The sequence below is a fragment of the Pleurodeles waltl genome, chromosome 3_1 (genome assembly GCF_031143425.1).
Source record: "Pleurodeles waltl isolate 20211129_DDA chromosome 3_1, aPleWal1.hap1.20221129, whole genome shotgun sequence".
NCBI classification, from domain to species: Eukaryota; Metazoa; Chordata; class Amphibia; order Caudata; family Salamandridae; genus Pleurodeles; species Pleurodeles waltl.
In genome coordinates this window covers 1,506,709,438-1,506,781,526 of record NC_090440.1, presented here as the reverse complement: position 1 = coordinate 1,506,781,526, position 72,089 = coordinate 1,506,709,438, and positions in this window count along the sequence as shown.

Genomic DNA, 72,089 nt, shown 5'->3' with positions numbered 1-72,089 from the left:
GAACAGTAGCGCCTTTAGTCTGCTCAACTTGTCATAATTTACATTAGTAGCATCAATGTGAGGCCACATTTCTGCTACTCTTATCTCTTTTATGGGGGGAGAATAAAACATGTCCACAACAAGTTACAAATCTTAGGGACTGAAATTGCGCAGGCAAATCCTGGTCTCATACCGCAACCGCTTTGTTCGTTAAGGGCTAAGGCCTTCATTACAACCCTGGCGGTCGGTGTTCGGTGTTAAAGCGGCGGTAATACCGCCAACAGGCTGGTGGTAAAAAAAATGGGATTTGGACCCTGGCGGTTACTGCCATCCAACACCGCCACTTTAACACACAGATCACCAGGGTAGTAACAGCCGCTGGGCTGGAGACTTCGGTCTCTAGCCCGGCGGCCCTCACATTCCCACAGGATTATAACCCGGCCTACTGCCATGGTTTCCGTGGTTTTTGTACTGCCACGAAAACCATGGCAGTAGGCGCTATCACTGCCAGGGAATCCCTTCCCTGGCACTCATAGGGGGTCTCCCCCGCCCCCACCCCCTCCCCAGAGTCCTCCCTGACTCTCCCCCACCCGCTCCTGCCCCCACACATATACACATGCACACCCATATGCACACATGCACACACGCATACACACTTCCAACCATGCATGCACACATACATACCCACACACCACAACATACACCAACATGGCTTGTCACACACATGCATCCACAACACTCAGAATCACTCATTCACGCATGCATCCAATGCGACTGCCACCTGCATGCACGCATCCCAAAACATACACACACACACCCACATACACACAACGCCCCCATCCCCCTCTCCAGTCAGAGAACCCGACTTACCTGCTTGCAGGGGGCTCTCCGGCTGGAGACGGTCTGCAGCGCTGCAGTCAGCAGCAGTGTCTGCCAGCAAAACACCACCAAGCTGTATCATTGCTCATGATACGGTCAGCGTTGCCAGCTGGTAGCCACATTGGCGGTATGTTGGCGGCCGTCGCCGTAGCAGTAGGTGGTCAATACTACCAATGTTGTAATGAGGTGCAATATATCTTCCATTTGAAAATATATGAAATGCTGGACGAATCAAAGGGACAGGTGAACCTTTCAGAAAACAGGCCAAGTTCGCGACAACCACATTGCAAAGGGCATGGAATGACTAACAGTAGTCTCACATTCGCTTCTGCTGAGAAAGACCTCTGTTTTGCCATTCAGACATTTATAGTCAAAAGTCAGCTCCCATTCTTCTTTAATATAGTTGTCGCCTAGCCGCTCGTATCTCCCCACAGCAAGTTATTTGAAGCATTTCAAAAACGAAAGGTGGAAAAGGGCAGATGTATAATGCTATGTATGAGCCATACTGTTGATGGGCTTTCTACAACCGTGAAAGGCCACTTTTCTAACTTTTCTATATGAAGCATGATGAAACTTGCTTCTCTTTTAGCCACTGTCTGTTGTTCCCTGGATAAATTAAAAGCAGAAAACAAGTCACTACCGTTAATGTATTTCTGCATGATGGAACGCAGTTGACTTTGTTCATGGTGTAAAAGGGACATGTCATTCTGAATGATGTCTATCGCAGATGACACTATGTTATTAAGTGAATACATTATGTTTCCAAAATTTCCTTATCTATCTGCCTTAAACACGTAGCTGCTTCCATTTGAGAATGGCATAGAAGAATCTTTTCGAATGAGGCTTTCTGGGACCTAGCAAGAGATCTTGTAAGTCTATGTTTTCAGATAGTATATTAGGATGTTCTTTAACTGCTTTTAAGGTGTTAGTCTGGAACCATTGTTGGCACAGTTTATCCACACTGTATGTCGTAACTATACCCGAGTGTTGACCAGAGACAAAGCGTGGGTCCGGCCTGCTAATCTTGAAACCCCCTGGGGCATGAACAAAACGAGCCTGACACCCATTTGCTTCTATTGGCCACAATAACCACCCACCAGGACCGGAAAATGACACATTATAGGTACCAGCTTCAACCTTTGCATCTAATTCTTCCTCAGTGACGTTTTGGAAGTGCCGCCAATTATTGAGTTTAGCCAATATGAGGATACTGGGCACATTAATTTCCTTTATTTTGGCTAACCTTGGAAAGGATGTCTGTTGGATTGTGTCACAGGAATAAGGCACACTCTAAATAAAGCTTCCCTACCCTGATCTTGCCAATCTTGGGCTTGCCATACTCTTTTTACATCAATAGTGTTCTTCCAGTATTCGTATTCTTCAACTGCAAGTCAGGAAACAAAGGAATCTGAATAGATCAATGTAGTGTTTGTTAGCAAAATCTTCCTAATTTTTGAATGTGGTAACTTGAAGTAGTATGAGTCTGCACTCTTATATCAAGATTCCAGTTAGTGATTTCCAAATTGTGATTTTTAAGAAATCACAATTTAAGAAATGGAAAAAGCGGTGTATCAAATTTTTAAATCGCAAATACCGATTTCTTACAATTTGCAAACGCAATTTGTGAGATGCAATTACTGAATAGCAAAAATATTTGCGATTTGGTAATTGAAAATCGTAAATAGCAAAAAACAGCCTGATGACTTCACAACCAGGAAGTGAGTCAGATCATTCTGTTTCCAGGAGGCACACTCACAGGAGCAGGGAGAAAGACACAGCCCAGCACGAGGGAGTCAGCATTGTGAGTAAGCCAGGACCAAACTGCAACATGGCCAATGCTGCAAATTGGAAGGAGAAGGGAGACAGGAGGAGGAAGCAAAAATGTAGTGAGGCAGAATTGGAGGTGCTCATTGAGGAGGTTGTTGGGAACCATGATAGACTATTTAGAAAAAACTCACTCCAAGTACCTGAGAGTGAGTAGTGAAGACTCTGGTCTGACATCCAGACAAAAATATGCGCAGTGGGTGTTGCGCAGCGCTCTGTGAAGGAGATACACAAGCAATGGTACGTCTTGAGGTCCTGTGCCAAGGAGAGGGTGGCTAGCAGGCTTATGGGGGCAAGGAGCACCGATGCAGACAGTCAGGTCACAGAAGAAGGAGCGGGCCCAACAATGTTTGGCAGCCTTGAAGCTTCCATGCTGATGGTGCAGCGCCTGCAATGCAAACATTCAAAGTCACTGCACTGACAGTTTGCGTCTCACAATAGCAATATGGGATGACTACACAAGCAGTTGGAGACCCTGATTGAGGGACAGCAAACAGCTCCTGAAAACACCAAGGAGTTGACACAGGCCATTGGGGGACTCTGCAATGAGATAGGGCAGGAGCGCGTTAACCAGCGCAGGCACCATCACCAATATTTGGGAAAGTTTGATAGCTTCTGCAGATCCGTCAATCGGCTTGCAAGTTCAACAGCCCTGATATCACGGCTTGCCGTTGCCACACAGGTGGAGATGGCACATTGCAGTCGGGACATTGCACAGGGATTGGTGCAAATTACCAATGTACTGGATGCCATGCAAACAGCATGCAGTGCCACAACCAGTGAACTGGGTGTTGGGGACAGTGAGGAGTCCTCTAGCCTCAGCAGTCTGACAGTCCCTGTGATTGATCCGAGGCATTGCAGTGCCAGACACAGTACTGCATGTGAACCTACTACTAGAGGTGCCAGCGAGTGCACTGAGCACTCAAGTGGAGAGCGTGGACATAAGAAGTGATGTCGAGGGCTACAGGGGACCACCTAAACATGTAGAAATACAGTCATGCTATGATGCTAATAGTGTGACACTGTTAATAGTTCATGTCTGCTCATTGTGAATAGCTATGTCCTAATGACACATTGTTTACCTGAAGTCAAGGTAATAAAGATGCTAACTACAGAAATACATTTCATTTAAGTGGATTTGTCATTACTTACATCAAAAATGGTTGCGTGTGATGTTAGCACATCTTTGCCTGCCCTCTGCTGCACTGGTCCTGTCTGCTGGTAGAAGGGGTGGTAAGGGATCATCATTCTCATCTGAGTCTGGCTCCATGACTTCCACTGGTATGCCCCTGGTGGTTGCTATGTTGTGCAAGATAGTACATGTGGCCACAATTTTGCATGTCGTCTCTGGACTGTACTGTAGTGCACCTCCACTCTTATGGATGCACCTGAAACGGCTCTTTAGCAGCACAAAAGTGTGCTCCACCACATTGCGGGTTGCCCTATGTGCAGCATTGTACTTCCTCTCTGCTGGAGTTGTAGGGCTCAGGTAGGGCATTAGCATATAGGTGCGCACTGTGTAGGCACTGTCTCCTGAATGCACAGAGAGTAAAATTAGTAGATTTGCTGTCTGACGTCATGCTTACATCAATGCATTATTCTGAATTACTTAGTAGACATCCTTCACCAAACTCCCCAGCTAGCTGTCTTGTGTCCACTGTGGCGAAATATGTAGGAGTCATGTGTGCTACCTGGGTATCTGGCCACGAGATCGGTAATGATGTAGGAGGCCTTGCATATCATGTATGATCATAGGATGATGGTTTTAACAGTTGCTATACACATACTTGTTGGCCAATGGTGGACAGATTGCTACATGTGTCCCATCAATGGCACCTAGGACATGTGGGAACTGTGCTATCTGGTAGAAATTAACTTTAGTTTGTTGTAATGCATGTGGGGTGTTGTTGAATCTTATGTACAGCTGTATTCTGCTCAGCATGGTATTGAGAAATGCATTGAAAAATCTAGAGAGGGCACTCTGTGATACCCCTCCAGCTGTTGCTATGACCCCTTGAAGGCTCCCTGAGGCTAGTAGGTGCAGGGAGCATAATACCTGCACATGGGTTGGTATGCTAATGGTCCTGTATGTTGTGCGCTGCAGCATGGGTTATAGTTCAACTATCAGGTCAAGTATCATGGCTGTGTTTAACCTGTACTTCTCATAAATTTCCTCCTCAGTCTGGTCAAAAAGGGTTATGCGCACTCTGAAGATGCGCTCCTGTCTCCTCCTTTCGCTCCTCAAATCTGCCAAGATCCTAATTCTCCTCGCCATGACATACAGTGCAGCCATTGTGGAAGAGGGGCTGAGGCATTCTGGGCCTCTTCATATAGGTTGCACCTGGTTACCACCTGGTTTCAGTTTGTGGTAAATTGCATGTGCAAATGGCCATTCTGCGAATGATCGCAATTTGCGATTTTTTGATGCATCTCCTTGCGAATACGTTTTTGCGTGTCACAATTTGCGTATCGCAAATAGCAGCACGATTTAGCAGATCGCTATCTGCGATTCGCTAATCTGTTTCGCAATTAGCATTTCACAAATTGCAATTTGGTAATTCATATCGCTATTTGTGATACACTGTTTGCCCCACTCTAATTCATGTCTCGTTCACAAAAATTCAAACTTTTTGTGATTTCTTATTTTGGCATTGCCAATGCCTTTCCTGCATCGGAAAACGTATTTTGCATTCGCAAACGGACATTTGCACCGTTTGCGAATGCAAAAACGCTTGATACATCTGGCCCTTAGTGTCATGCCAAGAAAAATGTGTGAATTTATTTGAATAATGCTTTGGGCTCCCACAGGGGGAGTTTAAAGTGTTCCCACTGTAATTAAGTACTGATCTGTGTCTAGTTGCTCGGTGCAGGTAGTAATGTCCCCAATTATTATAACAGAACATCTCCCCATGATTCTTTGTGTTAGTGTACACTTCATCACTTTCCAATACAGTATAATCCTGCAATTCAGCAAGCATGAAATCAACTGTTTGAACACCCCAGTCATCAGAAACAACACCAGGTGTAATTACACCAGTCATTGAAATTTTGAAAACATATGGAATTTGAATGACCTCAGTAGGCCTGTATATATCAAATGGAACTTTATCCCAAACAATCCCATCTGGAATTGCTACTGCTGAAATATTCACAATGGACAAGTCTCTTTGGACCTTCTGTGAGGAAAGATATGGAGTTAGTACTTTATCCACAGGCTCAACAGAAGAGCGTTCAGGAAGATAATGACCATTCATAAAGAGAAAGAAAACAGTCACGAACCAATCCACAATAGAAAGGCAAATAATGTCAGAAATATCCACAAATAATTCCATTTTATAAATTAAATTGTTATTTTCAAGCCACATGTACAGCTCACGTGTCTTTGAAACAGTTTCCCTTGCAGGTGCGAATGAAGTTGAAGGAAAGTTATCAAGATTGATGAAATAAACAGAAACATTATCTGCAAACACAGGAGCTGGTGCATTACTGGTGGATGGATCCACTTCACATGGAGGCTCACAGTCTGTTTTTGTTGAGTTGGAATAGAAGACAGCCACATCTTGGACAGTTGTGGCAGGTGAAGTGGTAACAGGAATGAGCAAAAGCACATTCTCCGCCCTCCCCGTGCTCGAGGAGTCTTTCGTAGCATCATTGTATATGCTGCTGTAGTCAGAAGAGTTGTTGTTTCTTCTGTGAAGAGGTATATCCTGTTGGGCAGTGAGAGGGGAGCGGTAACTACCCAAGGGACCCCTGGGTCTACTGTGCAGGATTGGGCACATGGTGAACATTGATGTTGTCAGTGGAGACAAATCTGTTTGCTTTGGAGCCAGGGAGCGGTGGTAGGATGACAGTTCTGGTACCTTGTATTCCGAGGACTGGGCCGGTGCTCTGTGGGATGGGCTGAATTCCTTCTTCACAGCAATCTTCTCACAAACCAGATCCCCAACTTTAGGAATCCGGCCAGTAGAAGTTGTTGGCAAAACCTTTATTCCAAAGGTGGCAGCACTGGCAGCTGAATTATCATTCAAACATTGCTGAAGCTCCTGTAAGACAGTGAGACATTCATTTAGGTCAAAAGATGTATCTGCTGCCACCAAACCAGGAAGATCTGGGACATACATAGGTATTCCAAAGTGAATCTCATAATCATTGCGTCCTTCCAAGGATCGTATTGGCAGATTATTAAGTGCTCTCCGGACCCCACCTACGTGATGAAACCAACTGTGCCAGAACCTAGTACTCTAGCTGTTAAGGATTGCTTTAGATCTCAATTCCTCCTCTCCACAACCAAATTACTCTCAAGATGGTAGGGAGAGGAGTAATGAAATTCAACACCCATCGTCCGCATGGTGTTCCTGAATGCCTTAGAGGCAAAGGCAGGACTCTGGTCCGAATGGAATGTTGCTACCACATATGTACCAATAAAGATCAGCAAGTCTTTCATAACAGTGTGACTGTCAGACAACCATTGAGGCCATACTAACAGGAATCTAGAACAGGAATCTACAGCAACTAAGATGTATTTGTATGCACCATCAGGTTGTAGAGGATGACAAACTGTAATGGCCTATTGGACACTAAGAGGATGACTACGATGGGCATTTCATGTTTGAGCCCTTTATTTGCTGGCAAATGTCACAACAAAGAACACATTGCTTGGTCTGTTTGTATAGACCTGGCCACCAGAAGCTTTTCTGTATGAGTGTCATTGTGGCCCCAAACACAAGCATGTGCAGAGGCAACACCTTCATTTGCTGCTTTGATTAAATCTAATCTCTGGTCTTGGATGGGGCCACTCACACTCCAACCCCTGTGCAACATTCTGTGCACTATTGTGATATGAATATTTTGTAGGGTATGCATTAGGGAGAGACTTGCCTTTAGCAGAAGCTTTCATGGCAGCCAAAATGTCATTATCCAATCTCGTTTGGGAATGAGTCTCTGCAGCATCAGAATTCGTAGCTACTGCGGATTGGACTACTTCATCAGCCAAAGTGTTGCTAATAAAATGTACTCCTACACCTTGGTGGCCCAATGTATGGCCTACATGAATATCAGGTAGCTTATTCTTTAAGATCAGCTGCCTTCGCCACAGAGTTCTGTGTTTTATGGTGTTCCCCTTTGGGTCTCTGAACCCAATCAATCGCCAATGATTAAGATAATCACTGTAAAACTAGACACTGTAGTATGAATCACAAACAATGAAAGTGAGTTGTCCTGGATTTGTATGTTCCAGTGCTAGGATAAGTGCTTTAAGTTCAGCCAGCTGAGCTGTGCAGTCCACCATGGTCTGCGTGTAGGTATTGTGAGGGTGGAATAGACCATCCTTCATCACTCCAGTCACTGCTGAGCAGGCGGCTGAGTTCTGATGTTTAGTACCTACAGCTGGTTCTGCTGAACCATCAGTGGAAATGACAGTATAGTGTCTCTCAAGCTGCATGATGTCTAGCGCTACAGGGTACTGCTGTTCATATTGGAGAAATTCTAGTGTTCGAGGTTTTGAATCAAAGATGTAATCATCATCGGTGACAGTCAGGGAGGTTGCCCATTGAATCCAACATGGATGTAATGCTTTAGCATTAGAAATGCTTGCTTTGGTGATGGCTTCTAGGGATGGTACCAGGGTAACGACAACAATGTGTTTCCCTTAAGCAACTGGCATCTCCTTGATGATAGCCATCTGTACTGTAGTTAGAATTTTTTCTGTGGGTGCAAAGCGTTGTTCTGCATTGGAATATAAATGTGATTTGTATACTATGGGCACCTTGTCGCTTTCACTAAAGGTGACATAATTGAACTCAAAGGCACCAGAAATTATTCTGATGACCAAATTTGTTTTGTTGTCATGGGTGTGTAAATTGTTTTGTTTCTAGTATGTCCTGTTGCAATCCTCTAAGGATGCATGTGTGTTCTACTGCCCAGTGTCTGCTATAAAAATCAGGGCGTATTAAATAATAGAGTGACTTGATGTGTTGTGCATAGTCAGGAATGTATGTTCTCCCAAAGATAAAGGAACCAACTAAAGACTGTTGTTTCTTGATAGTATTTGGTGGCTGGAGTTGAGCACATTTTTCTAAAATGTGCGGGGCAGGCTCTTGCCCTTGTTTGATAACTCGTATCACTGGAAAAATACACTGAGAAAGGCTATTTTAGTTTTCCTAAAATTAAATTTGGAACCAAGGGCTGCAAATCCCCGAACGATCCGATCGACCCTGGCAAAAATATTGTTGAGGTTGTCATCTGTGAGAAAGATGTCATCCACTTAGGACAACACCTCAGGATCAATATCATGCAGTATTGATGTTACATGGGCTGAGAACAGCCCTGGACTGTTCTTGTAGCCTTGGGGCAAACAACAGAAGTGTTTTTGTGAGCCAAATGAGAATGAACTCAGGTATCGACTTTCGTGTGCTAAGTTTTGGCAGAAAAAAACATAGCAAATATCCAAGGTTGTTTTGTATTTCTTATGCACTATGTTGTTTATCTACGCAGTGCTTTGTGAATTTTGTAGTACGTGTGTGTGTGTATGACTGTTTAAGTGCCTGTAATCAAAGATTATTCTATATGAATGGTTGCGTTTTGCAATGTGGAATAATGGGTTATTCATTGCAGAGACACATGGCTCAATTACTCCCTGATACTCAAGCTGAATGAGGATCTCTCTCACTGAAGCTTTAGCTTCATGTTTAACAGGACATTGGGGCTGAGGCTGGGTGTAGACCTACTAGGTATCACACGGTAAGGAGAATCCTTACCGCAACTTACATGGTTGTGGTATAGTGCAGGTGCCTGCGCTAAAAAGCCCTTTTGACAGCATAGGCTGGTTTTACTACTCCTGGAACAAGATCAGAGAAAGAAGGCAAAATTACATGTGGGTGCTTACAGATGTGCTGAGGTGGCCAATCTCTTTCAGCCAATAGGATATCACAACTAAGTTCATCTCAGAATATTACACTAATAGTGTGCTCTATGTTTCTCTCAATTTGGATATTTAAATCATAAACCATGTTGGTGGGAGAACACGTCTGTCTGCAGTCTCAACTGCTATAAAGTCACTAATTGCTGTCACATCCGGATGATCTTTGAGGCTCTGGCAACATATCATGACTTCTGCCGCACTGTTCAGCAATGTCACCGCCCACATCTTGTTCTTCAACAATGTTCTCAAGTTTACTGCCATTTTTAATTGAAAGTGCTACAACCTTCTTCTTTTTAAACAGTGGCTTTTTATGTGAGGATTTGGCTTCTTTTGTTTCTGAAGACAGCAGTGAGTCTTTCTTCTGTTTCAAATAGTCAGAATGTTGCTCTGACTGGCCCACTTTCTCGCTATATATATCCAGTGCATCCTGAAAGGAACAAGAGGGACATGAATCAGTATATCTGTCCACAGCTTTTATGTTTTCTCTATTTCTGAGATAATATCTCCTTTGAGAGTTCTCCGGGTGTGGAGAATCTGCTCTCTGACTCAGTCTGTTTTTAATTTGTTTTTGTTTATCCTAGTACTTTTTAGAACCATCCTGTGCTTGTTTGATACCTTCCTTAAGGCTTCCTTGGCTCTCAAACTATCCCATGCTATACTAGCATAGGTATCGGAAATGATTTTCAGTAACTGTTTCTCCTGTTCAAAGTGTGGAATCTCTCAGAGCCGCTGATGCATGGCCAATTCTACTGATTCCCCTTTAATGTTACTAAGTATTATTGAGGACACTGCGTTGAAGTTACGCATCAGTTTCATCCTCAGATCTAGGGCTGGAGCAGCCCTGTGTTTGTTCTGAATTTGTTTAAACACTTCTAGTAAATTGACATGGGTCGGGGTACTATGTGTGGTAGTATAAATCGCAGTGAAGACTGTACCCCATGTGGTGTAGTCATCCACTCAGGGAACCATTCCGAAGGGCAAGTACGTTGTGAGTATTATATGTTTTTCCTGTGGCCCCATATGGGGAAACACAGCTACTAGATAATTAGTTTTCTGGGCTATCCAGAACAGGATCTTCTCTGATTCCATGGGCTCTATGCCCATGGAAGAATGTACTGTTTGTGGATTAAACCCATTGACCAATTGATATCCCACGGGTGCTGGCGGTGTTGGATGCTCTGGTGTTGTGTTCAAAGTTTGCATTACAAACTGAACAAGTCATCTATATAGTGTTACTAACCCATTGTAAAGATTGTGCAGATCAGCTGCCTGCATGTTTTATACATTGGGTGTGGAGTATATATGGAAAACACAGGCCACGTTGGTACGTCATTACCTAAGGGACCTAATCTCACGGGTTATATTGCGTGTGGTAGGATGCCATTAAACCAGTTCTGATGTTCTTAATAAGAAATTGCTATTTCAAGATACTGGTATGCTTGGTACTGCTGTGGTATGTTTTCAATTCTATATGTGTGGAATGTGAATATAGTTTTATCTTCCTCAGGAAAGATAACCCAATAATAGAATGCTTCTGTTTGATAAGCTTCATTAGCTTCTATAATGAATGTAACATACTGACCTCATCTGACAAGCCATGAGCTAATAGGTGGAGTGTTAATAACTGTCTGACAGTCTCAGGAATGTCTGTGGCATTACCCATATTATGAAATGGGTAAAGAGATGGAACACCAAACAGGGAGAAAAGGTCCTTTTAAGAGTTTGAGCTCGAACAACCTACAGCCAAGTTAGGTGCTCCCTGTTCAGCAGAGGAGGATTATCCCAAAGACCAAGGGCGTCTCCGTATATTGGTTCTTAGGGTATCTGGTGTGTGTGAGACAGAGATACTCAGGGCATCCATATATTACTGCCAAAACACCATAGCCGGTGGTGCCATGTCATAGTTGGACTCTAGTCAAGACTTCTGGTTGAGGGATGACAGTATTTTTGTTTGTAGGCGACTAAGGTTGTCCTACAACAAGTCACAACTGAAGGCCCATTCCTCCTGGCTCACAAGCAGTGTCTCACCAACAACCCAAACAGCAAAAGGTGATTTATGGCAGCCTTTACGCATGGACACATGAGTGCAACATCTCAGGGGAGTCACAAGTCTCAGTCATACACAAGCAATAACGGAGATGCAGTAAAGTTTTCAATAGGTTTTATTAATAAGACTGCTATCTACTGTGAAATGCATCAGCTGTAATTATTAGGATAATGAACAATGCAAGAAACAGATTTGTGAGAACAATAGTTGTGAATATAAAGACCCCCACCATCTTGCAACAACATGAGTTTTGAAATAGGCCCTAATTCCCTAGCATGATAAACCTAATCTCTAACCTAAAAAGAGTTACATGTGTTAAACTTAATCTGCCAGTACCAAGTCCATGAGAAGAGCCCCCAATCCTCGTTACCTTGGAATGAGGTCTCTAGATCACACTCCATGGGGACAGGAAGGCTGGGTTTGCATCAAGGCGACGGTCAGCATAGATAGCATTGATGGGATCTGGTAGGAATCCCTCTGATACCCTTGTCTGCATGAGATGTATTTATACAGATCTTGAAGGACCCCTGACACAGGTATGTTCCCAAATAATAGATAAGAAGGCATGCTTAGGGCAGCAATTACATAAACAATTCCCTCCCAAAGTACATTTTGCTCCTGTCACACGTGAGTGGGAAAGAACATGTTGTGAATACCTAAGTTTATCACTTGTCTTTAATGCTGATAGTGATGCCTTCACAGAGTGGCACTGATAACGTGAAATCAAAAAATCTTCCAAACTATAAACATAGCTGCCATCTTGGAAGAAATTAAATGAATGTGCTAACCAGAGCAGGCTAAGTAGGTTATAAGTCACTAGGTGATGGGTGCACAGGCCTGCAAGCCAGAAGGCTAAGCTATCTCATGATTCCCAATAAAACCAAGTAGTTTCCACTACATTCTCTGTCAGCTATTGGGTAATTTTTCTTCTGCAGGCTGAAGTTTATGAAAATAATATGATGTTGGGTGCAGCTGTCGAGTGATTTTATTTCTTTGGGACAAAACGTCTCCTATTGCAATTTGAGAGACATCTGCCTCTGCAATTTAAGGACTGTAAGGGTCAGGATTGGCCAAAATTTACACTGTTGTGAACTTTTCGACACATCGTTGAAAGACCTGTTCAGCAGCTGCATTCAAATAAATCTGACTTCCTTATAGGGTATTCAAGTAATGGGCATGTGGGTATTAGAAAAGGTATCTATAAATCACCAATAAAAATTGCCAACGTCCCGGAAGTTCTGGACTTGCTTGGTGGTGGTTGGCACAGGCCAATTTAAAATTGAGTCTACCTTTCTGCTATTCATGCTAATTCCTTCACGAGGCAGAACATAGCAAAGGATTCCACCTTTGATGTGTGAAACTCACTTTTTCTAATTTTGACATACGGGTGATGTTTGTACAGTTGTAGAAGAATAGTGTGAACCTGTTGAACATGTTTTGAAAAGGATCAAGAACAAATCAAGCTGTTCAATGTTTATTCATAATACTTCATCAATAAACAAAAAATTGCAAGGCGTCCAGAGCAGTACAGAGCCCAACCTTATAGTTGAAGAGATCAAATTTAGTTCAGAAGGCAGTCTTCCACTCATCACCACTTTGGGCTTGAATCAAATGGTAGACTCCCCACACATCTAGTTTTATATAGGTTACTGCATCCTTAACTCTGTCTAACAAACTTGGTATGAATGGAAGTGCATACCAGTTCTACACTGTTATGTTGTTTAAGATGCAGTAATCTATACAGCTTCTGACCTTCCTCCTTTGTAGGCAGAATGAATAGAGGAGTGGAAACTGGTGACTTACAATGTCAGATGAAACCATTTGCGACATATTTTTCCAGGGATTGCCGCAGATGTTCATCTTCATTCTTTGTTAAGCATATATCCTCCTATAGGGTAATTTTGCTCCTGGTTCTAGGTCAACTTTGTAGTCAAAACTGTAATGAGAGGGCAGGGTGTTCGTCTTTTGCTTATTAAACACTTCTGCTAAGTCTGGATATTCATCCTGAAGACAAATCGCATGGAGATCCTTTTGGTGCTACTATTTCCTTGAGTAGCTGTAATCTGCCATTGGCTACTCTCTAGTAGTGGCTGAAGATAACAATGAGTGTTGCAATAAGGTCATACTAGGGTTATGACTCTGTTTTCCCAATGAATTTAAGGGTTGTATTTTATAAGCCAAGGGAGCCCCAAAATGAAACGAAATTATGGGGCATCTACTAGATCAAACCCTATGTATTCCTTGTGGATGTTCTAGCAAGACATGGTTGGAGGTTCTGTGGTGAATTGAATAGGATCAGGAGTTAAGTATTTCCCATCAATGGCCCTTACTACTTCACGTTTCTCCACAGGCTAGGTAGATATTCCTAGGGTAGTGACAAATTGGATGTCTATGAAATGAACTCTGGCTCCAGAAGCCATAAGGGCTTTTTCCTGCTGCTGAGTTCCTGCTGCTATAAGACTTCTGCTATCATAAGGTGGTGGGAGATACCACAAGAAGGGTTGGTGGATGCCAATTTAAATGATACACTCGATAGGTTGACCTTGCTTCCTATTGACTTCATTTGTTTTCCGTCATCTCAGTGACAGTCAATGGAGCAACTGTAGGAATGCCGTTTGGGGGTTTGGAAGTAGCATGTCATGGACGGCATTCTCTCATAAAGTGCCCTGATTTTCCACAATATAAACATTGGTTTAGTTTCCACCTTTTGTGCTTATGTTCCTTAGTGTAAGGACCTCTAGTCCCTCCTATTTGCAAAGGTTCTAGCTGAGTCAGTCTTAAGGGTATCTCAAATCATGATTAGTCTATTCTCAGGGGTGTTTCCATTTTCTGATTTACTTTATAGTAGACAATTATTTAATCTAACTATGAGATCAATAAATTCTGCTATGTCCTCGGGAGAGTCAGCAAATCCTTGAACTTCTCTCTAAGAACCTGATAGAAGACTAACATGAATTTTGCTTCTGTCCAATTAGCCTCTACTACTATGTGGTTAACAGTAAAAATTAAGGGCCTGTTTACGAGTTTGGCGGAGGGGATTACTCTGTCACAAATGTGACGGATATCCCGTCTGCTGTTTTAAAAGTTCCATTATATGCATCTGCCAAACTCGTAATCAGGTCCAAAATGTAGTAGATCAGGTTACCTTGCTTGAGGTTCAATCATTTGTTACCTACTGCCTGGATAAACATGTGTAGCGCAAGTAGTTTCATCATGGCTTCCTTGAAATTACTATAGTTATAAAACAAAGGTTCCTCTTGATCCATTAAGGGAATGAACCACAATGCAGAATCACCTCCTAGATAGGATAGAATAAATGCAACTTTGGATGCTTCATCCAGAAATGACTTTGGTCTTGCCATGAAGTGTAAATGGCACTGATTCATGAATATTTAAAACATAGTATTATCGTAAATTGAAATGTTTAAGTAGAGCTAAGGTTATTAGTAAGGGATCGGTACCTAGGATTGAGTAGTTCCCCTGGAAAAAGTTTATGAATCTGTGGTTGCTACTCCATCAGCATGAGCGGTATCAGGTTTCAACACAGGTTTTTTTCTGTGTTGAACTTGGGGTTGTAACTCCTAAGGGTTCCCTATGACATTCACCAACCATTCATGACTGTTAGACCTGTCAGCCTTTGGGCGATCTTCCCCCAAAGTTTTTGCCCCCTTACCTTCATTTTTGTGATTAAATTAATTTTTGTGTGCCTTAGGATTCTGTGCACTTTGTGTCTGCTCACCAGTGCTGAAGGGTATGTGCTCCCTCCCCTTACCATTGTTTTATTGGCTAACACGTGATTGGTGGGTTGTATTCCATATACCTAGGGTCTGTAAACTGAATGCTACTCATGGGCCTGCAGCACCTGTTCTGCCACCCACTTAAGTAGCACCTTAAAACATGTCCCAGGCCAGCCATTGCAAGCTTTAAACTCTCCTTTTATTGCATATATCGCCTGAAAGGTAGACCTTAGGTAGGCCATAGGGCAGGATACATTGTAATTTAAAGGTTGGACTTGTAGTTTTACATGTCCTAGCAGTGAAAAACACCTACATTCCTTGTTCAATATTCTGAGGCCTACCTGTCCCATAGTATAACATTTAGTTGCCTTATTACATTTAATAAGTACAAATTACTTATTGGGAACAGGTACTCATATCATGTTTGGTATCTATGAAATTGTAATGGCAAATCATCTTTAATGGCAAAGTTGGATTTAATTACAATTTTAAAAGTGTCAAGTTTGGAAAGTTGACATTTTCCTGCTCATAGCCCTTTTTGCCTAGGGTCTGTCTTAGATCACATGACTGGGTATAGCTGACAGTTAGACTTTGTGAATTCCTCTCAGACAGTCACACAATAGAAGGATTAGGGGTGCCTCAGTGGGCCATCTGCTGGCAGAATAGGGGGCAGAGATGAGCATAGCTCCACTTGCAACTGAATAGAGTGTGCTCTACCTTCACACAAAGGATCTATCACCTCCACATTGTCACTTCAGCCACTATGTAGCCAGGGCAGGGGAGTCAGAAAATTCCATACAGTTCAAAGAACCCTCCAGAAGCGTCTTCTATTTTCCAAAGAAGAGGCATAAAAATATGACTTTCAGACCCATTCTTCAGTTCACTCCTGGACCTGTGGAAAGATTCTCAGAAGACTGCCTGCTGCTATGACCTGCTGTGCACTCTACAAAACAGCTTTGCTGTACCTGGAAGGGCTGCTTTGCTGCCTGGTGACTGCCTTGAACCCTCAGAGGCCTGCCCTGATATTGAGCCTTGCATCGTTATCTGGACAAAGGACTACCAGAATGACTCCAAGGACTAGTTTGCAGTCCCTCTATTCAGAGCCATGGGAACATAAAAGGCTCAAACTATCTTGAACCTGTGTCTGGATCCAGTCTGAGAGAGTCCTGACCTCCAAAGTGGTGACCCACCAGTCCTGGACCCTTGATTGTGGTTCTAAAGGTACACAGATGGCAAAATGCAAAACCTGAAGATTTAGAACATTTTTGGCCATAAACTGCCCTAAGAAACAGGAGGAAACTGGAACTAACCTGCTCACCTATGTGCCGGAGATTCATTACTGGTCGGATTGAGCTTACAACTTCTCCTACTATGCTATACTCCACAGCATCAATTCCTGTTCAGTGTGACTTCACCAAAGAGGTATCAGCATGTGGTACTGGCTTCAGTTCCAGCCCCTGACACGTTCCGCAGGAGATTTTTGACTTCCAAAAAAGAGACTAAGGGCCTGATTTAGATGTTGGCAGTAACAGTCCGACCATCAACTTCTCAACTGGAAATCCACTCGCCATCGTAACAGTCCACCTGCCGTATTTAGATGTTGGCAGTCCCGTGGACGAGAGCCCATATTTGAACTGCTGTTTCCGTCAAGAAATACCACCTGTGTCAACTCCAGTCACCCTTGCCACAGTGCAGATCTGCGTGTTTCTGACCGCCGCTTCTGAGTTGATGGATTGGGGGGAAAGTGGAGAAAACTCACCTTTTTTCCCCATTCCATCCCCGTCTTCAACTGGACACAACTTCACAACACCTGTTGTTACTTCTGCCACTGACCCACAGAGAAAACATGACACCCCCTGTTGCTGGACTCGAAGGTAGGGGTGTCACATTGCCAGGGTACATTGGGTGGGCACTCCAAAGCCGGGTGGGACCACAGCAGACATATACATGTCACAGTAAATTACTGTGACATGCGTACAGTGGGTCAGACACAGATGGGGACACATTGGTATACAACACGTACTGCACACATACAGAACTGTCACTATGGTTCCAGTATTCTTTGGCAAATAAATGCTAGCACCACAATGATGGTACATTCAGACCTGTTAACTATGTCCATGTGTACACAATGCCAGGTGACCTGTCTTGTTGTGCTGCGAGTTGTGTGTGTGAGTCAGTATGTGTATATGTGTATGCAATGCTATTGGCTGTGGGAGGGCGAGGGAGCTGAAGTGGGTGCTGTGACTGTGTTAGTATATGTGTCACCTGTATATGGCTGTGGTGTTGTTGTGTTGCTGCTTGCAACATTCAGGTGAATGATTTTGTATGGTTGTCATTTTCATGATGTCTGTAGTTGTTGGTGTGTGTGTGTATTTGTGTAGAGAAGTGTGCAATTGTGTTGGTTGTTGTGATTGTGTCGTGTGTAGGTGCAGTGTCCATGGTGAATGTATGTTGTGCCGTGGATGTTCGTCAATGTGTGTTTGGGACATGTTCGTGTTGTGTTGTGGTGGAATGGCAGTGGATAATTATGTGTATGTTGTGTAGTGCAGAGAGACACATATGTCACTTACCTCTATTCCACAGCCACTGCCATTGTCTGCTGGACATTGAGTCCATTGATGACCTCTCTCTGTCATCAAACCACTGCCAGTCCACCACTTGCAGCGATGAAACATATAAATATGGTGGGCAAAACACTGTCAACCTGACGGTCTTTTTGGGTCAACCGGCTACAAGTTTTGGCAGTGCGACCGTTAAGATCTAAATAAGGCCCTAAGTCTGAATGTAGAAACCTTCACAGCGCAGCGGTGTTGACCAAAGTCTTCCCAACTCCCTCCTCAGACACCTCCTGCAGCCTTGCAGCAATGGACTTTACATTTCCCAGAACATTGTTCTCAAAATTTCAAAGGTAAGTTCTGGCTGGGCCCATTCCACATCAAGTATCTGAACCATGCTCCATTCACTTCGACCCGGTCTTGCACAACTAGATGTCCTTGATTAGTGTTTTGATGTTTTAGGCACTAGTTTTTACTAAAAACAATTCCGATTCCACTGATTGGATTTTTCTCATTTCTGCTTCAAATAGTTTATTATTTTTATTATTGGATTTTTCTTATGTTGTGCGTTCACTTTATAACTTTTGTGCTCTGCATTCTTTTCACATTGCCTCTAAGTTAAACCTGGCTGCTTTTTGAGCCAAGCTACCCGGGGATGCGCACAGTTAGTGACTTTTGTGGTTCACCCGACAAGGAATTGTGGTTGTTGCTTGACCAAAGCTCAGACCCCCATTAACCAACAACCCAATTTCTCACAATGCCACATTAAGCATGACCACAAAGGATTATATAAAAACTAACAAGGCTTGAACCCTCTTGGCCAATAAACACACCCACACCTGCTCAATTGTATACTGCTCAGTGCATTGAGAAAAAATAAACATAATACCTTTTGATTGACTCAAAACAGTTAATCATACAAACATGGTTCAAAAAAGGTTATAACCCTGTACTCCATACAGCAATCCCACAAGGGTAGTATTATTTTATTCAATATTGATAGGGAAAGAAAACCAGAGGATGGGTGGCTATTTTCAGGACATCTTAAATGCCACAAAAATGTTATAATAAACAGATTCAACATCATTTTATTAAATACAACCCCATTTCCTTTATCCAGCTTCAACTCCTGCTCTACAAACCTCCACCCAATGATGGTTCTTTTACTGGTGCCCTTTAAATGCAATTTCAGACCTGTGCATTGCCCATTACAACCCACATATCCTTTGCCACCTAAACATCTGGTTCAATAAACCTCAAATGACACAATCAACTTTATAGACTTTTCCACTCACAACCTAGCCCAGGTTGTCACTGGGTAGACCCACATAGCAATCCATACTACACTAGACTCCATATTCTGAACCCATAAATTATGAAATTCATGGAAACTCTGCTCTCAGCCTGAACAATCATCACCTTATCTCCTTACATAAGATCTACTCTAGATTTTCCCCTAACCCATCGAATTCAGCACCAATCTACAGACTGAAATAAGCTAAGTATGGATGATTTTGATATTCATCTATCCACAAACACACATGAACTATATGATTGAGCGACACATCCTTTGACAAGACAAAATACCACTGAAAGTGTCAAAATGCACCAAAAATAAAGAGAAAGGTAATCGGATGAATGAAGACCTAAAAATTATATAAGGCACATCACAACATTTCATTTGCAGAAATCAAAAATTATCTTGACAAAATGTTTCAATACGGGGATAACAGAATGCAGAAATCCTACATCTAAAAGGCAAAGAAAGTACACTACTAACAGAGGACATACAGAGCCAACTGCACAGCCGAACGGCCATCAGAATTTCTAAATCCTGAAATGAGTCAAACAACTCTACATCATTCTCAAGGTTTCGGCAACAAAATGGTGACATCCCCATTACACAACTAAAGCTGTTACATTAGACAAATATCTAGCAAACCAAAGAAACAACTTTCACCTGAAGATGGCACCTCGGTCATGCACCACAGAAAAAATCATCCATCTCTATTGTCCTTCCAAGAAATAACAATGACAGAATGTCTTGCCCTTGTGAAAGCGAATGTTCCACCTGCCTTCCTTTTGGGATTATGGCACCACAACTCATATAAATTGTACTATCAACATGGAAAAATAATTATACTATCTATCCACAGGAATCCTTACCCAGGACACAATAAAGTTATACATATTGCCAACAATCAAGGTGAACAACCTGGACCAAGAAGACCTTATTAACAAAAGGCAATTTTCTAATGGCCCCTTCTTTGGCAAACTAATTGAAAGAGCAGCACTTCTACAGACTTTTCAATTCCTAGAACACAACCACTTACTCTTGTAGTGCAAAACAGAATTCCAAATCGGAAGAGAATCAGCTCTAATCACTTTATGGGATGACTAAATAAACACAGTGGACAAAAACAGCATAGAAGCACTACTTATCCTGCATCTCTCTGCAGCTTTTGACACAGTCCATCATCAGATATTAATTCTCAGACTCAAAGAAGTCAGTTTTATGGGTGTAAATCTTGCTTGGATCTCTTTCTATCTTGATGTCAGTACATATGTGATACATATGCCCCAGTTTCCTCTGATCTTATAAAATAAAATCAGAAGTCCTGTGGTGTTCGATATGGACTAACATGCATGCCTCCCTCAACAGGGAAATTGTTAAAGATTGTTTGTCATGTGAAATAGGCACAAACATTCATTGGTTCTATCACATTAAAACCATCTTTGCTGACCTGAGTTAGCCGCTACCTTTTGTTGAGCCTGAGGTCATGACTAAACAAGACATGGCAAGCGTAAAAACGTATTTTAAATCATTTAACTACCATCGCAGAAAGGCCCTGGAGTTTACCAAAACCACTGTCAAGCACTGTCAAGGAATATGTCCTACTCTGTTGTGTCCCCGCTGTGGAACCATAATTGGAGTGGTCTGATTGCCCTTGGGACAGACTTTCAGAATGGGCTTTGTGCGCTGGCATGTGGAGGTTCCTGCTTGGTCAATTTGCCTCTTCAAACACATGTGCCCTTGTGATAAATCCTCTCCTCAAAGTTTGCTGCATTTTATGTTCTTTTGTAACTTTTATAGCGATTTTAGCAAACGGTTTTTGTTCCCAATGAAATCAGAAGGTCGAAGGAGGCATTGGAATATCTGTAAAATGCTACACACTCCATCTAACTGTTTTAACATATGCTCCTTTTTAAAATGTGCTGTCATCCGTAGGAACCTAATGATGTTCTAATCCGGCATGTACACGTTATATGATTAGCAGCATTGTGGGGTGTAGGTCTCATATGGCATGGGCTAGTACTCTTGCTGGGTGATTTGGTGGTGACTGAAGATTTGCCTATTGGACCCCATATTCCGTTATCTGTGATGGTTTTTAATGTTAGGTTTTAATGTTTTTAGCACTGTGTTTTAACTTCTGTATTGTACCTTTATGGTTAATTTAGAAACCCGAAAGAAGGTTTGACCATCAAACAAACAAACAAATCAATAGTTCCTGAAGGGTCTATTGTTTCTACTCTCCTCTTTAATTTAGACATAAAACCATTACCATAGCTGCTGAATTATTAGACCTTATCTGCTACAATTATCCCACCTAAACATTCATGGCACACAATAAAACTCCAACCATAAAATCCCCAAGACATTAAAAACTGAGAACTAAAAAATCTCTTAAAGCCATAGATGACATTGTCAATGTCAATGGACAGCATTGAAGTATCCTAAACTAATTGCTCAAAGAACTGAAATACAAAGATATAAAAAATAAGTATGAAAGCTTGGAATTGTCATCATTGTTGTACTCTCAACAAATGCCCAAGTGGAGAAATTTGCCACGTTGGACAGCTTCACAATGAAGACAACCACAGGATTTTCTCCAGCACAGAAATCTGTAAAAGGTTTATGTAAAAACATAATGGTCTGTATCATGAGATTCCCTCTCTCAATCATAGGACAACTCCAGAGAATTAAAAAAATAGCCTCAAGATTACTTTTATATGTAAAGATGGACACACAAATGAACACTGCCTAGAAGATTTTCCTCTGCTTACTGGTTTCAAGAAGATTTTCGTGTAAACTTGTATTTATCACTCACAAGGAAATACACAATCTTCTGGATGAAAATCAACAAATATCCTATGTTTCAAAAGAGCACTACATGTAGTTATTCCACTTTGCAAAACCAAACATTTGACAGCACTAATTTCCCTGCAGAAATAGGAGCCGATAACAAACATCTGGAATTAAGAAGAATGGTTACATGCTTGATGTAGGAAATAGGGTACTAGTTGAGGTGGGTAGGTACCTACCTCAATTAATAACAGCATTCCTTGATAGGTTGAATCACTAAAGTCACTAAAATAACCTGCCCTCAATCCACTGGTAGTAATGGCATAGAGCAGACAGGCTTAACTTAGAGGCATTGTGTAGTATTTATGAAGTACCAAAACAGTAATATAGTCAAAACCCAACACTAGCAAAATCCCAAACCATTTAAGAGACATAGGGGGTCATTCCAACCCTGGCGGTCGGTGATAAAGCGGCGGCCAACCCGCCAACAGGCAGGTGGTCAAAAAAAAGGTATTCTGACCCTGGCGGGAACCGCCAACACAGGCCGCCACTTTAACACTCCGACCGCCACGGCGGGACCGACAAACAGCGCAGCGGTCACCGCCAACAGGCAGGCGGCAGACAATGTACCGCCCACCCTATCACAACTCACCAATCCGCCACCTTTTCCGGGGCGGGAGCCCCGCCGATAAAATCACGGCGGAAACAGACTACGAACGGGAAAACGCTCACCTATACACACTCCACGAGGACGGAGAACAGCATGGAACCCGAATTAAACATCCTACCAGCTATTGTCTACCTGCTCATCTACCACGAGTACGAACGCCGGCGCAGACGACAACGGTGAGTACTGCACCTACGACACAGGGGAGGGGGGAGGAGGAAAGCTTACGGGCACACACATATGCGCCCCATCCCACTCCCAACTATCTACACACCAATGCAGAGCACCAAGTCACAGTGACACCACCCAAACCCCCCGGAATAATGCAAAGACATAATTAAAGAGAGAAACAACATTTATGTATAAAAGAGGTTCTTTGAAGTCATGGTAAAATAGCAATATGAATTGTAAAAAATCAAGTAAGAACATTGCAAAACCGATAAACATAGGCAATAAGTCCTGCACAGTCACTTAAATTTCCACTGTCCGTGGGCCAAAGTGTATCAACACATGGGCAAAGCCCACACAGGAGACCTGAGTCCGTTGGAGAGAACACTGCTGGGGCATCAGATGACAAAACTACAGGCACCTCAGGGGGAAGGGAAGGGGGGGCACCTCAGCCACATGAGTCCACGACGCCAGAACCACAAAGGGTCCACCATGCCCACTGTGCCATCCTGGGGAGTGCAAAGCCACAGTCTCACAAGTCTCTACAGTGGGTGGTCTGCCCACTGTGCCATCCTGGGGAGTGCAGAGACACAGGCCATCAGGTGGATCACAGACTCCACAGGTAATGGAGGAGGCAGGGTGCCCCGAGTGCAGCGGGAACACTAGCTCGACACAGAACCGGCACTGTCAATGGGCCAGCGGTGCTTGACAGGAAGGGCCCAGCGTAGCGGTGCTTGAGACGGCGGGGCCCAGCGGAGCAGTGCTTGACAGGAAGGGCCCAGCGGAGCGGTGCTTGAGACGGCGGGGCCCAGCGGAGCGGTGCTTGACAGGAAGGGCCCAGCGGAGCGGTGCTTGACAGGAAGGGCCCAGCGGAGCGGTGCTTGACAGGAAGGGCCCAGCGGAGCGGTGCCTGAGACGGCGGGGCCCAGCAGAGCGGTGCCTGACAGGAAGGGCCCAGCAGAGCGGTGCTTGAGACGGCGGGCCCAGCGGAGCGGTGCTTGAGACGGCGGGGCCCAGCGGAGTGGTGCTTGACAGGAAGGGCCCAGCGGAGCGGTGCTTGAGACGGCGGGGCCCAGCGGAGCGGTGCTTGACAGGAAGGGCCCAGCGGAGCGGTGCTTGACAGGAAGGGCCCAGCGGAGCGGTGCTTGAGACGGCAGGGCCCAGCGGAGCGGTGCTTGAGACGGCGGGGCCCAGCGGAGCGGTGCTTGACAGGAAGGGCCCAGCGGAGCGGTGCTTGAGATGGCGGGGCCCAGCGGAGCGGTGCTTGAGACGGCGGGGCCCAGCGGAGCGGTGCTTGAGACGGCGGGGCCCAGCGGAGCGGTGCCTGACAGGAAGGGCCCAGCGGAGCGGTGCTTGAGACGGCGGGGCCCAGCGGAGCGGTGCTTGAGACGGCGGGGCCCAGCGGAGCGGTGCTTGACAGGAAGGGCCCAGCGGAGCTGTGCTTGACAGGAAGGGCCCAGCGGAGCGGTGCTTGACAGGAAGGGCCCAGCGGAGCGGTGCTTGACAGGAAGGGCCCAGCGGAGCGGTGCTTGAGACGGCGGGGCCCAGCGGAGCGGTGCTTGAAACGGCGGGGCCCAGCGGAGCGGTGCCTGACAGGAAGGGCCCAGCGGAGCGGTGCTTGAGACGGCGGGGCCCAGCGGAGCGGTGCTTGAGACGGCGGGGCCCAGCAGAGCGGTGCCTTTCTGCACGGCGGGGCCCTCTTCAGCGGTGTCTTTCTGCACGGCGGGGCCCTCTTCAGCGGTGCTTGTCCAGTCATTCAAGGGAGCCAGACCTGGCCAGGACTCCCTGCTTAGTCGCCCTCCGACCGTGCAGTTGCTGGACCCTTCTGTGACGGAGTCCTGGGCCCGTGGGCGTCCTCCCTCACACCCAGGATGGGGCTTTTGGGGCCCTCCTGGTCCGCGCCCCTGCTGGCTGACTTCTCCGCCCTGCTGCCCTTGCCCTCCTTCGATGAGGCTCTCTGGCCCTTGCCTCCCCTGGATGTTGTGGCAGGTGATGGCCCAGGACTTTGCTCCTTGGGGGCAGCCGTGTCAGTCTTCTCGCGGCGGCCCTTGATTTTACGGGTCCTCTTTCCAGGGGGGGGGCTGGCTGTCCCCTTGCTGCTGGCCGATGTATCAGTGCTGGGAAAGGGTGGACTCCAAAACCCGTGCACAATGGTGACACTTGAAGCAGGGCTGGTGGTGGCTGAGGTGCTCTTGGGACTCTTAGCAGATGGAGGGGGTGGGTCAGGTGGGGCAAAGAGGTTAAGTTTGGAGAGGTAAAGTTTTTTAGGACCAATGTAAAGGGTAGGTGTAGTGGGTATGGGAGAGGAGGAAGAGGATGTGGTTGTAGGAGAGTCAGGTGTGCTGTCTTTGGGTGCAGGTGCTTGTGACGTAGGCTGTCGTGAGGTGGTTGGCTGTTGGGTGGGTGGCTGCCTGCGTTTGTGTGTCTTGGAAGAGGGGGTGACAGACACAGTGGGAGAGGACACAGGGGACGTGTAAATGGCAGTGGGGGTGGTGACTGCACGTGTGCGGACTATACTGGAGGGTGTGCTGGTGATGGAAGTACTGGCTGATGGTGGTGTGCATGCAGGTGTGAGTGGAGACGTCACAGGGAGGGAGGGAGGAGGGAGACGAGGAGGAGGGGGACACAGGGGTGGTAGTGACTGTTGGCATGTCTGCATCTGGGTGTTGCTTGGGTGAATGCTTGTGTGATCTGTAGTGCTTATGTCTGGATGAGCTGCCCTTGGGTGTTGAGGTGTGTGCAGGCTGGTCTGATGGTGTGGATGGGATAGGCTGAGGAACAGGAGACAGAGACAGGGTGGAGGCAGTTAGAAGAGGGAGGCTGGAAACAGGGACAATGGCTGCCGTCAGTGCTGAGGCCAGAGCATTGAACGATCGTTGATGGGCAGCCTGACCCGAATGAATGCCCTCCAGGTATGCATTGCTCCGATGCACCTCCCTCTCTACCCCCTGGATGGCATTCAAAAGGGTAGACTGCCCAACAATGATGGTCTGTAGGAGGTCAATGACCTCCTCACTGAGGGCAGCAGGGCTAACATGGGCAGGGCCTGAGGTGCCTGGGGCGAAGGAGATGCCCGCCTTCTTGGGCGAGCGGGCACGGAGAGAAGGCTGAGGGGCTGCTGGGAGGGTGGAGCTGGTGCGCTGGGTGGCGGCTGTACCTGTAGAGGCGGGGGGTCCGGATGTTGCCGCCACCGCTAGGGAGCTCCCTTCCGAGGACGTGTCGGTGTCGCTGGTGTCACCACGGGTCCCCGTTGTGGTGCTCCCCTCGCCCTCCGTATCACTGGTGACCTCGGTGTCTGTACCATGGTCCACCGGGGCCGTGTGAGTTGCAGCTCCCTTGTGCTCCGATGCCAATTCTCCTCCGCCTGATGATGCTAATGCACACATGCACAAGAAGATAAAGAAAAAGGGTGGGGGAGAAATAAAAACAGGTTGAGTGCATGCATTGTCAACACCGTTGGCGGAGAGGACAGACACAGGAGCCTCATGCACTACGCCGCGCAATCGGGGTACACTACTCAGTACTTGTTACTAGGCCAACAGGTCTATGGACAACAAATGCGCACGTGGGTGATGCTGGACCATGGATTGCTGTACTTGGCACCCTACAGAGGTGGGGGGCGGGGGCACAGGGCCATGCCTAAAGGAGGGGACTACACTACAGAAAGCGCCCTGGCCTAATGTCACCCACAGCCCTCCTCCCCCACCCAGACGCCTCCACTGCGTGTAAAGATAGCAGAATGTGCTGGTACTCACCCCCTTGTGTCTGCTGTGATGTCCTCACGCGCCCATCCAAATCGGGGTAGGCCACCGCCAGGATCCGGGATATCAGGGGGGTCAAGGTACGACTGGCACCCCTCCTACGTTGGGAGGCCATCCCCAGCAGTGACTCGGCGGTCTTCCTGGTCCCGCGTGGATGTCCTCCCACCTCTTTCGGCAGTGGGTGCCCCGTCTGTTGTGGACCCCCAGGTCCCGGACTTCCTTGGCGATGGCACGCCAAATGACGACTTTCTGATGGGCGCTGACCTATTTGACATGTACAGGGTGGGAAAGGAAATTTCAACATTTTTCTGCATGTTAGATGTGATTGCCCCCCCCCAACCCTGCCATGTAGCACATGCTCTCATCTGTCGTGCCTTGCACTCCTCATTCGCTCCCCACCCCACCATCTTACATCCACCATACACAACCCAGGCATAGCCCATTCAACGTGCACCCAGTGTACTTACCTGTTGGTCTGGAGGACCGTAGAGTAGCGCATACTGGGGCAGGACCCCATCCACAAGTTTCTCCAACTCTTCTGAAGTGAAGGCCGGGGCCCTTTCCCCAGTCGCAGCAGCCATTGTCTCTTCCAGACCGAGGTCACTGCAGCACTTGCAGTATAGGTCCTCTCCTGTGGATGATCAGGTCTCGAGTGATTAAGCAGATAGAAAATGGCGGTCACGCCCGCGGCGGTGCGTACCGCGGCGGTGCGTACCGCGACCGCCGGCGCACTTCGTCATTGGCTCCTGAGACCCATAGGGTTCAATGTTAACCAATGCTGCTTTGCGCCGCGGTCTTCGACCGCCTACCGCCACGGTGTGCCACGCCAGCGCAGTGACCTCACATCCCACTGTCACACTTCACAGGTCAGGCAGCCGCCATTTCAAGGGCCCACATGGCATGATTTCTACTGCGTCACACAGGCCTTGCATTGCCACTCATACAAGCCTTTCAATGCATAGCGATTCGTGTACTGTGCAAGCTGTGGGAACGAACCTGTTGGTTGCTTGACTCTGTGCTCCATGTTGTCCTTCCTAGGCACCGTCTGCTGGGACTTGCGAGGAGAAGGATGAATCCTCCCGTGTACCGACCGCTGGTGGACCTGTCGACAATGGAAGAACGACATATTATACTTCGATACCGACTTGACCGAGCCACTATACATGAACTGTGTGCCCAGCTGGAGCCAGACCTGATGTCCCCCATCCGCCAACCCACAGGGATTTCCCCTCTGGTGCAGGTTCTGTCAGTACTCCATTTTTTGGCAAGTGGGTCTTTTCAGACAACAGTGGCCATGTCATCAGGGATGTCTCAGCCTATGTTTTCTAAGGTTTTGTCCAGAGTGTTGTCTGCCCTGATGAAATACATGCGGAGATACATTGTTTTCCCTGAGGAGGGTGATTTGGCCACTGTGAAGGGTGATTTCTATGCCCTTGGACATATCCCCAATATCATTGGTGCCATTGATGGGACCCATGTGGCTTTAGTACCCCCAAAAGACAATGAGCAGGTGTACAGAAATAGAAAAAATTACCATTAGATGAATGTCCAGGTGGTCTGTTTGGCTGACCAGTACATCTCCCATCTAAATGCCAAGTTCCCGGGGTCAGTGCATGACGCGTATGTCATGCGAAATAGCAGCATCCCTTATGTGATGGAACAGCTCCAGAGACACCGTGTGTGGCTAATAGGTGACTCTGGTTACCCCAACCTGCCTTGGCTATTGACCCCAGTGAGGAATCCCCGGATCAGGGCAGAGGAACGGTACAATGAGGCACATGGGCGAACTAGGAGGATTATAGAACGGACCTTCGGGGTCCTGAAGGCCTGGTTTAGGTGCCTGCATATTACAGGGGGATCCCTCATGTACTCACCAAAGAAGGTGTGACATATCATCGTGGCCTGCTGTATGCTTCACAATCTTGCATTGCGACGCCAGGTGCCTTTCCTGCAGGAGGATGGTCCAGATGGTGGTGTTGTAGCAGCTGTGGAGCCTGTGGAGAGTGAAGAGGAGGAAGACGACGGGGACGACACGGACAACAGGGACACAGTTATACAACAGTATTTTCAGTAGCACACAGGTAAGAATCACCCACGCCATTTTACATTTACTTCTGGCCTCCTGCATCTCTACTTTCTGTGTTTCCCCCCAGTTCCTTTTCACTGATTTTTGACTTTCCCTTCCCTTTTCAGAGCTGTATGACCCACAGCGTGACTTCTGCTTTGCCCATGGACTAATGCTTATTGACACTGGTATGTTGTCATCACAATGTAAATGAACATTATTGCACCGTTATGTGTAATACATTTGTAAAGAATACAAGCAGACTCCTGACATTTGAAGTGGAATTGGTGATTTATTTTAAGTGCTGCGTATAGGTCCATGATAGTAAAACGGTGATGGGTGGGGGTGGAGTAATGTCCATGGCAGAGTCCAGTTCTCAGTAGCACAGGTGCATTGCCCATATGCCTGTGGAAGGATGGAGCAGGGGCAGTTCAAGGTTGGACAGGGTGACAATGTGGGACAGTGGGATGACATCAGGGGGTATCGTTTGCTGGCGGGGGTCTTGGCATCCTACTCTGTCTTCTTGTGTGATCTCAGGTTCCGCTTGCGGGGTGGTTGATCTTCAGCAGGAGGTGGGGTTCTGGTGGCCTGTCGTGGTGTGGGGGACTCCTGTCCACTAGCGCCGGCGGAGGTGGTAGGCTGTTCGTCGTCCGGGTTGGTAACAGGGGCCCATTGGGGTGCCACATGGTCCCGCAATGTGGTGACTATCTGGTTGAGGGCCTGGACGATGGTCCCCATTGCGGTACCGATGTTCCTGAGTTCGTCTCTGAACCCCATGTACCGTTCCTCCTGCTGTGCCTGGATCTCCTGGAACCTGGCCAGTACCGTTGCCATCGTCTCCTGGGAGTGGTGGTATGCTCCCATGATGGTGGTGAGGGCCTCTTGGAGAGTGGGTTCCCTGGGCCGGTCAACCCCCTCTCGCACAGCAGCCCTCCCAGTTGCCCTGTTTCCCCGGGCCTCTGTCCCCTGGACGGTGTGCCCACTACCACTGCCCCCAGGTCCCTGTTGTTGTTGGGGTGGTGGGTCAGCCTGGGTGCCCTGTAGTGGCGGAGACACCGCTGATTGACGCGTCCTGGAGACAGAGGCATGGGCCCGCTGGGTGGGAGCTGTGCTGGTATTCCCAGAGGGGGTTGGGTCTGCTGTGGCCTGTGTCTGTGTGCGGGGAACCGACTGTCCAGAGGTCCCCGATGGTGCGGGCTGGTCATCAGGATCTAAGTCGACAGAGCTGCTGTCATCACTAGGGGCCTGTTCTGGGGGCGGGATGGACAAATCTGGACCCTCCTGGCCGGTGTGTTGGCATTCGGGCCCTGCAGGGGTAAAAGAGTATGGTTATTGCTTCTGTGTGTGCCATGGCGTGCGATTTGTGGGTGCCCTTGTCCCCCAGTGCTGGCATTCCCTTGTGGGAGGAGTTGTGAGGGTGGTTTGTGGGGGGGGATGGGTATGTGCAGTGGTCATGCTTGGGTGATGGGTGTCCATGGTTTGTGTTGGCATTCAGGGATTGGTGTTGTGTTGGGTGGGTTGTGCTGGTGAGACATTGGCAGGGAGGATGTGTGCTGGGGGTGAGGGTGGGGGTGTGGGTTGGCATGCTGGTGGTTGGGGGGGGTGAAGTAGTTGGGATTAGACTTACCAGAGTCCATTCCTCTGCCTACTCCAGCGAGGCCCTCAGGATGCAGGATGTTCAAGACCTCTTGCTCCCATGCTGTGAATTCGGGTGGAGTGGGTGGGGGTCCGCCGCCAGTCTTCTGCACAGCGATGTTGTGTCTTGACACCATCGACCGCACCTTCCCCCGTAGGTCGTTCCAGCGCTTTCGGATGTCTTCCCGGTTTCTGGGATGCTGTCCCACAGCATTGACCCTGTCGACGATCCTTTGCCATAGCTCCGCCTTCCTGGCTATTGTGGTGTGCTGCACCTGTGTGCCGAATAGCTGGGGCTCTACCCTAATTATTTCCTCCACCATGACCCTGAGTTCTTGGTCCGAGAACCTGGGGTGTCTTTGGGGTGCCATGGGGTGGTGTGGGGTGGTGTTTGTGGTGATGAGTGTGGTGTGTGTGGTGGTGTGTGGTGTTTTGTGCGTGGATGTGGTGTGGGTGATGATGTTGTGTTCCTCTGTGTGTTGGGGTTTTCGATAGCTGTGCTCTCTCTCTCTCTCTCTCGCCTTCTCTCCGAATTTCTAGTAGTGGGGGTTTGTGGGTGATGTGGGTGTGTGTTTTATAGTTGATTGGATGTGTGGGTGTGGTGTGTGTATGTGTATCAGGTGTGTGTATTTCGATTTGTCCAATGTGGCTGTGTTTTGTAAAGGTGTGTGTATTTTGACCGCGGCAGTGTGTACCGCCAATGGAATACCGCGGTTGAAAGACCGCCGTGTGGATTCGTGGGTCATAATGGCATGGGCGTGTTTGTGTTGGCGTGACGGTGGAGGTTTGGTCATCTCCAGTTTATCGCTGAGCGCTGATGAGGCGGCCTTCCGTGGATGTCGGGTTTTTGGCGGTTTGGCAGTTGTGGGTCAGAATGACCGTGGCGGTTTACCGCGGCGGTAGAATGGCGGACTTCTGACCGGCGGTAAGAGCCTTTTACCGCCGAGGTCAGAATGACCCCCATAGAGCATACATTAATAAATAAAATGACCAAAAATCCAATAAGTGAAGCTGGAATTTTTAAGTTTCAAACTTTAGGTGTAAAACTAGTGGCAAAAGCATTAAACACAACCATATTCATCTGGTTCTGCTTCACTGGTACCGAAGTGCAAGTTAGGCTGAGCCCAATGGAATGCAGCTTGGACACAGAAACCAGGACTGACCTGGTTAGAACATTTACCTTCAAACTTGGGGGCATATTTATACTCTGTTTGCGCCGGAATTGCGTTGTTTATTTTTACGCAATTCCGACGCAAAACTAACTCCATATTTATACTCTGGCATTTGACGCGTCTAGCGCCAAAGTCCATGGAGTTTGCGTCACTTTTTAGCGTGGACACCTACTTTGCGTTAATGATATGCAAGGTAGGCGTTCCCGTCTAAAAAATTGACTCCGAGGCATGTGCGCCGTATTTACACTACGGGGCAAAAATCACGCCCGGGAGTGGGCGGGTCAAAAAAAATGACGTCCAGCCGCTTTTGCGTCGTGTTTTAGCGCCTGGTCAGGACAGGCGTTAAGGGACCTGTGGGCTCGGAAGGAGCCCAGAGGTGCCCTCCCATGCCCCCAGGGACCCCCCGTCACCCTTGCCCACCCCAGGAGGATGCCTAAGGATGGAGGGGGGGCCTGATTTGTGCCCCCCTACATGCCACTATGACAGAAGTCCCCTGGGCATGGCCATTGGGCAAGGGGGCATGACTCCTGTCTTTGCTAAGACAGGAGTCATTTCAATTGGGGTTGGGAGTCGGAAAAAATGGCGCAAATCGGGTTGAGGCGATAATTTTGCCTCAGCCTGACTTGCCCCATTTTTTGGCGCCCAAGCTCCATATTCCCCTACGCCGGCGCTGCCTGGTGTACGTCATTTTTTTTTTTACGCACACCAGGCAGCGCCGCCGGCTAACGCCGGCTAACGTCATTGAATAAATACGGCGCCCGCATGGCGCTTCAGAATGGCGTTAGCCGGCGTTAGATTTTTTGCGTTGGCGCAGTTGTGCGTCGAAAAGTATAAATATGGCCCTTGGTCTCTCAAATGGAAAAGGAGTCCTCGTCATCGGATAGCAGCTGGACTATGTCTCGTGAAGCCATTGAAATTTGAGAGGAATACTCGGAGAGGGAGCAATTTAAATTTTGCACCAAGGAAAGGTCCATCACAGGCCAAATTTCAATGGGGCCTACCTTAGGGTTGACATACATGTAATATAAATGAAGGTAGAAATTGCAGTTTAAAACTGTACCAACAGGCTCTGCAATGCAGGCCTGAGACAGTTTTGAAAGCCCTCTGTAGTGGATGGCACAGTCGGTGCTGCAGGCCCACTAGTAGCATTTAATTTACAGTCCCTCTACACGCATAGTGCACTTTACTAGGGTCTTACAAGTAAATTATTTTGCCAATTGTGGATAAGCCAGTGTTATCATATTTAGAGTACCGAGCACCTGCACTTGAGCACTGGTTAGTGGTGTAGTACACAGAACCCTCAAAGCCAGCAAACAATGAGTCAGAAGAACAGGAGGTCAGAAGGCAAAAAGGTAAGGTAAACCACACCAAGAATGCCATGTCTAACAGAGTTCTACAGACAGAAAAATCTGTCAAGGCAAAGATCTGGGAGTACACCATGCAAAAAGATAGTCATTTCCAACACTGCCTGTTGCCAACTGGACCGGCATGAATACCCTGACATGCCTTCTTCTAGAACATGGCAGATTGAACAAGAATAAGCACTGTTCTGTTCACAAACAGAAGCACTAATCAAGCTGTCAAAATATATTGCAAGAACTCAATCATGCCTACCTACCGACAGATCTTCCTTTCACACGATCCCTATATGTTAGAAATGGGGTCTTTGATTGGCAGTTGGGTTACCCCCTGTTCAAGCAAGGACCCTCACTCTAGTCAGGGTAGGTCACACACAATCCAAATTATCCTGTGCCCACCCTCTGGTAGCTTGGCACTGAGCAGTCAGGATTAACTTAGAAGGCAATGTGTAAAGTATTTGTGCAATAAACCATATAATACCACAATATAACACCACAAAAATACACCACACAGTGTTTAGAAAAATATATAATATTTATCTGGATACATGCGGATCAAAATGATTAAAGATGAAATAAGCAAATGTAGGGATATCACTGAAAATGATATCAAGTGTCTTTAGAGTTAAAAGATTACTGTAAAAGCAATAAAAAGTGTCTTAAATTCTCCTAGAAACAAGTGTCTCTTGCAGTGCAAAGTACCTGGTTTGTGTTGAAAAATCCTCGCAAGGGACCGCAGAGGAGGAGATGCATGGAAAACGGTTAGTGTGCGTCGGTTTCGCCCCTTCGCACACGGACTTGCGTCATTATTTTCCACACGGGGAAGACATTGCGACAATTTCTGATGCGTGGACTTGGATCATCTTCGGTTTGCAGGGTTTTCAGACGCCCCGGGGATGATGCGTGGAATCCTGGGCTTGCGGAACGAAGTCACAGGGGCTGCGTCGATTCCAGTAGGCGATGCGTGGAATTTTCTAAAAAGTGGAAGGAGGCAGGCAAAAAGTTAGGGGTGACCACCCTAAGGCTGTCAGGTCTAACACTATATCATTAAATGTGAAACAAAATTAATATCAAACAGATACTTCCATCCTTATACTGTCATCTACTCATGATTGCATAACACCCAACAAGCTTCTCTGCACTACATTATATAACCCCTGTGCAAAACAAAAGCAAATTAGTGGCAGATTTAAGAGCCCCTAGCGCCTCCTTCCACCACATTAGCATACTTTTTTTTACACTAATGTGGCCCAAGGCCAAAATCAGTGCGCCACATTTACAAAGTAGCGCACTGCATGCAATGTAACGCTTTCGACTACATTATGCCTGCACCAGGCATCATTTATGCAAAGGGGGCTTTCACCCGAGATATTTCTTTGCGTCATTTTATTGGACACTTTTAACGCCTGCTCAGAGCAGGCGTTAAAAGGAGGCACACAATTGTTTTCAATTTCCGTCAATGTGCTTTGCAGGATTAGCATCATCATTTGTTACGCTAACGACTGCCATGGTGCTGCACATCTTACATTGGGCACACACATGGTGACATTAGGAGGGTGTTGAGGGGTGAAAGAAAAGTGGCACTGCAGTGGGTGCAGCACCACCTTTCTTAAATCAGGCTCTTAGAGCTCTGACCATTGAATACCTACCATTGTCAGCAAGCCCTGCTTTCCTTATACACCTCCTATTCCATACTGCATGTCCTTATTCGACTCCTACTCAAAACATTATGGCCCTCATTACAACATTGGCGGTAAAAGCCACTTACCGCCGTGCAGAAGACCGCCAACACACTGCAGCGGTTGCGGAATTCCGCCACAGCTATTACGACCCATATCTCAAAATCCAAAAAGATCCAGACACCCACACAAGTCCGCCACACCAAAGGTCAGTGATAAACTGGCAAAAAAAAAACTCCACCGTCACGCCAACAGAAATACGCCCACACTATCATGACCCACAAATCCACACGGCGGTCTTTCAACCACGGTATTCCATTGGCGGTACACACCGCCGCCCTCAAAATACACACACATTTACAAAACACAACCACATTGGACAATTCAAAATACACACACCTGATACACATACACACACCACTCCCACACACCCAATACAATATAAAACATACACCCACATCACCCACAAACCCCTACGACAAACACACAGAAAGAAGGCCAGAGAGAGACACTACAAACTACTACCAAGCATCCACAGACACACCAGACCATCACCCACAATACTTCCACGCACAAAACACCACACACCACTACATACCACCACACTTATCACCACATACACCACCCCACACATCACCTACACCACCCCATGGCACGGCAAAGACACCCCAGGTTCTCGGAGGAGGAGCTCAGGGTCATGGTGGAGGAAATCGTCCAGGTAGAGCCACAGCTATTTGGAGCACAGGTGCAGCACACCTCCATTGCAAGGAAGATGGAGCTATGGCGAAGAATAGTCGACAGGGTCAACACAGTGGGACAGCACCCAAGAAATCGGGAGGACCTCACGAAGAGGTGGAACGACCTACGGGGGAAGGTGCGTTCCGTGGTCTCAAGACACCACATTGTGGTACAGTGGACTGGCGGCGGACCCCCACCTCCTCCCCCACAACTAACAACATGGGAGGAGCAGGTCTTGGCGATTCTGCATCCTGAGGGCCTCGCAGGAGCAGGTGGAGGAATGGACTCTGGTAAGTCAAATCTTAACTATCATATCCCCCACCCTACCTGCATGCTATCACAGACCCCAAACCTCATCCCCTCCCCTATCACTCCAACTCCTCACAAATGTACTAGTAACACAAATCACACATCCCAACACCAAGCCCTGCATGACACAACAAAGCAAGGACACCCATCACTAAAGCATGCTCACTGCACATACCCGTAACACCCGCCTCAACCATCATCACACAAGCCCCCACACAGGAATGCCTGCACTGGGGTACACGGTCACCCACCCATTGCACACCATGACACACACAGATGCAATAATCATGCTTTTACACCCCTGCAGGACCCCTACCCAACGTCACCAGACAGGAGGGTCCAGACATCTCCACCCCACCCACAGAAGAGGCCCACAGTGATGACAGCAGCTTTGTCCAACTGGATCCAGATGACCAGCCCGGACCATCGTGGGCCTCGGGACAGTCGGTTCCCCACACCCAGTCACAGGCCACCACAGAGCTTCCACCCTCTGGTAACACCAGCACAGCACCCACCCAGCGGGCCCATACCTCCGTCCCCAGGACACGTCAATCAGCTGTGTGTCCACCACTACAGGGAACCCAGGATAACCCACCACCCCAACAACAACAGGGACCTGGGGGCAGTGGTAGTGGGCACACGGTCCAGGGGACGAAGGCCCAGGAACACAGGGGAACTGGGAGGGCTGCTGTGCGACAGGGGGCGGACAGGCCTAGGGAACCCACTATCCACAAGGCCCTCTCCTCCATCATGGGAGCATACCACCACTCCCAGGAGACGATGGCAATGGTACTGGCCAAGTTTCAGGAGACCCAGCGCATGCAGGAGGAACAGCATTTGGGGTTCAGGGAGGAACTCAGAACCATCAGCTCCGCCCTGGGCACCATTGTAGGGGTGCTGAAGGAAATACTCAACACCAGAAGGGACACTGTGGCACTACAAGGGGCCCCTGACACTAGCCTGTACGATGAACTGCCCACCACCTCTGCCGGCGCTAGTGGACAGGAGGCACCGCCACAGGACCACCACACCAGCACCCCACCCCCTGCAGATGGAGAACCACCCTACAAGCGGTCCCTGAGATCCATGAACTAGACAGAGCACAATGCCAAGACCCCCGCCATGAAATGAGACCACCCTGATTGTCATCCCACTGTCCCACTTTGTCACCCTGTCCATATTTAAACTGCCCCAGCTCCACTTCCTATGCCCATATGGGCAATGCACCTGTGAGACTAATAGACTGGACTCTGCCATGGACATTCCTCCACAATCACCCCTCACCATGTTACAACCCCCCTCCAATATTTAGCACTTCAATAAACACCCTTGAAGCACAAAATAATCTGGAGTCAGACTGTGATTTCGAAAATGTGTATTAGCAATGACAGTGACAAAATGCGTTTTCAAATGTAATGTCAACATACCTATGTCACACATCTCAAGTCCATGAGGAATCTAAGCAGATGACACACGTTGGAAACCACACCTGTGAAACCGTAAGGAAAATGTACAACTCAGTTACCATATACTGGTTGAAATCGACAGACAGGAGAGAGGTAGAAGTGTGAAAGTACTTGTAGTAGGCAGGAATGTGTTCTCACCTGTGTGTCACTGGAAATATTGCTGGATAACAGAGTCCCTGTTGTCAATATCTTCTTCCTCTGCTTCCTCCACATCACTGTCCACAGGCTCCACAACTAACACAACACCGTCATCTGGACCATCCTCCTGTAGAAAAGGCACCTGTCATCGCAAAGCCAAGTTGTGAAGCATACAGCAGGCCACGATGATCTGGCACACCTTCTTTGGTGAGTAGAATAGGGATCTACCTGTCATATGCAGGCACCTGAACCTGGCCTTCAGGAGGCCGAAGGTGCGTTCGATCACCCTCCTAGTCCGCCCTTGGGCCTCATTGTAGCGTTCCTCTGCCCTGGTCCTGGGATTCCTCACTGGGGTCAGTAGCCATGACAGGTTGGGGTAACCAGAGTCCCCTAATAGCCACACCCGGTGCCTCTGGAGTTGACCCATCACATAAGGGATGCTGCTATTCCGCAGGATGTAGGCGTCATGCACAGAGCCAGGGAACATAGCATTTACCTGGGAAATGTACTGGTCTGCCAAACATACCATCTGTACATTCATCGAATGATAACTCTTCCGGTTCCTGTACACCTGTTCACTCCTGTTGGGGGGTACCAGAGCTACATGGGTCCCATCAGTGGCACCTATGATGTTGGGGATATGTCCAAGGGCATAGAAGTCACCTTTAACTGTAGGAAAATCCTCCACCTGAGGGAAAACGATGTAGCTCCGCATGTGTTTCAGCAGGGCAGACAACACTCTGGACAACACGTTGGAAAACTTAGGATGGGACATCCCTGATGCCATGGCCACTGTTGTTTGAAATGACCCACTTGCAAGGAAATGGAGCACTGATAGCACCTGCACTTCAGGGGGGATCCCTGTGGGATGGCGGATTGCTGACATCAGGTCAGGCTCCAACTGGGCACACAGTTCCTGGATGGTGGCACGGTCAAACCTGTAGGTGATGATCAAATGTCTTTCCTCCATTGTCGACAGGTCCACCAGCAGTTGGTACACCGAAGGATTCCGCCATCTCCTCACATGTCTCAGCAGACGGTGCCTAGGAATGACAACAGCGACCACAGAGTCAAACAACTCAGAGGTATGTACCCACAGTCTACACAGAACACCATTCATACACAAAATGTGGCCTGTATTTGTGTTGTGCGACAAGGCCTAGGTCTGTGTGATGCAGTTGGTAATTAGGGCATGTGGGCCCCTGAAATGGTGGCTGCCTGACCTCTAAAGTGGGACAATGGGATGTGAGGTAACTGCGCTGGAGTTGTACACCGTTGCGGTAGGCGGTCGAAGACCGCGGCACAATGCTGCATTGCTTAACATTGGACCCTATGGGTCGCAGGAGCCAATGACGATGTATGCCGGTGGTGATGGTACGCACAGCCGCGGACGTGACCGCTGCGGACGTGACCGCCATTTTCTATCTGTTCAATCACTCGATACCTGATCTTCGACAGGAGAGGACCTACACTGCAAGTGCTGCTGTGACCTCGGTCTGGAAGAGACAATGGCTCGTGCATCTGGGGAAAGGGCCCCTGCCTTCACTGCAGAGGAGTTGGAGAAGCTCGTGGACGTGGTCCTCCCCCAGTACACGCTACTCTACGGTCCTCCAGACCAACAGGTAAGTACACAGGGAGCATGTTGTATGGGCTATGCCTGTGTGGAGAGGGCGGTTGTAAGAATGAAGGGGGCACAGTTCTGCGTGCATGAAGGACTGAATGCATGTGCCACATGGCAAGGGTAGGGATGTGGGCCACTCACTTACACGGTGCAGTTGTTAATGACTTCTCTTCTTCCCCTGTACATGTCATGTAGGTCAGTGCCCACCAGAAGAAGGATATTTGGCGTGCCATCGCCAAGGACGTCTGGACCCTGGGATTCCACCACAGACAGGGCACCCACTGCCGGAAAAGATTGGAGGACATTCGCTGCTGGAGCAAGAAGACGGCGGAGGCTCAGCTGGGGATGGCCTCCAAACGTGGGAGGGGTGCCCGTCGAACCATGACCCCCCTGATGTTCCGGATCCTGGCGGTGGCCTACCCTGAGTTGGATGGGCGCTTGAGGGCATCACAGCAGACACAAGGGGGTGAGTACAACATCATTCAGCTGACTTTGCGTGCAGTGAAGGTGTCTGAGTGGGGGAGGAGGGCTGTGGGTTTCCCTAGGCCATGGCGAGTTCTGTAGGCTAGGCCCCTCCGTAATGCAGGCCATGTGGCACCCCACCCCACCTCTGTAGAGTGCCAAGTACAGGTATACATGCCCCTGTGTCATCTATGTGTGCAGATGTCGACCATAGCCATGAAGGCCATATCCCAGGAATTGCATCTGTAGAGCCCAACAGTGCGACATAGTGCAGGGGGCTGCTGTGTCTGTATTGTCCGCCAACGGTAGCGGTAAGCCATGCACTCAACCTGTCTTTCTTCTGTCGTCCCCCCCTTTTTGTGGTCCCCCTGTTCTTGTGTGCATCAGCATCATCAGGCGGAGGTACAGTGGCACTGGAGCACGAGGGAGCTGCATCCCACATGGCCATGGAGGCCCACACCATGGACTCAGAATACACCAGTGGGACGGAGGGCGAGGGGAGCACCACGGCGGTCACAGGATCTGCAACCAGCGACACAGACTCGTCCTCCGATGGGAGCTCCCTTGTGGTGGTGGCAAAATCTGTGCCCCCCACTTCTACAGGTACAGCCGCCACCCCCCCTACCAGCACCGCCCTCCCAGCAGCCCCTCAGCCTTCGCCCTGTGCTTGCTCACCCAGGAGGGTGGGCATCACCTTCGCCCCAGGCACCTCAGATCCTGCCCCTGCACCTCTGCTGCCCTCAGTGAGGAGGCCATTGACCTCCTCAGGTCCCTCACTGTTGGGCAGTCTACCATTTTGAATGCCATCGAGGGTGTAGAAAGGGAATTGCAACACACTAATGCATTCCTGGAGGGCATTCATTCTGGTCTGGTCTGCCCTTCATCGAACCCTGCAAACTCTGGCCTCAGCACTGATGGCAGCCATTGTCCCTGTGTCTAGCCTCCCCCCTCCAACTTCCTCCAACCCGACCCAATCCCCTGTACCTCAGCCTATCCCAAGCACACCTACAGACCAGCATGCACACACATCAATACACCAGGGAAGCTCAGGCAAACATAAGCACCACACATCCCACAGGCACTCACGCAAGCATCACACACATACAGACACACCAACATTCACTGCCTTCACTGTGTCCCCCTCCTCGTTGTCTCCCTCCTCCCTCCCAGTCTCGTCTACACTCACACCTGCATGCACTACCTCTACAGCCACTACGTCCCGCACCAGCACACCCACCACCACAACCCGCTCACGTGCACTCACCACCCCCACTCCCATTTACACGTCCCCTGTGTCCTCTCCCAGTGTGTCTGTGACGCCCCCTCTGAAGATACACAAATGCAGGCACACACCCACCCAACAGCCATCCACCTCAGGACAGCCTCCAGCCTATGCACCTGCATCCAAATCCATAAAACTTACACCTCCTACAACCACCACCTCTTCCTCCACTCCCAAACCCCCTCCATCTACCCGTCCTAGTGTCTCCCAAACACTTTTCCTGGCCCCCCTTAACCTATTTCCCACCACCCCCCTGTCCAACTCATAGGTCCCGTACTAGCACCTCAGCCAAAAAATCGCCGGGACCAGTGGTGCCTGTTGTTACAGGTATGTGGAGTGCACCGGCCACCAGGACAGTCAGTGTGGCATGGAGCCACAGCACAGCCAGTCCCCCCCCCTGTGAAGCACCAGAAGTTGGACAGTGCCCGGCGGGAGAGGGGGAAGACTCCAGCCAGCAAAGCCGCTAACAAGGGTCCCGGGGGGAGTGTCGACTCAGCTGTGACTCCTCCCAAGGTGGGGAAGGGGCAGAAGAAATCTGCAAAGTCTGGGAGGAGCAGCACAGCGGAGAGGACCGCCATTATCCCCGCTGCCCAGGAGGCCATCGCCAACCCCATCGTCACTGGCCAGGAGGCCACTGCCAGAGTCACTGCCCAGGAGGCCAGCCCCATCGTCACTGCACAGGAGGCCACCGCCAGAGTCACTGCCCAGGAGGCCAGCCCCATCGTCACTGCCCAGGAGGCCACCGCCAGACCCAGAGTCACTGCCCAGGAGGCCACCACCAGCCCCAGAGTCACTGGCCAGGAGGCCACCACCAGCCACAGCCCAGCTGGCCAGGAGGGCCCCGCAAGCCACAGCCCAGCTGACCCATGAAGGACCGCCAGCCACAGCCCTGCTGGGCAATGAAGGACCGCCTTGGCAAGCACCGCTGAACAGGTCAGGGACCGCTGAACAGGGCAAAGACCGCCATGGAATGCACCGTGGAACAGGTCTGACACTGGCAACGCAAACACCGCTGAACAGGCCAGGGACCGCTGAACAGGGCAAAGACCGCCATGGAATGCACCACTGAACAGGTCTGACACTGGCAATGCAAGCACCGCTGACCAGGCCAGGGACCTCTGAATAGGGCAAAGACCACCATGGAATGCACCGCTGAACAGGTCTGACACTGGCAACGCAAGCACCGCTGAACAGGCCCAGGACCGCTGAACAGGGCAAAGACCGCCATGGAATGCCCCGCTACCCCATTTGCGGCAGGGGCAGTGACCCAACTGGGACCGTCACAGGGTGTGTGCTGCACTCTCGGCACCAGTCCCCCTCCAGAACCAGTGGAGACTGTTATCCACTTGAGAGACTGTGGCTTTGCACTCCCCAGGATGGTACAGTGGGCAACCCACCCACTGCAGAGACTTGAGAGACTGTGGCTTTGCACTCCCCAGGATTGAACAGTGCGCAAACCACCCACTGCAGAGACTTGAGAGACTGTGGCTTTGCACTCCCTAGGATTGAACAGTGGGCAAACCACCCACTGCAGAGACTTGAGAGACTGTGGCTTTGCACTCCCCAGGATTGAACAGTGGGCAAACCACCCACTGCAGAGACTTGAGAGACTGTGGCTTTGCACTCCCCAGGATTGAGCAGTGGGCAAACCACCCACTGCAGAGACTTGAGAGACTGTGGGGGTGATTCTGATTCTGGCGGGCGGCGGAGGCCGCCCGCCAGAATTCCGCCCTCCAAAATACCGCGCCGCGGTCAAAAGACCGCAGCGGGTATTTCAAGTTTTCCACTGGGCTGGCGGGCGGCCGCCAAAAGGCCGCCCACCAGCCCAGGGGAAAACGACCTTCCCACGAGGATGCCGGCTCGTAATCGGAGTGGGAAGGTGCGACAGGTGCATTTGCACCCGTCGCGTATTTCACTGTCTGCCAAGCAGACAGTGAAATACTTGTAGGGGCCCTCTTACGGGGGCCCCGCGACCCCCCCTAACGCCATCCGGTTCCCGGCGGGCGGACCGCCGGGAACTGGATGGCGGTAGGGGGGGTCGGAATCCCCTCGGCGGCGCAGCTAGCTGCGCCGCCTTGGAGGATTCAACAGGGCAGCGGTACACTGGCGGGAAACCACCCACTGTAGAGACTTGATAGACTGTGGCTTTGCACTCCCCAGGATACATCAATGGGCATGGAGCCCCCTCATGGATCTGGCGTGGTGCACTCATCCAGCTGAGGTGCCCCCCCTTCCCTTCCCCCTGAGGTGCCTGTTGTATTTCTATCTGATGCCCCTGCAGTGTTCTCTCAGTTTTGATCAGGTATCTTGTGTGGGCCTCACCCATGCACGGACAATGAATGGTGCATTACCTGCACTACTAATCGTGGTGTATATTTTGTTTAATGTATATATATATATATATATATATATATATATATATATATATATGTATATATATGTATATATTTGCTTACTGTATTTTGATATATTACAATGGTTCAACTCATTTCCTTTTGTCTTTGCATTCTTCCGGGGGGGGGTGGGGGGTGTTACTGTAATGTATAGATATGCATTGGTGTGTGTGTTGTAGTGGGTGAGGGTCGGGGTGGGTGTTGGGATGTTGGTTGTGTGTGTCCCTGTGTATTTGCCTCCCCCCTCCCTTATGTCGTAGGTGCAGTACTCACCGTGGTCTTCGCTGCCGGCGTTGATGATCCTCGTATAGGAGCAGGAAGACTATCGCTGGCAGAATATGTAGAGGTGATCGCTTTCCCTTTGAAATGGCTGTTTCCGCCATGTTTTTATCCTCGTTGAATCCGCCCCGGAAAAGGTGGCGGATTGGTAGGTTGTGATACTGTGGGTGGTACATTGTCCTCCGCCTGTCTGTTGGCGGTGACCGCTGCGCTGTTTGTCTGTACCGCTGTGGCGGTCGGAGTGTTAAAGTGGCTGTCTTTGTTGGCGGTTTCCGCCACGGTCCTAACTTGGCTTACTTTTCTGTATGTGTTTGTGTGGATTGTCCATTTCGTGGCCTATAGCCCCTTCCTTCTCACAATCTGGTAATGAGTCGTCTGCACTCTATCAATCTTCTTAGTATCCCTATGGCCTACCTATTCACCTCACCTGTCACTCACCTCACCTGTCACTCAATCGAACTAGTGTAACACTCTTCCCAGCTAGCAATGACATCTAACTCCCCCAGATCACAGGGGGGGAATGAATGTCGGAATTTCTTTTAAGAACACAAGACAATATTCACTAACAAAAAAACACTACATTAACCCTTAACGTTGAGATTGGAATAGCATCCTAGTTGCATAAAGTAGTTCAACGCCTCGCAAATATATTTACTATAAATACAATTGTATATTTCTCTCCAGAAGAATTTGTCAGAATTGCAATAAAATGCAATAGTTACATGAGAATAATTTTGGTGGAAAGGTTGCAAGCAATCCCTTTGGATATTTATTTCCTTCAGTTATTTCTGAATAGTCTCAAAATACTCGATTGGAGTGTGTTTTCACCTTCTAAGGAGTCGCTTTAACATCATAAGAGGTGCATTTGTAAATTTCGCTGTGTGAAAGAAAGGGACAAGATCTGATTCTCAATGTTGAACCTTTATGCCCCACATGGTGCTCCACACAACTAGAATACTTGCTAGGTTGGGGCCTACTAGCACAAAAGCCAATGACATATACCCATGCCAGCAGTGGGCTGTTTCAGTCAGGGAAGTGGGTGGCACTAGAAGTAGGTGGTAGCCTTCTATGAAAACCCACGAGCCTTGGAACATTTTATATTTTATTAAACTAAGCACTGGTTACAGCCATGAGTTAGCATGTTCACATTCGTAAAAGTAGCATAAGCGTTTCAGCGTTACCCGTACTCATGCATAAATGTGCCGTGCAAGAACCTTTGCTATTTTTTGTGCTGTATCATCCTCATTCACACCACTGATAAAGAGTCATTCCTCATATATATAGGTATAATTGACGGTCAGAATCTACGATGCGAACTGCCTTTAAAGGGTTTTCAAATACCAACTCACATATTTGTGGCTGTACGTTTATATACGGAGTTCCAATTTTTAACGCCCAGAGCGACAGGTCTGACACATAATATTACGCCGTCCTGGATTAAACTATTTACGAATATAAATTTACCTTTTGTGAACATAGACCATAGGTTTACACTGGTAATGCAACTGTGATCCTTGACTATTGCTACGTGTTAGAGAAAGGAAAGACAGTTCACAACTGAAATCGTCTGTGCTCTTAATAGTTAAGTATAACTCTCCTGTCTTGTTCTAAGGCATCAAGTTGCATGCTTAAACATTTGTACTTCATGTGTTTATACTTCTCTGGAAGGGAGTTTTTCATCCAGCCAAACCGCTAATGGAACATAAACTTTTGTGATCATAGGTGTGTATTACAAGGCTCTCTATGCCTGGCACACCCACCAGAAATGTGGACAGTCATAAAAACAATTTGATGCAAACAAAATCCAAAGCTGGAATTTAAAAAAAGACAAACCTCAGAGCAGAGAAAATGTTTCTGTTTCCAGCACTTGCCATTATTTCAAAATATATGCTGTCAATTTTAGTCCCGCACAAGTAAGTTTATAGTACACTGCCTGGAAGTTTCGTTCGTTCTGATATAGATAGTTTAAAAACAACAATGAGAAAAAAGCAAGAGAGCAGAAACATGTAGAATTAATTCAAGCTAGGAAGACATTAGTCACAAGACTGTACACTGAAAACCTGAATTGTGTAATAGGGCTGCATGTCAAGACCACAACTAATCAGTAAAATAAAATGAAACAAGAGGGTTCATATACAAACAGAGGCGTCAGATAGGAACAGTGACAAATATGTTCCTTGGAAATTGGAGCATGAAAAAGCAAAGCAGAAAATGGAGAGCAACACAAACCCATTAAAAGAAGAAAAAAAATACAGGAGATGGCATGATACAAAAATGATAGCCCGACAGTGATTTATACTGAACCATTTAACTTAAGTAAACTGAACACATTTGTTTGTATCAGAAATCCACAATGTGTCAACTATGAAATCATTCTTTGATTTAAGAGGGACATTTCTAGAGTGCTAGACAAGTAAGATCTTCAAAATAAGATTAAACTAGTGTTGGCCAGTTTTGAAATGGTGCTGGCTCAAACAAGATGTGGATGTGTTAAGTAATATTTCATGCCAGATGATAAAATAATTCAATATTTCTTTGGAAACTAAGGCTGATCCTCCATTCTTAAATGTGTACTAAGTCAGTCCGGTCTTCTGAAGAACTGTGGGTCAGAGCAGCAGACTAAATTGCAAATGAAACCTAGGTGCACAACAGCCACAGACAAGCCCAGACTTTCCGATCCTGGTGCTCAGAATAAAACAAACATCAGCAGACATTTGCCTACCAAGATACCCTTAGTACTTCAGGCAATCCACTAGTGCAAAGGATAACATGTATTTTTAAATTTAGACCTCAAAGCTGCAGAACCAAAGTGAACAATCCAATTAAGAAAATGTTAAAAAAGTATTGAAAAATTTAAATCATGTGGATTCCCAGGTCCATTAGGGAAATATAACTATACAAATATAACATATTTTAAATTACAAAAAAGCCACAAGGACCTTCTCATTTTAAAAAAATGGCTTAATTTAGATCTAAAGATCGATGCATTAAGAAGGTACACATATGACGGATGGTAAGCCAACAAGTGTTTCATTCCAGATGGAATTTTCTCAAGGCTGAAAAATTGTTCTAATCAATTGGTTCCAATACTGTAGCATTTGATATTGAGAAACAAAACTTTTGAGAAGGAATGTGCAAATTGTGGGAAAGATAGAATATATGAAGAAAAAATAAAAATAGTTATAAAAAATGAAAGCAGCCCTAGGCCCAAGTCATAAACCACACACAGAGGAGCAATAGAAATGGCTACTGTGCAGATCAAAGTGCAAGTGAAAAAGAAGGAAAATGGTTCCAGAATGGTGGAACAAAATTGTTTAACTAAAAGCACATGGTATGTCAGAAAAGCAGTAAGTTGAGGCAATGTGGAACCTCTGTTGAATACATGCAAAATATGTGAGTATCACAAAATACCAATTCCCTAAAAGGTCATAGTAGTAAAAGGTCATAAAAGGTCAAAGTAGCATATAGTCAAAAGTGAACAAAGTGAACTCTAATAATAATAGAAAAAAGCAGCAACTGTGTCACTCAAATGAACTGTAATGAAGAAAATTAAGTTGATTAAATTGATTAGCTATATTAATATACGAAATGTTGTTTGAAATAAATGAAAACCAGGTTGTAATTATTCATAGTAAAACTGTAGAATGGAATGGGTGACGGTTTAGGTAGTATAAACAGTATCGTAAAAAACAAAAATGTAAAGGGTAAGCAAATAAAAAAAAATGAAATCAATCCAAGTGAAACAAGGAGCAATTCCATTAATTATAACTAACAATGAAAAAGTTGGAACATGGTATAATTTGTCTGCGTGGGTTGAATCCTAAATATGGGGTTGGGCTACCATGTGTCCATTACTTACAGTTAATGCACTACTCCTAGTCATACTTCCTCGCCTTCCTCATTAACCAAGGAGGCGCCTTTGCCTCACCTAGACCCCTCCCCTTCCCTTTTAAGAACTCCCTCCGCCCAAACCCTCTCCTATGTGGAAACAAGCCAAAGAGCAACTCAGTTGTCCTGTATCAGTACGGCAGGACAGAACTGTAATGAAGACGGGGGAGTAGGGCTAGGATTAATGTCATTAACGGTGAATAATGGATGCATTACCTCCTGTCCCTCCCTCGCCTTCCTTATTAACCAATGCAACAAAGCAAGTAAGCATGATTCAGACAACTGAGTTGCAACACAGAAAGATTTTATTCACATCCAGTTAGGACACAAAAACACCCCTATTCCTTCAGAGAGGACCAAACCTTGTACCCCAAAACCGCCTCCAAAATGTTCCAACTCAGCAATTTTATAGTGTCGAACAAAAGTGGGGGGAATGGCCCAAGTAGGTGCCCTACAAATCTCCACCACAGAACTCTCTGCAATTCAGCCACCTGAGCCACCATACCACGAGTGGACCGGCCCTGAATCCCTGGAGGAGGCACCGCCCCCATCAAAGCATAGGCCAGCAATGCCATAGACCAGATCCAGCAACTCAAAGAAGCAGTAGAAGCAACAACAACCTTCAGGTACCATAACAAAGCCTGACGCACATCCAGGCAATGCAATCTGTCTTCCTCCTCAAAGGATGGGGGTGAAGAAAAAGCAGGCAGGATCACCTCCTGGCAGGCATGAAAAGTCAAATTCACCTTAGGGACAAAAGAGGGAACTAGAATAAGGACAACCCGATCTGGAAAAATCTTGCAGAAAGGGAATTTGCAGGAAAAAGCCCCCAACTCCCTCAAATGTCTGGCAGATGTAATAGCAAATAAAAAACAAGTTTTGAAGGTCAAATGTTTCAAAACAATTTCCTCCAGAGGCTTAAGGGGTGACCCGACAAGACATCCAACACTAACTGAAGACTCCAACTATGAAAGATCGAACAGGTTCAACGGCCCCTGAAAAAATGTAGCCATCAAATTCCCCTCATCCTTCAAATTCTGCCAAGGACCCCAAAAAGTCTGAGTCGCAGCCCATTGCAACCACAAAGTAGCCACAGACAATCCCATGTGAGCCCCATACTGCAAAAACTGCATCACCAAATATAGAGAAGCAACAATAGAGTCCACCTACCAAGAGGAAAATACCTTCCACTGCTGAGCATATGAATTGAAATTAGACATTCACCTAATAGCCTGCAAGGTCACATCTAGCCGTCTTGGTAACCCCAGAACAGTCAAACCTCGCCATTCAACCTCCAAGCTGTCAAATGCAGCCTCTACAAGGATCCAAGGGAGAGGCACGAAACATCGGAGGAGAAGGGTGGAGTGGAAGAACCCACACTGTCTCAATGGACAACAACTGGAGAAAAGGGAACTGATCGTCCAAGACCAATGGGGGGTGATTAAAAACACATGAGCGTGGAACCTCGATCTTGTCCATCTCCTTTATTCACAGAAAACCATATCCTTGACAGGTCCCTAGAAAGGCATAGCAAAACAAGATGGGGTAACATACTGAGGAAATAAGTGGTAATCCGCCTCTGCAGGCTGACAAGAAGAGAAGCCCAGATTGTCCTGTACATGTGCCAAAATGTCCAACATCTCCTCACGTGACACATACTTCCCCCCATAGGAAGTAGAAGGAGCCTTCCCCTCCGAGGAAGAGGAGCTACCTGCAACCAAAAATGTGTGTGACGTAGAGGGTTGCCTGGGCAGAGCAGCCCCTGCGTGGAGGGCTCTGGACACAGCCACCTTCATCATGTCATGTACCTCCTTTCTCGACATGAGAGATGCAGACCGGTCATCAGAACCTCTGGGTATATGAGATCTCTTCTGGGGAACCAGAACATCCTCCCATGCAGAAAACAATAAGGATAACAAAATGTGCCTCTGCATAGCATCTCTATTCTCAGCCATGATACTAAACAGAAATGCCCCCACAAACCAAAAAGGCAGCTCTAAATAAGGGAGCAAACCCCCTGGAACACCAATGACAATGCAATGTAAATGGCCCTCCAATCAGGGCCATACATGATTCCACCCAAAAAGCATTCAATACAAAATTGGCCCAAAAACACAATCTTACCGCTCACAGGACAAGCAGCAAGCTGCCTAGGATGCGTCCTGCCTCAAAAGGCGTCAACCCAGAAGCACAGGTCCAGCTACAGGAGAGCCGTCTGACTCTGTTAAAATGACGCAGAAACTGCATCAGCAGAGGGAGCCGCGCTCACCTTGTCAAGATGCTGCCAGGCTGGGAGTCGCTGCCAGAAGCACCGCAACTCGCAGCAAGGGAAACATGGAAGACTCCCAGGCTCCACCATGGAGGAGAAAAAGAGAGGTAAGTCCAAGGATAGACAAAAGGAAACAGGAATAGGTTTGGGCAGGGGGAGTTTTTAAAAGTGAGAGGGTGGGTATTAGGTGAGACAAAGGGGCCCCATTGGTTAATAAGAAAGATGAGGTAGGGACGGGAAGTAATGTGCTGTGTCTAATTGTTCAGTGATTTAACATTTAATTGTTAAGCAGCTGAAAAATCATTACATTTTTAACAAAAAAAAACATAACCAGACCTGTAAGTCAATAAATAGTATTACTAATACTATATATCCAGTATATTCTTTGATCTAAGTATTCCCTCTTTTTTTAATTTGTCTAAATATTCCCTGATATTGTGTAATGGAATTTTTGGGAATTCTACAAATTTACTAATCTTCTTTATCTTCACAATGAAATAAAGAATGGATCTACAAGGAAACAAATCCTAGACTGCACTATTAAGCTTATTGTTCCGATGGCATTGAAAGAGCAGGCATGAGAGAATGAAGTTTCCATAAAATGTGGGAGTACTTTAATTTTAAAATGAAATAGAATCTTCTTGAAAATAAATAGGTTGTGCTAATAGGCCCAGAACTCAAAATCAAATCAGAGAAAATATTAATGAGACCAGCATATCTATCCCAATTTTGTGTAACAACTGAACAATTCATAAAAAGAGTGTGAGCGCAATAATCGCATCTCAGAAAGGTTCTTGGGGCCTGATTACAATCTTGGCAGTCCAACTGCTGGACTGCCAATACAACGCTGGGGAGGAGGTTGCCAAGCTGCCGGCCTCCCCACTGCCACATTTCGATGTTTCCACCAGAGTCGCCGGCAGAAACAGTGTGACGGCATGGGTTTCGGCTCCCAGGGAGAGCCAAAGTTAAATACGCTGCACACAACACCCTTCGGAATGCACACTGTTTGCCATGAAAGACAGTGCACATTCTGAGTGTGCTGACAGGAGAGCCCCTGCACTGCCCACAACATGGTCGTGGGCAGTGCAGGGACCCCCTGGTGGCTCCAAATCTGCCTTTCCTCTAGCCTTTTCATGGCGATGACACTACCATAGAAAGGCTTGTGGAAAGGAAAGTTATGATCAGCACGGCAGCGCTGCCATAGGCACCACCATACTTGACCATGGGTTTCTGCACCATTGGGACAGCAGGATCTATGATCCTGGTGGTGTCAGCAGTGTTGTGGCGATCGGACCATCAGCATCATAATCTGGCGGGCAGACCAACAAGGATGCATCGGTCGGGCCTCCGCTGCGAGGGACGGCAGTTCAAGGGACCCAGTACTCATAATCAGACCCTTGGTCTTTTTCCATGAGGAAGCTGGAAGTGGTCCTACAGAGATACTGACAGTGCACAAGATGCTTCACTTCAGTGGTCAGGAAGAGATATAATTGATTCTGGTCTTTGAAGGAAGCACTGAAGTACCCCACAATAGTGCCCTACAATTTGTGAAGCAGAGTCAAATGTTTCCAATGGAACTGAGTGTTTTGGTATATACAGGCAGAGCTTGAACTTTAATGAGAGAAAATAATTCCCTTCTCAAAGATTAAAGCCCTTTTGAAGGATAAATAGATCAACTTCCAAACCATAGAGTAGCCTGGTTGGCGTGTTAACAGACCCACTTCCCTTTAGTAGGGATTATATGATGAAAGAGCTTCTACCAAAAACAGTGGTAGCACTTCTTTCAAAAAGGTAATCCTGCCTAATATTTTGTTATGAGGAATTAATTCTTGATTGGGCTTATTTCTTCAGAAAAAAACAAAATATGAAAGACACTGACCCTGTCTTTTTTCCCTTTGCCATTGACGACTTTTCCTGCCTAGCAAAACATAGTGGTCACATGCTGGAACAATGAACTTTGGAAGGCCTGCCATAATTAAGGCAGGCTTCTTGATATTCATGAACTGTCAGACAAGTGGCAAATGGGTTGTCATTCATAGATTTTTGATGGCAGAGCCAGGTGAGCTCTATTGTCAGAAGTCTAGCATTACCTGCAGATCCTAACAGGTGTCTGATTGAGTAGGAGACCCTCTGATATGTGAGAGGGCTACCACCTTGAAGAATATTTTAAGATTATTTATAGTCTAGACACAAAAAATAAGAAAAAAAAATATGTAGGATGGTGAAGTAGTAAACATTTAACCACTGAGATTTTTTCAAACAATATTTAATTTTAGGATTAATATTATATATTCCCTCATCAGCCTCAATTATTTTTAATGCATTCAATAACCTCATAAAACATGCATTTTAAAAACTCATTAACATATTTTAAATAGAGTAAGATCCATCCATTAATTGATATAGACAATTAACCTGTGACCTCAGTTCCTCACCCCCAAAAAATCCAATTCACAGTCACACAACAAAAGGTAAAGTACACCTCTCTACTCAGTCCAATTATGAATGAATATCTGGTAAACAAAGCTTGCATAGTTCTATTGTATCCTTTTTGTTGCAGTCCTCACCTCAAATGTACTTTAGATGTCCCAGCAGAGACCATAACACATTGGTTAGGCTGTTATGACCTTAAAGTGTGAAAAAATATTGAAAAACACCATTGATATAAGTGCAGTAATATAACTCGGTCACATTCATACCAACACTTTGTAGTGCAAAAATGCTACATTCATCATATTGCTGATGGTTGATAAAATCTGTTTAATTTCATTGTGAAATAATTTATGATCTACTTTACAAGGAGATCATAAACTCAAGGGACGTAGAAAGGCTTTCATCCCCAAACTACCAAATGAGTGCATACCCAGAGTAATGGGATGCATTCCACAATTGACATCCTCTTGCACTCTCAGATGTCTGCAATCACTGTGGTCACAAGAAACAAAGGATTATGCCCAACCTAGAAAAGGAAGCGCTTCCCCCGAACATCATGGCAGTGTCACACTCAAAGGTCTCCAATGTTCAAAGAAGTTAGTTGAATAAAAAGAAACAGGTGGTGAATGCGGTGTGAAGATGTGGAGGAGAGCAGATTGACAAGCACAGCAAAAATGTGGGAGTAATGTGGTGAGCAGATAAAAGACAGTGAGGAGAGCAGAAGAGCAGTGGCTGGGGAAGGGTGTTGAGAAGGGTGGAGGTAATGAGCAGAGTAAAGATATGGGAGAAGAGGAAGGCAGTGAGAATAGCAAAGAGAGGGAAAATATCGAGGTAGTGAGCATAAGAATAACATGAAGGGACACAAAATACATGATTGGCTCAAGATAGTGGAGACATAGAAGAAAGGAGACTTAGGTCCTCATTTAGAGATTGGTGGAGGGGGTTATTCTGTTACAAATGTGAGAGATATCCCAACTACCATGTTATGATCTCCATGCGTCATTATGAGATTGTAATATGGCGTAAGAATATCCACACCATTTGCGATGGAGTAACCCCCTCCATCAAAGCCTGAATCAGGTCCTTAATCAGATAGAAAGTACATTGTTAGACCCAGCAGCCTACAGGACATAGGGGGTCATTACAACATTGGCGGTAAAAGCCGCTTATCGCAGTGCAGAAGACCGCCAACACACCGCCGCGGCCGCGGAATTCTGCCACAGCTATTATGACCCACATCTCGAAATCTGACAAAATTCAGACACCCACACAATTCCGCCACACCAAAGGTCAGTGATAAACTGGTGAAAACAAAATGTCCACCGTCACGCCACCAGAAATACGCCCACGTTATCATGACCCACGAATCCACGCAGCGGTCTTTCAACCGCAGTATTCCATTGGCGGTACACACTGCCGCACTCAAAATACACACACACGTACAAAACACCGCCACATTGGACATTTAAAAATACACACACCTGATACACATACACACCACTCCCACACACCCAATACAATATAAAACACACACCCACATCACCCACAAACCCCTACTACCTAAAATTCTGAAAGAAGGCCAGAGAGAGACAGCACCAGCAAGAACAACAGCATCCACAGGCACTCAACACCATCACCCACACAACTTCCACGCACAAAACACCACACCCCACTACATATCACCACACTTATCACCACACACACCACCCCACACATCACCCACACCACCCCATGGCATGGCAAAGACACCCCAGGTTCTCGGAGGAGGAGCTCAGGGTCATGGTGGAGGAAATAGTTTGGGTAGAGCCACAGCTATTTGGAGCACAGGTTCAGCACACCTCAATTGTAAGGAAGATGGAGCTATGGCGAAGAATAGTCGACAGGGTGAACGCAGTGGGACAGCACCCAAGAAATCGGGACAACATCAGGAAGAGGTGGAACGACCTACGGGGGAAGGTGCGTTCTGTGGTCTCCAGACACCACCTGGCGGTACAGCGGACTGGTGGCGGACCCCCACCTCCTCGCCCACAACTAACAACATGGGAGGAGCAGGTCTTGGCGATTCTGCATCCTGAGGGCCTCGCAGGAGTCGGAGGAGGAATGGACTCTGGTGAGTCAAACCTTTAACTACCATATCCCCCACCCTACCTGCATGCTATCACAGACCCCCACCCTCGCCCCCTCCCCTATCACTCCAACTCCTCACTAATGTACTAATAACACAAACCACACATACCAAGACCTGCATGCAACAACAAAGCATGGACACCCATCACTAAAGCATGCCCACTGCACATACCCATAACACCCCCCTCAACCATCATCACACAAGCCCCCACACAGGAATGCTAGCACTGGGGTACACGGTCACCTACCCATTGCACACCATGACACACACAGATGCAATAATCATGCTTTTACACCCCTGCAGGACCACTACCCAACGTCACCAGACATCTCCACCCCACTCACAGAAGAAGCCCACAGTGATGACATCAGCTCTGTCCAACTGGATCCAGATGACCAGCCCGGACCATCGTGGGCCTCAGGACAGTCGGTTCACCTCACACAGGCACAGCCCACCACAGACCTTCCACCCTCTGCTAACACCAGCACAGCACCCACCCAGCGGGCCCATTCCTTGGTCCCCAGGACACGTCAATCAGCTGTGTGTTCACCACTACAGGGAACCCAGGATAACCCACCACCCCAACAACAACAGGGACCTGGGGGCAGTGGGCACACGGTCCAGGGGATGGAGGCCCAGGAACACAGGGGAACTGGGAGGGCTGCTGTGCGACAGGGGGCGGACAGGCCAAGGGAACCCACTCTCCACGAGGCCCCCTCCTCCATAAGCCTACCACCACTCCCAGGAGACTATGGCAATGGTCCTGGCCAAGTTTCAGGAGACCCAGCGCATGCAGGAGGAACAGTATTTGGGGTTCAGGGAGGAACTCAGAACCATCAGCTCCGCCCTGGACACCATCTTAGGGGTGCTGAAGGAAATACTGAACACCAGGAGGGACACTGTGGCACTCCAAGGGGCCCCTGACACTCGCATGGACGATGAACTGCCCACCACCTCCGCCGGCGCTAGTGGACAGGAGGTACCGCCACAGGACCACCACACCAGCACCCCACCCCCTGCAGATGGAGAACCACCTGCAAGCGGTCTCTGAGATCCAGGAACAAGACAGAGCACGATGCCAAGACACCCGTCAAGTAATGAGACCACCCTGATTGTTAAATTACTGTCCCACTTTGTAACCCTGTCTATATTGGAACTGCCCCAGCTCCACTTCCTATGCCCATATGGGCAAGTCACCTGTGAGACTAATAGACTGGACTCTGCCATGGACATTCCTCCACCATCCCCCCTCACCATTTTACAACCCCCTCCAATACTGAGCACTTCAATAAACACCCTTGAAGCACAAAACAATCTGGAGTCAGTCTGTGATTTCAAAATGGTGTATTAGCAATTACAGTGACAAAATGCTTTTTCAAATGTAATGTCAACATACCTATGTCACACAGCTCAAATCCATGAGGAATCTAAGCAGATGACACATGTTGGAAACCACAGCTGTGAAACCGTGAGGGAAAATGACAACTCAGTGACCATACCCTGGGTGAGATCGACAGACAGGATAGAGGTAGAAGTGTTAAAGTACTTGTAGTAGGCAGGAATGTTTTCTCACCTGTGTGTCACTGGAAATATTGCTGGATGACTGAGTCCCTGTTGTCAATGTTTTCTTCCTCTGCTTCCTCCTCATCACTGTCCACAGGCTCCACAGCTGCCACAACACCGCCATCTGGACCATCCTCCTGCAGAAAAGGCACCTGTCGTCGCAAAGCCAAATGTGAAGCATACAGCAGGCCATGATGATCTGGCACACCTTCTTTGGTGAGTAGAATAGGGATCCACCTGTCATATGGAGGCACCTGAACCTCGCCTTCAGTAGGCCGAATGTGCGTTCGATCACCCTCCTAATCCGCCCATGGGCCTCATTGTAGCGTTCCTCTGCCCTGGTCCTGGGATTCCTCACTGGGGTCAGTAGCCATGACAGGTTGGGGTAACCAGAGTAACCTAATAGTCACACCCGGTGCCTCTGGAGTTGACCCATCACATAAGGAATGCTGCTATTCCGCAGGATGTAGGCGTCATGCACTGAGCCTGGGAACATAGCATTTACCTGGAAGATGTACTGGTCTGCCAAACATACCATCTGTACATTCATGGAATGATAACTCTTCCGGTTCCTGTACACCTGTTCACTTCTGTGGGGGGGGACCAAAGCTACATGGGTCCCATCAATGGCACCTATGATGTTGGGGATATGTCCCATGGCATAGAAGTCACCTTTCACTGTAGGCAAGTCCTCCACCTGAGGGAAAAAGATGTTGCTCCGCATGTGTTTCAGCAGGGCAGACAACACTGTGGACAACACGTTGGAAAACATAGGCCGAGACATCCCTGATGCCATGGCCACTGTTGTTTGAAATGACCCACTTGCAAGGAAATGGAACACTGATAGCACCTGCACTTGAGGGGGGATTCCTGTGGGATGGCGGATTGCTGACATCAGGTCAGGCTCCAACTGTGTACACAGTTCCTGGATTGTGGCACGGTCAAACCTGTAGGTGATGATCAAACTTCTTTCCTCCATTGTCGACAGGTCCACCAGCGGTCGGTACACCGGACGATGCCGCCATCTCCTCACATGTCCCAGCGGATGGTGCCTATGAAGGACAACAGTGACCACAGAGTCAAACAGCTCAGAGGTATGTACCCACAGTCTACACAGAACACCATTCATACACAAAATGTGGGCTGTATTTGTGTTGTGAGACAAGGCCTAGGTATGTGTGACGCAGTTGGTAATTAGGCCATGTGGGACCCTGAAATGGTGGCTGCCTGACATCTAAACTGGGACAATGGGATGTGAGGTAACTGTGCTGGCGTTGTACACCGTCGCGGTAGGCGGTCGAAGACCGCAGTGCAATGCTGCATTGGTTAACATTGGACCCTATGGGTCCCAGGAGCTAATGACGATGTACGCTGGCGGTGATTGTACGCACCACTGCGGACGTGACCGCCGCGGACGTGACTGCCATTTTCTGACTGTTGAACCACTCGATACCTGATCTTCGACAGGAGATGACCTACACTGCAAGTGCTGCTGTGACATCGGTCTGGAAGAGACAATGGCTCGTGCGTCTGGGGAAAGGGCCCCTGCCTTCAGTGCAGAGGAGTTGGAGAAGCTCGTCGACGGGGTCCTCCCCCAGTACACACTACTCTACGGTCCTCCAGACCAACAGGTAAGTACACAGGGAGCATGTTGTATGGGCTATGCCTGTGTGGAGAGGGCTGGTTGTAAGAAGGAAGGAGGCACAGTTCTGCGTGCATGAAGGACTGTGAATGCATGTGCCACATGGCAAGGGTAGGGATGTGGGCCACTCACTTTGACGGTGCAGTTGGTAATGACTTCTCTTCTTCCCCTGTACATGTCATGTAGGTCAGCGCCCACCATAAGAAGGATATTTGGAATGCCATCGCCAAGGACGTCCGGACCCTGGGGGTCCATCACAGACGGAGCACCCACTGCCGTAAAAGATGGGAGGACATTCGCCGCTGGAGCAAGAAGACGGCGGAGGCTCAGCTGGGGATGGCCTCCCAACGTGGAAGGGGTGCCCGTCGAACCATGACCCCCCTGATATTCAGGATCCTGGCGGTGGCCTACCCTGAGTTGGATGGGCGCTTGAGGGCATCACAGCAGACACAAGGGGATGAGTACACTATCATTCAGCATACTTTGCGCGCAGTGAAGGTGTCTGGGTGGGGGAGGAGGGCTGTGGGTTTCCCTAGGCCAGTGCGAGTTCCGTAGGCAAGGCCCCTCCTTAAGGCAGCCCTTGTTGCACCCCACCCCACCTCTGTAGAGTGCCAAGTACAGGCATTCATGCCCCTTTGTCATCTATGTGTGCAGATGTCGTCCATAGCCTTGCAGGCCATTTCCCAGGAATTTCATCTGTAGAGCCCAACAGCGCGATGTAGTGCAGGGGGCTGCTGTGTCTTTATTGTCCACCAACGGTAGCGGTAAGCCATGCACTCAACCTGTCTTTCTTCTGTCGTCACCTCCCATTTTGTGGTCTCCCTGTTCTTGTGTGCATTAGGATCATCAGGCGGAGGTACAGTGGCACCGGAGCACAAGGGAGCTGCATCCCACATGGCCATGGAGGGCACACTATGGACTCAGAATACACCAGTGGGACGGAGGGCGAGGGGAGCACCACGGCGGTCACAGGATCTGCAACCAGCGACATGGACTCATCCTCCGATGCTCCCACTACCAGCACCGCCCTCCCAGCAGCCCCTCAGCCTTTGCCCCGTGCCCGCTCACCCAGGAGGGTGGACATCAACTTCGCCCCAGGCACCTCAGCCCCTGCCCCTGTCACCTCTGCTGCCCTCAGTGAGGAGGCCATTGACCTCCTCAGGTCCCTCACTGTTGGGCAGTCTACCATTTTGAATGCCATCCAGGGTGTAGAAAGGGAGTTGCAACACATAAATGCATTCCTGGAGGGCATTCATTCTGGTCAGGCTGCCCTTCATCGAACCGTTCAGACTCTGGCCTCAGCACTGATGGCAGCCATTGTCCCTGTGTCTAGCCCCCTCACAAATTTCCCCCTCCCAGACCCAATCCCCTGTACCTCTGCCTATCCCAAGCACACAGCCTGCACACACCTCAACACACAAGGGAAGCTTAGGCAAACATAAGCACCACACATCCCACAGGCACTCACGCAAGCATCACACACATACAGACACACCAACATCCCCTGCCTCCACTGTGTCCCCCTCCTCCTCGTCTCCCTCCTCCCTCCCAGTCTCATCTACACTCACACCTGCATGCACTACCACTACAGCCACTACGTCCCGCACCAGCACACTCACCACCACACCCCGCTCACGTGCACTCACCACCCCACTACCATTTACACGTCCCCGGTGTCCTCTCCCAGTGTGTCTTTGATGCTCCCTCCCAAGATACACAAACGCGGGCACACACCCACCCAACAGCCATCCACCTCACGACAGCCTCCAGCCCATGCACCTGCACCCAAATCCACAAAAGTTACACCTCCTACAACACCACCTCTTCCTCCACTCCCAAACCCCCTCCACCTACCCGTCCCAGTGTCTCCAAAAATATTTTCCTGTCCACCCTTAACCTCTTTCCCACCACCCCCGTCTAACTCATAGGTCCCGTACTAGCACCTCAGCCAAAAAATCTCCGGGACCAGTTGTGCCTGTTGTTACAGGTATGTGGAGTACACCGGCCACCAGGCCAGCCAGTGTGGCACGGAGCCACAGCACAGCCAGTCCGCCCCCTGTGAAGCACCAGAAGTTGGACAGTGCCCGGCAGGAGAGGGGGAAGGCTCCAGTCAGCCAAGCCGCTCACAGCGGTCCCGGGGGGAGTGTCGACTCAGCTGTGACTCCTCCCAAGGTGGGGAAGGGGCTGAAGAAATCTCCAAAGTCTGGGAGGAGCAGCACGGCGGAGAAGACCACCATCATCCCGCTGCCCAGGAGGCCTCCGCCAGCGCCATCGTCACTGCCCAGGAAGCCACCGCCAGAGTCACTGCCCAGGAGGCCACCGCCAGCCCCATCGTCACTGGCCAGGAAGCCACCGCCAGAGTCACTGCCCAGGAGGCCACCGCCAGCCCCATCGTCACTGCCCACGAAGCCACCGCCAGAGTCACTGCCCAGGAGGCCACCTCCAGCCCATCTACATTGGCCAGGAAGCCACCGCCAGAGTCGCTGCCCAGGAGGCCACCACCAGGCCCATCGTCACTGGCCAGGAAGCCACCGCCAGAGTCACTGCCCAGGAGGCCACCGCCAGCCCCATCGTCACTGGCCAGGAAGTCACTGCCCAGGAGCCCACCGCCAGCCCCATTGTCACTGGCCAGGAAGCCACCACCAGAGTCACTGCCCAGGAGGCCACCACCAGAGTCACTGCCCTGGAGGCCACCGCCAGAGTCACTGACCAGGAGGCCACCACCAGCCCCATCGTCACAGGCCAGGAAGCCACCGCCAGCCCCATCGTCACTGCCCAGGAGGCCACCGCCAGCCACAGCCCAGCTGACCCATGATGGACCGCCAGCCACAGCCCTGCTGGGCAATGACGGACCCCTTTGGCAAGGACCGCTGAACAGGGCAAAGACCGCCATGGAAAGCACAGCTGAACAGGTCAGACACTGGCAACTCAAGCACCGCTGAACAGGCCAAGGACCGCTGAACAGGGCAAAGACTGCCATGGAAAGCACCGCTGAACAGGTCAGACACTGGCAACTCAAGCACCGCTGAACAGGCCAAGGACCGCTGAACAGGGCAAAGACCGCCATGGAAAGCACCGCTAGCCCATTTGCGGCACGGGCAGTGACGCAACAGGGACCGTCACGGGGTGAGTGATGCACTCTGGGCACCAGTCCCCCTCCAGAACCAGTGGAGACCTGCATCCACTCTGTCTGACCTTGGCAGGATGAAGCACTCTGGGCACCAGTCCCCCTCCAGAACCAGTGGAGACATGCATCCACCTGTGAGACTGTGGCTTTGCACTCCCCAGGATGGAACAGTGGGCAAACCACCCACTGTAGAGACTTGAAAGACTGTGGCTTTGCACTCCCCAGGATGGTACAGTGGGCAAACCACCCACTGTAGAGACTTGAGAGACTGTGGCTTTGCACTCCCCAGGATGGTACAGTGGGCAAACCACCCACTGTAGAGACTTGAGAGACTGTGGCTTTGCACTCCCCAGAATGGTACAGTGGGCAAACCACCCACTGTAGAGACTTGAGAGACTGTGGCTTTGCACTCCCCAGGATTAAGCAGTGGGCAAACCACCCACTGTAGAGACCTGAGAGACTGTGGCTTTGCACTCCCCAGGATACATCAATGGGCATGGAGCCCCCTCGTGGATCTGGCGTCGTGCACTCATCCGGCTGAGGTGCCCCCCCTTCCCTTCCCCCTGAGGTGCCTGTTGTATTTCTATCTGATGCCCCTGCAGTGTTCTCTCCGTTTGGATCAGGTATCTTGTGTGGGCCTCGCCCATGTATTTTGGGCCCTGTGGTCCACGGACTATGAATGGTGCAAAACCTGCACTACTAATCGTGGTGTATATTTTGTTTATTGTGTATATATATATGTATATATTTGCTTACTGTATTTTGATATATTACAATGGTTCCACTCATTTCCTTTTGTCTTTGCATTCTTCAGGGGGGGTTGGGGGGTGTTACTGTAATGTATAGATAAGCATTGGTGTGTGTGTTGTAGTGGGTGAGGGTCGGGGTGGGGGTTGGGGTGTTGAGTGTGTGTGTCCCTATGTTTTTGCCACCCCCGCCCCTATTTTGTAGGTGCAGTACTCACTGTGGTCTTCTAGTGCAGGAAGAATATGGAGTTCCGGCTCCATGGTGTCGTCGTTCCTCGTGGAGTGTGTAGAGGTGAGAGTTTTCCCTTTGAAATGGCTATTTCCGCAGTGTTTTTATCTGCGGTGAATCCTCCCTGGAAAAGGTGGCGGATTGGTAGGTTGTGATACTGTGGGCGGTACATTGTCTCCCGCCTGTCTGTTGGCGGTGATCGCCGCGCTGTTTGTTTGTACCGCCGTGGCGGTCGGAGTGTTAAAGTGGCTGTCTATGTTGCCGGTTTCCGCCACGGTCATAATTGCAAAAAAATTACCGCCGGCCTGTTGGCGGTCTTACCGCAGCTTTAACACCGTCCGCCAGGGTTGTAATGACCACCATAGTCTTGGAGTCCTCTATTGTCACAGCTCCACAGAAGGACTATGACTTGAGGCATTTACTGGGGATCTACGAGGAAAACATAAAGGGTAGCTTGGTAGATAATGAATAACACACGAGGAATAACTCAAGTTGGTAACAGGTGCAATAAATGTTCCCAAAAGGAGGCCGAGCACACTGGTAATAAGCTAAGGGTACAGGATAACTTTCACTGTTTGCTTTTGAATAGCATTCCAGTTGACATTTGATCACTCTACTCATAGGATGATTGATATTTAGAACATTTCTGTGTTTATAGAAAAAAAATATGCACTTCAATTTGTGCTATTTTCTTAGAGGAGAAGAGCTTAACATAATGAATCTCAAGAAGTCACAGAAGAATGGCTGGGGTTGTTTGAGAAGGACCCAGAAAGGCGCAAAAGGAAGACATACATGGCTTCTCTTTCCTTTTATTTACTTTCTTTGCCTGGAATTGTGAACTCCTGAAAAACAAAACTACTTCTTTTCTATATCAGTATTCTGGTTTTGTTAGGGTACAACAGTGATGTGATAAATGGAGCACTGACACCAAAGTGTCTCATCCTGTCACACTGGAGGAATTAGTCCAATTATTAGTCTAATGGCCGTGCCTGTTATAGATGGTGTTAAAGCAGAATGCATCACTGGCACACAGGAAAGGAAGTATTTTCAAACCACTCTTTGAGATCAAGCCAGTCTCTTAAATACCAAACACTAGACTCAAGACACTGCTACTTTGTGGCTGATTGATGTGATCATCCATGTCAGGATGCATGCTACTGGTTGTTGCTCTGCATTACAGAAATAGCAACCTGTAGAAAACCCAGATTTGTTTTCAAAAAATGTTTCAAGCAACAACATATGCAGTATGGCCCCCGTAGAGTTGGAGCTTATATATGACTCCTGTCCATTCAGGGACCTGAAAGCAGCACATCCCTTTGTAAAAACATGAAATGAAGTAAAAAAGGTAATTTCAGAAAGGTGGGCGACTGATAGTTAATCATGCTATCTAATACTTCACAAAGACGAGTGTAAACCAGTTAAAAGGCCACCGATCATACGTTAGAGGCAAAAAAATGTAAAGCAAAGTTGTTTTTTGTTATTTTTCTTTTGAACATAAGTGATTTGTTGTTTTGGATTTGTGTTATATTATTTTCAACTTTGCAATCATTTGATTTGGTTCAAAAGTGTATTCCTTCCAGCTGCTAAAGAGTACAGATCTTCTTTTTTTACCTGGTTTAAAATTGCACTGCACGTGTTTGATTTTGGGGCAATTGGCTCAACAGCACCTCTACCCACCATCATAGGCCTGGAGTGAGCACCATCATATCATACTTGTAATCATACTTGTAATCCTCTTCTAGGTGGCCATGTTGTGCTATGCTTTCTTTTAGGATATATTATTGGAAAATTTGTTGCAGAATCCATCAAGCCATTTCTTTTTACTTCTTGGTCACATCATGCATCTTCATTGATTTTATAAATATATTATACTAGAGTTGGATCAAACAATAGTAAGACAGGTCTTATATCTAATAGTTGTTTTGCATAATTTATTTTGTTCTTTTCAATGACTTATCACATTTGAATTTTACAAGGCTTCTCCGCCCGCTTCCATGACATCTGTTCCTTCTATGAGAGTTAGAGTCTCTCTATCCTTAATGATCTCTTTAAAAAAACACTTTCACTGTATTCAGTAGGGTGAAAGAACTTTGGCCCTGATTAGGACACTGGCAGTAAATCACACTTACCGACATGCTGATGACCACTAGCATACCACCACGGGTGGCAGATATCTGTTCACCAAATTATGACAAACACACACCAATCCAACAGAATACAGCCACATACACAAATCTGCCAGCCCAAAGGTCGGTGATAAAGTGGCAGTCCCAAAACCCATACCGTTATGTGAACAAAACAACACCCATCACATTATGACCCACACGGCGGACATTCAACGGCGGTAAACCATTGGCAGTACACACTGCTGCGCTCAGAATGGACACCCACATACAAAACAACACCACATTGGCCAATACAGAAAAGACACACCTGACACACATACACGCACCACACCCACACCACTATAAAACACACCCCCACATTTCCCACAACTCCTTAGGAACAACAATTGCCACCAGGAGACTGAGAAGAAGAGCACAGAGACAACTAGACACACAGACCACTTGCACCCATAGACCACTCACGCACTCCACATCAGACACCCCACTATATCACCCAACACACCCTCAACAACACACATCACACACCACCCATGACACCACAAAAGCACCCCCATTTCACTGAGCAGGAGTCAAGGGTCATGGTGGATGAAATTGTCAGGGTAGAGCCATAGCTCTTTGGAGCACAGGTACAGCGGATACCTATAGCAAGGAATATTGAGCTATGGCAGAGAATCGTGGACAGGGTCAATGCCGTGGGAAAGCACCCAAGAACAAGGGACAACATCAGGAAGAGGTGGAACGACCTACAGGAGAAGGTACATTCCATTGCAGCAAGGCACCAGCTAGCCATACAAAGGACTGGCGGTGGACCCCCACTTCCTTCCCCACAGCTGACAGCATGGGAAAAGCAGGTACAGGCAATACTGCATCCTGAGGGACTCGCTAGAGTTGCCGGAGGACAAGAGACTGGGGAGTCAATATTTACTACCTATCACCCCCCCAATACCTGCATGTCATCTCACACCCTCACTCCCATCATTCCACTCCATCCCACACACTGCACCTACACATCTCACTAATCCCAATGCCAAGCCCTGCATGCCTTACCAATGCATGGACACTCCTCCCAGCCCTGCGTGGACACCCATCACTAAAGCATGCACAGCATAGGGAAACTAACAATCCCACAATACATCACCATACACAAACAAAGGTGACAGGGCAACACCAACCATAGAGGGGAAGCTCGGGAAGTACAAATGTCATACACGTGAAGCATAGTATATCATTTACATCCCCACAGGTACCCCAGCCAATGAGGAGGTGCCAGCACTATCCAGTCCCCCAACTGAAGCAGCCCACAGTGATGACAGCAACTCTGGCCTTCAGGATCTGGATAACCTACCTGGCCCATCAGGGTTTGGACCCAATAAAGAGCTCTGTGGCACACCTTGCTGCAAAGAGCAAACCGTCGACTGAAATGGATTTTGTGAAACCTGAAAGTGTCAGCCAGTACAGTGCTTTGCCACTGATGCCACTGATCCAGAGCCGCGCAGCCAACATATTATGGGATACAGTATTGGACGCGGCCCTGAGCTCAAGTATAAGAATAGCCAAAGTGTTGTCCTTACCCATAATCCACCTCACAGATTCGGAGGCAAGAACACTGCTGACTCAGTGTTGTAAGAGGAGTGGAAGCCTGATTGCAACCTATGTAGGAGCTTATTGTCCTCCAGAAAACTGGAGAGCTGTCTGTTCAAATGTTTTTCTGCTAGCTTGGAAAAATGAGACAGCAGTGAAATAGGCCAGTAATTGTCAGGTTAAGATGAGTCCAGCTGAGGTTTTTTTGTTTTCAAGAGGGAACACCATGACATGTTTCCACTGTTGGGGAACACAGCCCGAGGACAGGAAGAGATTAATTTGTTCACACAGAGGAGGTTGAATAATCTTGCACCCCTGTTCCAGGATTGGGGGAGAAATTAAATCGGCCGGTGAACCAGATTTGACTGCAGAACAGAAGGAAGTCAATTCCCTAAGTGAAAATGGACAGAATTGTCAAAGCTTAATATTGTCAGCTGAGGACTCAAGCCACATATCCAGCTGCGGGTGACTTCTAGCTTCTACTGGAAAGAAGATATATATTTTCTCTACTTTTCCAGCAAAAAAGAGGCTAGTGCATTGAAACTTTCTTCAGACAGCAGAAAAGAGGGTAAGACAGTGTGCATAGTAAGGTGAGGGATTTAACAATCTGAAATATTTCACATGATAAATTGTTAGTGGCTAGAATCTTATGGGAGTAGTGTTCTCAGCGGGACTCATAAATAAGTTGGTGGTATGCTTTTAGTGCCACTGCATTGTCTGCCTCACAATGAGGGGCATGATTTTATCTTACTTTTTTTGGGGGAAACGAAGAGTTCATCATTGACCCACCCTGCTGGAGGCTTTTGTCTTTTTTGGCTTTTGGATGGGCCTGTGATGATTTCCTGGTTTTGCAGCTTAGTTGACCAGACTGTCCATTGTATCGTTCTTATCAGTGTATAATGTTCTTCACCTTTTGTTTGTTCAATTGCTAGTATTTGATCATGGATCCTCCCATGTAAAAACAGATGAGCATTCAGCACTGCATGGTCTCTTTCTGCCTGTTGGAAGTCCAGTAGTGCTTCACTCAAATTGGTGCTCAAACAGATATGATCAATTGTCATTGAATTATTGAAGGAATCAAGCTGTCTAATAAGAAATTGTTTTTTCATCGCTGTGCTCTGTGCTGATTCAAGTTTATGAATGTGAAGAAAGGTGTTAAATCTCTGGTTTGCTTAGCAAGATGTCTTTGTGTTGGTGCTATCTTTTCTAAGACTATGGGGGTCATTATAATCCCCGGCAGTTCAGCCCGCCATGCCGGCGGCTGGTGAAAAGACCACCACCGGCATGGTGGGCTGAACCGCCATATAAAGAACACATGGAGGGCCGTCATAGGTGGCCCTCCTCCACCGCCAGGCTGCCTCCGACAGACAGCCTGATGGTGGAAGGAATCATTATCCGACAGGGCAGCGCTACTGCCCCTCCGATAAGGATCCCTACTGTCCCAGCCTTTCCCTGACAGGTTCCCCACCAGGGAAAGGCTGGCTGAAGGGGTGCTCCGGGCCCCCCCAGGGGCCCCTGCACTGCCCATGAACTTGGCATGGGCAGTGCAGCAGCCCCTGTGCAGTGCCCCATCGCGCAGGTCACTGCCCGATTTACGGGCAGTGATTTGTGCTACAGGTGCAGCTGCAACCACCACACAGAGGCATTGATGGCGGCTCCATGTGGAGCTGCCGGCAATGTCCCAGCCATGTATTCTGCTGGGCCGGCATGCAGAAACAATGTTTTCACCCGCCGGCCCAGCAGAATGTACATTATACGGCCGGTGGAGTCCCAGGGGGGGCTGGCGGTCAGTTAAATGACCGCCAGTATGAACACAGCAGTTAACACTGAGGTGTTCATAATGAGGGCCTATGTATATGGAACTTGCCCATTAGAATTATTTCTGCTGACATTTGCTCCCTAATTAATTCCTCCAAGAGGACATCCATCTTTTTCTGTTTTTTTCCAATGTCTTTCTACCATGGAAGTTAAGGTATAACTTTATTATTAAGTTTGACAATATGCCTCCATTAGCTGTGTATCCTTCAAGAAAACAAGTTTACAGCATATCTGGATTGACTTTTATTTCATTGATGGTAAGTTTTGCTGAGTGTTTTATGTATATTGATATGCCACTAGATGGTCTTTCAAATTTTTTTGTGGGCTTATAAATCTCTGCAAAGCCTGGGAAGAGTGTGGGTGTAATTGCCCAGGTCTCCTGGAGGCTATTTCTGCTTCATTCAATAGGGTAAATGTGGGCTTAGTATGTAGGATCTTTGTGAGTCCTGCTACATTCCATGATATTATTTTCTTTGGTGCAGCCTAGTGGTTTACGCTTACCACTGCCGTATGGTTATTGCTTGTGCTTGGAATAGCCAGGTTTTCCCATGCAAAGTTTGAGGCAATCTATCTCCAGTCATTTGCTCAATCACTTGGCATTTCTGGCAGCATGATTGTGCTTTGACTTCTTGCGTGCACCTCGGGTCTATAGAAAAGAATGAGGGCCATATTTATACTTTTTGATGCAAAACTGTGCTAACGCAGTTTTGCGGCAAAAAAATGTGCGCCGGCTAACGCCATTCTGAAGCGCCATGCGGGCGCCGTATTTATTCAATGACGTTAGCCGGCGTTAGCCGCCGGCGCTGCCTGGTGTGCGTGAAAAAAAATGACGTACACCAGGCAGCGCCGGTGTAGGGGAATATGGAGCTTGGGCGCCAAAAAATGGGGCAAGTCAGGCTGAGGCAAATTTTTCGCCTCAACCCGATTTGCGCCATTTTTTTCGACTCCCAACCCCCATTGAAATGACTCCTGTCTTTGCAGGAGTCATGCCCCCTTGCCCAATGGCCATGCCCAGGGGACTTCTGTCCCCTGGGCATGGTCATTGGGCATAGTGGCATGTAGGGGGGCACAAATCAGGCCCCCCTATGCCACAAAAAAATATATATATATTACTTACCTGAACTTACCTTATGTTCCCTGGGATGGGTCCCTCCATCCTTAGGTGTCCTCCTGGGGTGGGCAAGGGTGACAGGGGGGGTACCTGGGGGCATGGGAGGGCACCTCTGGGCTCCTTCCGAGACCACAGGTCCCTTAACGCCTGCCCTGACCAGGCGCTAAAAAACTACGCAAAAGCGGCTGGATGTCATTTTTTTTGACCCGCCCACTCCCGGCGTGAGTTTTGCCCGGGAGTGTAAATACGGCGCACATGCCTCGGAGTCAATTTTTTAGACGGGAACGCCTACCTTGTATATCATTAACGCAAAGTAGGTTTTCCACGCTAAAAAATGACGCAAACTCCATGGACTTTGGCGCTAGACGCGTCTAACGCCAAAGTATAAATATGGAGTTAGTTTTGCGTCGGAATTGCGTCAAAAAAAACGACGCAATTCCAGCGCAAACAGAGTATAAATATGCCCCTTAGATTCCTGAAGCTGGGATTTGACTGTCTGGTTAGTGTGCAATCAAAATGACTTTTTGTGTGGGCTGTGACTGGTGGATGTCAGCCAGATTTTTTAGCCCATAGCAATGTTCTTCAACATCTTCCATTTAAACCACAATTCCCCAATTCACAAGCTGCACTTTTTCCAGTAACACTCTTTTTGGCAATACTGCATTTCTCAAAGTTGTTATTGTGGATTCTCTTGGATTCCCTTGGCTTGTAGAGTCAAACTGAACAGTTAACTTGTCTTTGCCTTTAGTGGAGGCTAAAGAGGGACTACGCTGTAAGGGTTTTTAGTGCATGGGATCAATTGAGGAAATCTAGTTTTACTCCAGATTCATATTGTGGAGTAGACATTGATTTGTGTCTTAAAGCCAGGTGTCCATTTTTGCCACCAAGGTCTCATATATGGCCCACTTACTGTCATGTTCAACACTTGGGCTGATGATATACTTATAATTGGAAAATTTGTCTCATAGCTGGGGCATTCTGGGTCCCATTGGCTTGTTGAAAGCTTGAGATCCTCACATGTTGCATGTGTGGCCCTTCTGGATGTATCAAGTGACTCTCCAGTTCTAATTGGCCTACTTGTCTCTATGAGGGAACACTCACTTTTTCCTTTACTGTTGATTAAACCATTGCCATTTCTAAGTTGTTGTTCCCTGCATTTATGAGCTTGTTTGAGATGTCTGCCGGTGTCTCATGCATGGGTCGCCTAATGACATCTGATATTACTAAGTTTAAAGTTTGAAGATTTGTCCCAGTATAAGGGCATTGCTGCTTCCCTTGTCTCATTGGTTCCTCACAGTCATTGGATATTGCATACGTGGTCATCCTGGAGGGTCTCTGAAGCCCCTTTACTTTATTGATTTTCTGTTTTCTCCAACTTATTGTTTCACTACTTGTGCATATGTGTTCATATTTGAGGTGGAAAGTACGATTTACTCGCAAGCTTGTTGGACTGAACTTTGGGCCCTGTGGGTTAAAAAGACTGGATATGGGATCTTGATTTAATGAAAATTGAATCTGCCTTTTTTACATGCTGGTTCTTCTACATTTTGTTGACAGTACTTAAGGCAGTATGGAGTTCTGATTCCTTTTCAGTTCTTCATTGTCAGGCCTTATCTCTAACCCTGCTGAGGGGGCTGGTTGGTAGTGATTTTGGTGATGAGGCCACCAGTAGAGGGGTCTGCATTTGGTTTCCCTACCTCCACCACTGCCTCTGTATGATTGTCCTTTGGTCTCTTTTCAACTGTCACTATCTGTGCCCCAGGTTTGTTGTTCTCTCCTTCCACTTCCCTGGAGAATTGTGGACCTAACCAGTGGTATTGTTTCAAGTCAGGGATCATTATAGAGAGAATTATTGGTAAGGTAGACCATTTTTCTACTATCTCAGTGCAATGGCATTTATTGGTTATGACCTTTTTAACAATGTTTTCTATTTTCTTGCCCATTTCTACTATTGTGAAGATCATTATCTTTGTAGTTTCTATCTGAACTTTTATGAGACTGCCGCATCAGAGTGTGTGTGGCTGCCATAAGTGCTGAGTTGGTAGACCAATAGTAACTTGTCCTGGTTGTGGGGCAAATCATATAATGAATAGCTGGAGCTCACTTGTTGGGGCGCTCTTTGTTCTTGGTGTATTGGACATTTCTTTTTCATTATGGTATCTGCAAGAGACTCCAGATTCGAGGGCATACTGTCTGAGGTTGAAGTACAGACCTATTTATCTCAGAAGGAGGCTGGACCTCAGTTGGCTCATATCCATTCACTTTATGGACTTGTGCGATGTCTTTCCTTCTTTGTTGCATTATTAAATGTTCTGAGTGGTAAAAGTGGTTATACCCATTACTTTGTGATCACCCTTGCTCCATGTTTTGAAGTACTGATGTGTCTTATATCATTGATGATAATTTGATTATTGGGCTTACACACCCACCTTCGGGCATGAACAATGATACCTTCTTTTTGTTCAGATTAGGACACCCTATTGGTTGATCAGCTTCAAGGGAAACAGGAACAGGTAGTCTCAATATTCCAGCAGAAAGGTTACCTTTTACCATTTTTGGAAAGTATGCCCTAATAGCATGGGCGACTTGCCTGCTGCTGCTGTTGGGTCTCCTAAGGGCTTACCTAAATTGAGGGCCCTTGTCTTTTTTTATGGTGATGGGGAGCTTACCATCCGTCATTGCTATCTTATTGGTTTTTACTAATCTCTGTGTTTAACAATGCCAGGGCTTTCCTCTTTGTCATTGCCGCTGCCCTCCTTGAGGTGAAGACATTATGTGATATTGTCCAGTTCCCACGGGTATTTCTATTTAATTCTGGCCACTTGTGGTGATTGTTTTGGCAAATGTAGAAGTGTGGGACTTTTGGACCCTCCAGATTTCTCATCTGGGGTAAAGTAGGAGTTGCCTTAGTTGGTCGGCTTGGCCAGTCTTTATCCCCAGGTGCTTGTTGGCTTATAATAATATCTACGGTTATTATGCTATTGACTTTGGTTTTTAACCCTCCATCAGTTATGTGCAGTTCAATTTAGTGGCGCAGTAGGGAGGTGCCAAGATTTCCCTGATGCCAAGCCTGGTCTGGACAGTTTTTTGGAAGAGGAGTGAGGGTTAAGTGGGATAAGGGAGGATAAAAATAATATGACTGAATCTGTGTGTGGCCATCAGTAGGTAGTTATAGCTAGCAACTCGTTTCCACAGGAAAAGCGTTTATTGTTTTGCCAATAATTTTGGTGCTGTTTGACAAACATTCACAACATTTTTAAAATTAGTACAACACTCAGTTTATCTGCTGTCTTGAACGTTTTGGGATTAATTTGTCAAGCAGGGACCGTGTAAAAAGTGGTGGGGTCCTAAAACATCTTTTTCCTCATGCAATTTCCCATTGGGATCATGAACACAACTACAGCCCGAACTGCTAGACATACTTGTGCTGACTGTCTCAGAAATCACACTGATTTGCTAAAAAATGCACTTGTTGTTTCAAGAGCCTAACAATCGATGATCCATACACTATACATTTTTTCTCTCATACTATCCACCAACTCCCAACTCCCAGCATTAATTCATTAGTGGTTTCCTGGCTCAAATCCACACTGTCATCACTGTAAGCAGCAGGTTTGATCTGTGAAACATATTTTCCCAGAATGAGCCAAGTTGACTATTTATATATTTATAGTTTCAGATAAAAAATAGTCTCAGTGAGATTATGGACAATGTCTAGATACTAGATACTCAAGTTAAAGCTCCTGTAACAGGGTTGCCAACTATTGACTGGGCTAACTGGATACAGATTGATAGATTAATATTTGTGGGCACACTGGCAATTTGGAGATTAATGGGCAATTGAAACTATCAGAACCCCCTCACAATATATTAATGGAAATCTGAAATGCAATACACTACAAGATGAACTGAGGACACTTCATTAGGTTCAGGCTCATCTTTACTTCGCAAGCAAGTTGTGAGTTCCTGGCAGTGTTGTCTGAAGATTCATTGCTTTGAAACCACCTCACAGGATTAGAATTTCTGAATGATGAGGCAGTACGTGCTGACCTGGATGAAGTTCGTGGTATCTGTAGTGGAGTTACCATATGGCTGTAAATGAACCTGGTCTCCTGGACAGTGGATTTATTTTCCAATATATCTGGAGCAGAAGTTATGGACTTCAGGGGAAGTTACACTGGTATACTGAGCAGTGGTCAGAAGACTGG